Consider the following 72,089-nt stretch of genomic DNA (forward strand, 5'->3'; position numbering starts at 1 on the left):
AATGATAGTATTAATATTTAAAAAAAATATTAATAATAATGTTAATACTAGTAATAATGATGATAAAAATAATAATAACGATAATATCCATAATACTTAAAAATAATAATGCTAATGTTAACTACTATAAAAATAATGATTTTACTAATAATAAATATACTAATATTCATATTAATAACTATAATGATAATAATATTACTAATAATAATACTTATTGATAATACTTAGTAATAACAAAAATGATAATAATATTAATTATGCTAATAATTTTATTACTAATATTGGTAATAATAATTACTTAATGACAATAATAATAAATAATAATAATAATGATAATAATAATAAGAATAGAGAAAAAAAAAATTAAAAGTGTATACCCTTTAAAAAGCTTTTCTAAAAAGAATTGTCAAAGGCAGGGTTCGAACCCATGACCTCTCGCTTACACACCCATACCTTCTACCATCCCTCCATCATTGCTTTTCTATTATAAACCCGGATTTAATACTATATAGTCCGTTTTTACCAGTTCTCCTTCCTCTTAAAACCCAATCACCTTAATTATTTAACATGGGTGCGTTCTAGGCCCAACTAAACCTCGCAAAGCGGCCCATAACAAAATCTCAGCTGGAATCTCGGCCCAATAATCCTAATATCACGGCTCAGCAGTTAAATTACTTAAGCCCACCTCAACACCCAATTTAACTATCTGATTTATTAACCAATTAAATCTGTGGAAGCCACCGATGGATTTTTCTGTGAATTAATATGTATCATATGCGTGACTGTACATCTACACAGAATCATCATCATTCATTCCTTCCTCATCATCATTCATTATTTTCGTTTCACCATACATCATCATCATCATCGTACTTTACAATCATCATACGTATCAAATCGTCACTGTTGCTGCTCATCTGGGTGTCGAATAATAATAATAATAATAATAGGAACCGAATAATAGCAGCTGCAGTTTATACATAGCAATGGTGGTTTGATAGCTAAACAAGAACAGTGATGATAGCAGCAGCAGGTTGTAACAATGGTAAGTAATGGTTTTAGGTGGTGGTGTAGGTTGAGTAGGGTTTCGAACAAGATTAGATGTGAGAGAGTAGAGAGAGGTGGTTTTGTTGAAGGTGGCGGTTCATGGTCTCGGTTTATAACAAAACACAGAAATAAAAACAGCGACTAACGCTGTGGTTCGAACAGAATAAAAGGGATGTCAGTTTAAATGGGTTTTCGACGGTGGTTATTTATTGTGGTGTAGGTCTTCAAAAATTTTGTAGCGTATACCAAAACAGCACTCGTAGCAGCAGTTGGGTTGCAATATTTAAATTAGAGAAACAAAAGAGGAGAGGGAGAGAGAAGAGAAAAGAAGGTGGTGGCGGCTTACGGTGGTATCCGGTGGTGATGGCGTGTGATGGTTGTAACCAAAAAGACAATCATAACAGTACCATATATATTTCTCGTATAGTTAGTGATTTAGGTGATAGTTTGGCAATCATGGGTGGTGATGAAGGTGGCGGTGGTTTAAAGTGGAGGTGGTGGTTCGTAGTTGTTTACAGCGGTGGTGGTTGTGAGATGGCGGTTCATGGTAGCTGGAGGTGGTGGCGGCTGATGAGGGTTGTAGAAGCAAGAGATGGTGTGAGGTGGAGAAGAAGGAGAGTGGTGATGCCTCTCTTACGATCTGCATATACATATATTACATATATAGATATATATATTATGTATTATATATAATATTTAATATTAATGATAATAATAAATAATACAAGTGGAATGATTGAAAGCATATACAGTAAGCACATGTTTTTTCCTCTGCCGATAGTTGATCAAGGATAGCTATATCGTGTCCATTGCTAAACAGTTAACATATAAAAGTGTTCCTAAAAATCTCAAATTTTTAGATTAAATATAATTAATTATTTCACTCATTATCTGTTTGAAACCTGATCAAAAATGTTCGATAAATATTTATTTTCTGTTCAAATTAATATATACGGAGTACAAATATTTAAACTTAAAAGGGTAAAAATATTTTTATCAAACCTAAAATCTTCGAAATCAATTTACAGTTCAATTTTTATTTTCAATCTTTTTAAACACGTATTAGAACTATATGAACGCTGGCGAAATGCCAACCGAGTTTTACTGACGTTTACTATTTAAGCTCGAAATCGTATTTTCAATATACTATATGTATATGTATATATAAACACATTTTAATAACATGTTTTATTACATAAATAAATATATTAAATATATATATATATATATATATATATATATATATATATATATATATATATATATATATATATATATATATATATATATATATAATATTTCTCATTACATCTTATATTATTTTTACATATTTAGTTCTAATAATTAAATCGTATACTATTTCAAATTAAAGTAAATATATATATGTATCAATTTACAAATAGTTATTCGTGAATCGTCGGGAATGGTCAAAGGTCAAATGTATGCATGAACACAGTTCAAAGTTTTTGAGACTCAATATTACAGACTTTGCTTATCGTGTCGAAATCATATAAAGTTTAAGTTTACATTTGGTCGAATATTCCCGGGTCGTCATAATGCGTAGTCATTTTATCCATATGTATGTGTATAGTATCTTTACGTTCACTAAGCTTTAGCTTACCCTCTCGTTGTTTACATTTTTCTATAGATTTGCATGGAGGCGGTGGCTCGGGTAAGCGCGGGGACTAGTGGACTTGCGTAGTTGCTTTAGAAGACGTGCCTTTGGATTTGATTAGGATTGGGTAGCGTATCTGTAACAACCCTCACTTTTCGACTTCTAAATTTACTGAATTAACCCTAGGATTATCTGTCTGACTATATGTATTAAGGGTTGTTATATACAATTAAATATTGACCGAATAGTAATTTTTAGTTAACAATGTACGCTTAAATAAATAATATATTTTTAATTTATATAATTTGACATAATTTAACTAAGTATATAAACTTTGTATCACTTTTATTATTTAGTTAATGTATTATATATTTAATTATTATAATAAATCCAATTATATATAAATTGTTATAATTCAGTAGGCTTATAACTACCTTTAATGGTTATAAGAACAAAGAGAGAAAAAGAGAGAAGAAGGAGAGAAGAAATATTGATATTGATATTTCAAGAGAAATGGTGCACCTTAAATGGTTACCATACATATCTATTTATAGTATAAAATATTACTATGCAAGAAATATAATAATAATAAAATTAACATCCAATCTAGATATTTTATAACACAATCTAGATATTTTATAACACTCCCCCTTGGATGACAATTTTATTAGAGAATAACTAGTACTGCCTCGTTAAAAACCTTGCTAAAGAAAACCCATTGGGATAAAACTTTAGCTAAGGGAAAAAGAGTGCAGCATAGAGTTGACTCCCCCTCAAGTAGACATTGCTGAGTCGTCACATCTTTTGAACTTGCCTCATGCCAATATTGTGAACGTGTGTTCTGAAAATAGCGGTTGGAAGTGCTTTGGTATAAAGATCAGCAGAGTTGTTGATTGAACGTATCTCATTTTAATCTGGTTGTCTTTTACGAGATCTTGAGTATATAAGAAGAATCTGAGGTTTTCATCTGAAACTGTATCATCTAAATCTTTTATGTATAAGTTTAGCCCCTGTGATTTGTCTACAGTCTCCTTCATGATTTGTTCAAACCGTTGTTTCAGTTCCTATTCCCTTTCAGTCTTTTTCTGAGCCTTACCAACATACCATTTTTTTCCATCAAACTTATGACCGTTAAGACCGTCTATGGCTTTGGCACCTCATCAGTATTTATATTTTGTTCAGTCACTTTTGATACTCTTCTTTCATTGTATTATGCAAGCTGCATTATCTTCATATATAGTTGTTGGTGAAGATAGTTTTTAGTCTTTTATAGCGTTCTAGTCCACAAGAATCAATAATGATTTGTGTCATTGATCTCAACCAAACACATTTTCGAGTAGTTTCATATAATGCAATCACTTCGCCATGATTTGATGATGTTGCAACAAGTGTTTGTTTTAAGAACGCCATGATTTTGTGGTACCTCTATTTAGGAGTACATATCGAGTTTGAGATTTATCTTTATGAGGATTTGATGAATGACCTGCATATACATAATCAACCAAATCTTGTTTTGAAACGTTAGAATAAAATAATTTTAAATCAGCAGTTTCTCAAGGGTATCAAAATATGTGTTTGTCCCATTCCAATGTCTTTTTGTAAGGGCTGAGTTGAACCTTGTCAACAAATTAACTACAAAAGAAATGTCAGGTCTTGTACAATTTGTAAGATACATAACAGTCCCAATTGCACTAATATATGGAACTTCTGATCCGTTAATATCTTCATGATCTTCTTGGGGATGAAATGGATCAGTGTCAATATTGAGTGATCTAACAACCAATTGGTTTTATCTTTAAAAAATGTTTTAAAATCTTTTCAGTATAAGTTGTTTGATGTACAAGTAGACCATTAGGCATATGCTCAATTTGCAATCCAAGGTAATACTTGGTTTTTTCAAGATTTTTTATTTCAAAATAATTCTTTAGAAGTTGAATAATTTCATAGATTTCTTTATCTGTTCATATGATGTTAAGAACATTGACATAAACAACTACGATCAGATATCCGAACATTATTTTTATAAAACATACGTGCAAAATAAGTTTATAAGTATACCCATTTTTTTTATCAAGTAGTCATTTAATCGGTTATGCCACATACGTCCCGTTTGTATAAACCCATTTAGAAATCTTTGTGATTTAATGGAATATATTCCCTTGGGTTTTACATTAGATGCTTATGATACCTTAGCCCTTTAGGTATATTCATATATATCACTATTAAGTGATCCATACAGATAAGTAGTAACAACATTCATGAGATGCATTTAAATAACTACCAGGTTTATTAAGTATCTAATAAGTAATTGTATCCATTACAGGAGGATAAGTTTTCCTCCTAATTCATTTCTGGTCTTTGTGGGAAATATTGAGTTACAAGTCTAGTTTTGCCTTGTAACTTCATTTGAACATTTCTTTTCGGATAAAAATTCATTTGTATCCCATACGTTTCACATCTTTAAAAGTGATAACGATTGATCCGAAAACTTTTCTTTTATCGAGCGATTCTAATTCAGCTCGTATTGCTCCTTTCCATTGAGCTCAATCATGTCCATTTTGTATATTCAATGACAGATTTTAGTTCCAGATCATCATCTTTATTCATGATGTCATTGTAACATTATATGAAAATATCTCATAGAGATTTTAGTTTCATTTCGGTTCCATAATATTGCATAATTTATCGCAATTTTAGTATTTACATTTATCAATATCCTCTGCAGAAGGAATATTGATTTGTGGTTCTTCTTGAACACTTTCTTTTACCTCATTATCAGCTGATTTTCTTTTTCGAGGATTTTTTTATCTTCGGAACCAATTGATCTTCCACGTTTGATGCGTGGCAAAGACTCAACAGTGACATTATTGCCAGCTTTTGGAATTTCAGTTCGAGCTGGAGCATTTATCGCTGGTATATATGATTTAGTCACTTTTTTATATCTGTAAATGCATAAAGTAATTAATTTGCAAGTTCTTGCATATGCATTATTTTTGAACTTTCGTTTCACATTCTTTTGTGCGAGTTCAATATACCTTAATTGATGTTCACATCATGAAGCATCATTTTATTTTTTATTTTTATTTCTCCCCCTAATCTAGGGAACAATATTTTATTAAAATGACAATCAGCAAAACGTGCTGTAAAAACATCACCCATCATGGGTTCAATATATCTTATGATTGAAGATGTTTTATATCCAAAATATATTGCCATCTTTCTTTGAAGAACCATTTTATTGTGTTGTGGTGATACAATTTGAACATACACTGCACAACCAATGTTCTAAGGTGGAAAATATTTGGCTCTTGGCCAAAATGAAGTAGTAAGTGAAAATATTTATGACTTCCACATGGTATAATGCGAATTAATGTCGCAGCATGTAAATTTACATGTCCCCATATAAATATTGAGAGTTTTGTACTCATTTTCAATTGTCTAGTTATTAGCTGCAAGCGTTTATCTATTGATTCAGCTAAACCAATTTTGTGTATGCACATGAGCAACTGGATGTTCAACAACAATCCTTGTAGACATATAATAATCATTAAATGCTTGAGATGTTAACTCACCAGCATTATCAAGTCTCATCCTTTTAATGGTGTAATCAGAATAATGTGTTCTTAATTTAATAATTTGTGCAAGAAACTTTGTAAATGCCATATTACGGCTTGATAACACACAAACATGAGACCATCCGATAGATGCGTCTATTAGAACCATTAAATATCAAAATGGTCCACATGATGGATGAATTGGTCCATATATATAACCTTGAATTCTTTCAAGAAACATTGGTGATTCTTTCTCAATATTCTTTTCATTAATCACCATATGTGCTTTTCATTATATGTGTTTTTTTTTTTTTTTCATAAATCACCATATGTCCTTTTTCATCATATATCTTTTTCACCATATACGCTTTTAATCATATGCGCTGTGTTTTTCACCATATGCGCTTTTAATCATATGCGCTTTTCATCATATGCGTTCTTCATCATATGCGCTTTTATAATATGCGCTTTTTATGTGAATAGTAAATTAATTAATTTCGTTTTACTATTCATATGAATTAATTTCGATTTACTATTTTGTTAATTGAGTAATATATATACATCATATACTTGTGACTCCGAAGGCTCAAATGAATTTGACCATATAGTTATATGTTGTACCTTGTACATTAATTTTCAGTAGAAGCTTTAGATGCATTTTTTTTATGAACTATTTGTTTCATATCTAGCTTAGGCAATTATTGTGAACATTTGGTCCCTATAAGAGCATTTATCTTTTAGACTTTTAGTTGATTTGTACTTGTCACAATTAGGGATAGCACCCGCGGGTCGTGGATGCGGATTCATTGGATCCATCACCCGTACCCGCGGATTTTTTTTTAAGAAACATCAAATTGAACCCTTGTTCGTTGAAACAATTTGACTAATTTTTTAACTCCCCATTATTAAACGGGCCATTTTGATGCACACTCTTAAAAAAATAATTTATTTTTTAAGTTTTATTATTCAACCTCCTTTTTTCAACGGTCACGTTTTTAACAAAACATTTGACAAGTTTGGAAAAAAGTTTTTTATTGATTATCATCAAAAGTTTTCTATTGTCACTCTACTGGATGGAATTATGGCATACAACCAAAATTGCAATCCAACACTACATAAGAACAAAAAGGTTGTTTTTAATTAATATATGTATATGTGTTAAACTCGGAATAATAATAACTTATTTTAGAAAATTAACATAAGACATGTTGAAACATTTTTGTCACATTTAGCTCATCAAGTCTAATACTTATCATTGATAGATTTTATCACGTCTAGGAGATGTTTACTTTTTTCTTGTATTAAGTCCTACTTTCATTTACCTTTGTTTGGAAAAAAGTTTTTTTTTTTTTACTTTGCTTTCCCCCTTTCTGTAAAACTCATTTAAACACTTTCTTTGTTTTTTTTTTAAAAAAAAACTTCCTTTTTTTTACGTTACCCGTAAATTATAAATATATAAAAAAAAACTTTTTGTTTAAATTTTTTTTCTAGTTTTTAAAAGGCCACTTGACCAATTTTTTAATTCTTTCACAACACCTGATATCGTGATCGTGACCTTTCACCAAAGCAAGAGATATTCTTGATAAACTAAACACGGACTCGTGTTTGAAATTGTCGGCCACAAAAAAAATTCATCTGATAAAAGTATATATTTTTTTTTAGTTATAGAAGGAGACCACTTCATTTTCAATACTTCATTTTTGACAAAAAGCTACTCCATTTTATCATTTTTTATTTTATTTTAACTTTTAAGATTTATTTTAATAAAAGTACAAACTACTTTTTTTTATTATAACTTTTAAGATTATAAATTTAAGAATAAACATTAGTATGCATGAAATAAATAATGATTAATTGGAGTCCATATATAGTACAAGTAATAATATGACATGTGACATGTAATGGTGCATCATATAGCAATAATTTAAGGCCAAATTGGATCACATATATGAATTTAAAAGCAAAACTAAGATAATACTGCACCTTCACGTCAAGACGAGCATACAAATTGACTGTTATCTTAATAAATACATCAAAAGAAAAGATTAAGGGTCAAACCTACTAACCGAGACGTAAATCATTTCCCTAATTCAATAATTGAGTAACGATAATATTGAAATAGTCATTACACGATAAAAAGGCATTAAATTTTTTTTTTTTTTTGCCACAAAATTTCCATGTTCGCAGCCTGATTGTGAAAAACACTAATAGTGGTTCCATGGACCAAAATTAATGATTAATTGCATAAGTAATCATAAATGTTAGATAACATATAAAGACCTCATCATATTCGTATTGATCGGAATTAATCTCGACCCATGGTACCGTGTTGTCAAATGACGTGTTGCGTACATAAAGTACCGTGTTGTCAAATGACGTGTTGCGTACAATCATGAGGTCTTATTAACATAAATATAAATGTTAGTGAAGTTAATAAGAGTTAGATTATAGAAAATATAATTCAGGCGGTATAACCGACCATATATAACATAAATATAAATGTTAGTGAAGTTAATAATAGTTAGATTACAGAAATATAATTCAGGCGGTATAACCGACCATATATAACATAAATAACATAAATATAAATGTTAGTGAAGTTAGTAAAAGTTAGATTACAGAAATATAATTCAGGTGGTATAACCGACCATATATAACTTAAATAACATAAATATAAATGTTAGTGAAGTTAGTAAAAGTTAGATTACAGAAATATAATTCAGGTGGTATAACCGACCATATATAACTTAAATAACATAAATATAAATGTTAGTGAAGTTAGTAAAAGTTAGATTACAGAAATATAATTCAGGTGGTATAACCGACCATATATAACTTAAATAACATAAATATAAATGTTAGTAGTCCAAAATTTGATATATTCGAGTCTGAAAATTATTAATAATTTCATACCTTGATTAGTGATTCGTGATCGTTTGAGATATCTTTTAATTACACTAAGCTTTTCGTGCTGATAACGTGTTATAATTCAGTAGGCTTATAACTACCTTTAATGGTTATAAGAACAAAGAGAGAAAAAGAGAGAAGAAGGAGAGAAGAAATATTGATATTGATATTTCAAGAGAAATGGTGCACCTTAAATGGTTACCATACATGTCTATTTATAGTATAAAATATTACTATGCAAGAAATATAATAATAATAAAATTAACATCCAATCTAGATTTTTTATAACACAATCTAGATATTTTATAACATAAATGTAATAATATTTACAAACTTACTAAAACTATAGTTTAATAATTAAAATCTAATTATTATTAAAAATATAAAATACCGAATTATTTATTATTTTTATGCAAAATTTATATTTATTAATTAAATAAAAAAAATATTGACAAATATTCTTGGAAAAACACTAAATCAATTTGTTTATTTATATAAAAAAATCCTTAAAATAAATGAATTTAAAAAAATAAATAAATAAATAAATAAAATACTTTTTAATTAAAAATTTATAATAGAAAAACTACTTTTATTATTTTATTTTGTGCATTATCCCATGACCTAACATTTAATACTTTTGAATTTTAAAATCCCATTAAAAATTAAAATATTTCTTTTTCTTTTAATTATTTTATTCTTTTTACCTAATTTTTTCAAGTATAAATACCCCTCATTTCTCATTCAAACTCACACCATAATTTCTCTCATTCTCTCTTTGAAGAATTACTACTAGTAAGTATTCTTTTCTTACTTTTTTCTTTTTACTTTTTACTTTTTTACTTTTTACTTTGATTTATTATTTTATTTTTTTACCAAAACATGTAAATAATGTTATAAATTATATGCAATTAAAAATAAAATAAATAACATGTTATAATTAGTAATATATGTTACTAAAAATTATAAAAGTATTTTTATGAATTAATATATAGGAATTATAATTAAAATCGAATTAATGAATATATATGTATATACGCACCTAACGTGAAGGTTATAATTAAAGATAGCGTACAAAGACTACAAACATCACCGCTACTTGTGGCCTAGGGTGATCCTTGTTACCATTATGGGACGCTTGTGGATATCGAATGCCAAGACTTAGATTCTGGTCAAGAGATCCTGGGCCACTCGGTAACAATAGATCATTCGAGTGACTTGCATGTTAGCAACGAAGTTTGGGCGAGATTGTACAACATCTTTGTTAAGAATTATAACCCGAACATTCTTAAACTAGAAGCTTACTATAAGTGGAAGCTTTCCATAAATAGTAAGTTTCCAAAAATAGAAACTTTTGAGAAATAGGAACTTTTCTCGAAAACCGTCACTGTCAATATAGTTGCTATATTAATAAACATACTTTATGTTAGTTAGACATTAACTAATCAAATGTTATACCTCTAGGTTGATATCCAGATCACTTACTTGCTTTACTTTCCTTCTTGTGTGGAATACTTCAACTGCTATTTAAGGTAAATTCATAGCCCCTCTTTATTGCTAGCAAACTTACTTACTTTACTTGGGGTGAGACACATGCTGTTTTTACTTTTTACAATTTAGACACAAGTACCAAACTGTTAAACTATGCTATACCCGGCTATGTCCGACTAAGTCCCAACAGTGATATTTTTAATTGCTGCTGCATGCTTAATTATTGGGGGTAGGCCTATCGGGAGTAACGTCCCCGATACATTTGACTAAGTCTTTGTATTACTTGATAATGAAATTAAACCGACAAGGATAGACACAACTTGTCATGGGGCAAACTTGAACGTTTAGTCTAAATATCACGCTTTGGCATAACTTTTTGATCCTGCGGGAGATCAACTTTACAAACTAAATCTTGTGGTCTAAAACAACGGTCAAACTTTTGTTAAACCTATGAACTTCACTCAACCTTTTGGTTGACACTTTAGCATGTTTTGTCTCAGGTGCTGTTTGATTCAAGCTTACTTATCTACTGCTTATGTGATGCTACTTGGACATAGGATCAAGAGATTATCGCATTTATTACTATTGCATTTAAACATTTACTTTACTCCTTTGTAACAACATTTCATTTTCCGCTGCGTACTCCATAAAGTTTAACTTTCTCATTTAGTATTGTTCTCATTATTATAATATGTTGGTATATTTTGATATTAAGTCACATTTTGCCCAGGCCCTAACTGGGGGTGTGATAGATTGGTATCAGAGCTGGTTTAACTGCGTCCAAAGAAACGACCGGTTAACGTTCCCAACATTCGGGTTCGGTTAACGACAACGACTTTGGGTGAGTTAGTCGTAGAGGGGGTTCTCAAAGTGTTACCTGTGATCCTTTTATGGTTGGCCAAATAACAGCGGTGATGCGAGCTGTAAAATCAGAGTCTGAGGTACGCTCAGTGGTCACCCTATTCGTAGGAAAGGCACTGTTTGGGTTTTAACCCCAATCTGTGTCATATGGTATCACAGATTGGTATCAGAGCATAACCAGGCTGTTATAGAGAACCAGGATTGCATTTTTTTGTGTGCCTTATGTGTTAGCTAGGGTGCCTTAGCAATCTAGGAAACTATAACCTTTCCTGCCATAGACTTTAATGCACTTAGGATTGCCCTATAATCTTAACATTTATGCTTTCCAAAACTTGACTAAAAGATTCTAATCAAAGTCTCTTTCCTAATGATAGGATGTCAAGTCCAAGCGTTAACAAGCCTAACAAGGCAACTCACAACCCTACTACCAAAGTAGGTGTTGGACACTCTGAAACATTAAGACCTGTTCGAAGTCCTTCTTACAGTCCTGCTTCACCAAACTATAGTCCCAATACTCTGCGAAATTCACAAAGGTCTCCTCAATATTATCCAACTCCGAGAATCGAAGATAAAGGAAAACGTCATGAAGAAGCCGGTCCATCAAGGAAGAGAGCCCGAACTCCTTCTTATAATGATGCTGCTAAGTATGAGGGTTTGCTTCGCCACATGGCGAGAGTGGAGGTCCGTATGGATGAGAAGGATAACGAAATTAAGAAGTTGGTGGAGGAAAATGTTGAACTAAGAAAAGAATTAAGGCTCCTAAAGTACGAGGAAGAACGCAACACTCGTTAGGGGAAGCAATCACTTGCTCATCTCCAGGAGGATGTTAACTTCCGAATGAAAATGGAGAGAAGCCGAGTCGACAAACAACTTGCCTTAAGGGAATACGACATCAATGCATTAACAGTCGTGTTACCAACCTTTAAGACAATCTCGAGTACCTCTACGAAAAGCAAAAAGGAAAGAACGAGCGATATGATAAGTTTATCAAAGAATCTCTCGAATCTCAAACCGAAAGGCTAGAGAAATTTGTGAAGGATAACATGGAAAAAGTGATGAAGCAGTTTGAGGAAGAGAAGAAGAGACATGAAGACTACTTCAATCTTAATATTCTTTAGTTATTTTTCCATTTTCTATCTATGTAAAGGCTATGCCTTAAAACTATTTCTATTTCCGAATCGTGCACTAAAAGGCTTATTTAATGCCTCGTTCCTTAATAATATAAAGTGTTTTATATATATCATGTGTTACGATAAAATTGTTAATGTTCCATTGGGAAATGGAGAGACTCTCATCATCCAAGGTGAAAAGAGTGGTTCCAATCTCAACATCATCTCCTGTATTAAAACTCGCAAATAACTTAAGAAAGGTTATCCAGCTATTCTAGCTCACGTTAAGATGATCGAATCGAAAGAGAAGTGTATTGAAGATGTACCAGTGGTTAAAGACTTTCCCGATGTATTTCCCAAAGATCTTCCTGGTCTTCCACCTCCTCGACAAGTTGAATTTCAAATTGATTTAACTCCTGGTGCTGCTCCTATTGCTAAAGCGCCGTATCATTTAGCACCCTCCGAGATGAAGGAACTTTCCAACCAGCTCCAAGAACTATTGGATAAAGGTTTCATTCGTCCAAGCTCGTCCCCATGGGGAGCTCCTATTCTATTTGTTAAAAAGAAGGATGGTACGTTAAGGATGTGCATTGATTATCGCGAACTTTACAAGCTTACTATCAAGAACCGTTATCCGTTGCCACGTATTGATGATCTATTCGACCAACTTCAAGGGTCAAGTGTTTATTTAAAGATTGATTTGAGGTCCGGATATCACCAACTTAGAGTCAAGGAATCCGATATTCCTAAGACTGCTTTTCGCACTCGTTATGGGCACTATGAATTCTGTGCCATGCCTTTTGGTTTGACCAATGCTCCTGCTGTGTTCATGGATCTTATGAATCGTGTTTGCAAACCCTATTTCGATAAATTCGTCATTGTATTCATTGATGACATCTTGATCTATTCCAAGAGTGAGAAAGAACATGAGCAACATTTGCGTATGATTCTTGAACTCTTACGAAAGGAACAACTTTATGCTAAATTCTCTAAGTGCGAGTTTTGGCTCAAAACCGTACAATTCCTTGGACATGTTGTTGATAGAAGTGGAATACATGTTGATCCTGCTAAAATCACTGCTATTCAGAACTGGCAGATACCAAACACTGCGAAGCATATTTGCCAATTTTTGGGACTTGCCGGTTACTATCGGAGATTTATAAAGGATTTTTCACTTCTTGCTAAACCTCTTACGAAGCTAACTCAAAAAGGGAAAAAATTTGAGTGGTCCAAAGAACAGGAATCTGCTTTCAAGATTCTGAAGGAAAAATTGACCATAGCCCCGATTCTATCTTTACCTGAAGGTACTGACGATTTTGTTGTTTACTGCGATGCCTCAAAGCAAGGCTTTGATTGCGTTTTAATGCAACGTGAAAAGGTTATTGCCTACGCATCTAGACAGTTGAAGAAACACGAGGAGAACTATAGCACACATGACCTTGAGTTAGGTGCCGTGGTATTTGTATTAAAGATATGGAGACATTATCTATATGGTACCCAGTTTACGGTGTACACTGACCATAAAAGTCTTCGACACATCTTTGATAAAAAACAGCTGAATATGAGGCAAAGCCGATGGCTCGAGTTATTGAACGATTATCACTGTGAACTGAAATATCATCCTGGCAAGGCGAATGTAGTTGCCGATGCCCTTTGTCGAAAAGACGATGTTAAACGTGTTCGTGCTCTGAATCTGAAAATCAAATCGAATCTTATCTCACGAATCTGTGAAACTCAATTAGAAGCTATTAAACCAACAATTATCGAAGGTGAAGGACCTATTAGTTTTGAAAACCAACTCCAAGTGAAAGCTAATGGTACACGGTACTTTGGCAATAGAATTTGGGTTCCTCGCTTCGGTAATCTCCGTGAACTAGTCTTGGATGAAGCGCATAAGACTAGGTATTCTATTCATCCGAGTTCCAGTAAGATGTACCACGATGTGAAGGAATTCTACTGGTGGCCTAACATGAAATCCGACATTGCTACTTATGTTAGTAAGTGTCTCACTTGTTTGAAAGTCAAGGCTGAACATCAAAAGCCTTCTTGTCTGTTGACACAACCCGATATTCCGCAGTGTAAGTGGGAATGTATCGCTATGGACTTTATTACTAAATTGCCCAAGACTTCTAGTGGAAATGATACTATATGGGTCATAGTAGATCGTCTTACTAAATCTGCACATTTCTTACCGATCAAGGAGACCGACAAGATGGAGAGATTTTCACAACTGTATATCAAAGAAATTGTCTCTCGTCATGGTGTTCCTATATCAATCATATCCGATCGCGACAGTAGATTCACTTCCAGATTCTGGAAATCCTTACAAACTGCTCTTGGAACTCAACTCGACATGAGTACTGCTTATCATCCGCAAACCGATGGTCAAGGTGAACGAACCATTCAAACATTGGAAGATATGCTTCGCGCTTGTGTTATCGACTTCGGCAAAGGCTGGGATAGACATCTGCCTTTGGTTGAATTTTCTTATAACAACAGTTATCACTCTAGCATTAAAGCTGCACCTTTTGAAGCTCTATATGGACGAAAGTGTAGATCCCCTTTGTGTTGGGATGAACTTGAGGACAGACATTTAATTGGTTCTGAAATTATTCACAAAACTACCGAAAAGATCGTTCAAATCAAGCAACGTTTAGAAACTGCCCGTAGCCGACAGAAGAGTTATGCTGATAAGAAACAGACATCGAATACCAAGTTGGAGATAAAGTCATGTTAAAAGTATCCCCTTGGAAAGGTGTTGTCCGTTTCGGTAAACGAAGTAAACTCAGTCCACGATATGTTGGACCTTTCACAATCACTGAAAGAATTGGTCCCGTGGCATATCGATTAGAACTACCAACCGAACTCAGTCAAGTACATGATGTGTTTCATGTCTCAAACCTTAAACGGTGTATTGCTGATGACACTCTCGTTATTCCTTTGGATGACATTCGCATTGATGATAAAATGAACTTCATAGAGGAACCCGTAGAAGTCATGGACCGATCTGCTAAACGCTTAAAACAAAGCACCATACCTATTGTTAAGATCCGTTGGAATTCACGACGTGGCCCCGAGTATACCTGGGAACGTGAAGACCAAATGAAACAGAAATATCCCCATCTCTTCTCAACCGCTGATGCATCCGCGAAGTCTACCTAAAACTTCGGGACAAAGTTTTTATTAACGGGGAGGTACTGTAACAACCCTCACTTTTCGACTTCTAAATTTACTGAATTAACCCTAGGGTTATCTGCCTGACTATATGTATTAAGGGTTGTTATATACAATTAAATATTGACCGAATAGTAATTTTTAGTCAACAATGTACGCTTAAATAAATAATATATTTTTAATTTATATAATTTGACGTAATTTAACTAAGTATATAAACTTTGTATCACTTTTATTATTTAGTTAATGTATTATATATTTAACTATATAATAAATCCAATTATATATAAATGTAATAATATTTACAAACTTACTAAAACTATAGTTTAATAATTAAAATCATAATTATTATTAAAAATACAAAATACCGAATTATTTATTATTTTTATGCAAAATTTATATTTATTAATTAAATAAAAATAAATATTGACAAATATTCTTGGAAAAACACTAAATCAATTTGTTTATTTATATAAAAAAAATCCTTAAAATAAATGAATTTAAAATAAATAAATAAATAAATAAAATACTTTTTAATTAAAAATTTATAATGGAAAAACTACTTTTATTATTTTATTTTGTGCATTATCCCATGACCTAACATTTAATACTTTTGAATTTTAAAATCCCATTAAAAATTAAAATATTTCTTTTTCTTTTAATTATTTTATTCTTTTTACCTAATTTTTTCAAGTATAAATACCCCTCATTTCTCATTCAAACTCACACCAAAATTTCTCTCATTCTCTCTTTGAAGAATTACTCTAGTAAGTATTCTTTTCTTACTTTTTACTTTTTACTTTTTACTTTTTACTTTTTACTTCGGTTTATTATTTTATTTTTTACCAAAACATGTAAATAATGTTATAAATTATATGCAATTAAAAATAAATAAATAACATGTTATAATTAGTAATATATGTTACTAAAAATTATAAAAGTATTTTTATGAATTAATATATAGGAATTATAATTAAAATCGAATTAATGAATATATATGTATATACGCACCTAACGTGAAGGTTATAATTAAAGATAGCGTACAAAGACTACAAACATCACCGCTACTTGTGGCCTAGGGTGATCCTTGTTACCATTATGGGACGCTTGTGGATATCGAATGCCAAGACTTAGATTCTGGTCAAGAGATCCTGGGCCACTCGGTAACAATAGATCATTCGAGTGACTTGCATGTTAGCAACGAAGTTTGGGCGAGATTGTACAACATCTTTGTTAAGAATTATAACCCGAACATTCTTAAACTAGAAGCTTACTATAAGTGGAAGCTTTTCATAAATAGTAAGTTTCCAAAAATAGAAACTTTTGAGAAATAGGAACTTTTCTCGAAAACCGTCACTGTCAATATAGTTGCTATATTAATAAACATACTTTATGTTAGTTAGACATTAACTAATCAAACGTTATACCTCTAGGTTGATATCCAGATCACTTACTTGCTTTACTTTCCTTCTTGCGTGGAATACTTCAACTGCTATTTAAGGTGAATTCATAGCCCCTCTTTATTGCTAGCAAACTTACTTACTTTACTTGGGGTGAGACACATGCTGTTTTTACTTTTTACAATTTAGACACAAGTACCAAACTGTTAAACTATGCTATACCCGGCTATGTCCGACTAAGTCCCTACAATGATATTTTTAATTGCTGCTGCATGCTTAATTATTGGGGGTAGGCTTATCGGGAGTAACGTCCCCGATAGATTTGACTAAGTCTTTGTATTACTTGATAATAAAATTAAACCGACAAGGACAGACACAACTTGTCATGGGGCAAACTTGAACGTTTAGTCTAAATATCACGCTTTGGCATAACTTTTTGATCCTGCGGGAGATCATCTTTACAAACTAAATCTTGTGGTCTAAAACAACGGTCAAACTTTTGTTAAACCTATGAACTTCACTCAACCTTTTGGTTGACACTTTAGCATGTTTTGTCTCAGGTGCTGTTTGATTCAAGCTTACTTATCTACTGCTTATGTGATGCTACTTGGACATAGGATCAAGAGATTATCGCATTTATTACTATTGCATTTAAACATTTACTTTACTCCTTTGTAACGACATTTCATTTTCCGCTGCGTACTCCATAAAGTTTAACTTTCTCATTTAGTATTGTTCTCGTTATTATAATATGTTGGTATATTTTGATATTAAGTCACATTTCGCCCAGGCCCTAACTGGGGGTGTGATAGTATCCCCAATCACCATGCTCGGTCTATGTTTTGTATTAAAACTAAAATGGGTCGAAATGGTCACTTGACGTTATTTGGGTCGATGTGGGCCCAGTGTTGTAAAACTCGATTTTAATGTGGGAGTCTCTTAACTATAATTATATTAATGTATTGTGAAAACCGTTTAGCTTAAAAGTGTCGAAAAGCGTGTTTTCCGCTCATGTGAAATTGGAAGACAGATCAGTCAGTTTTAGTTCATTTGGACGCCGTCTAATATTCTTGGACGCCGTCCTGTCTTTCACAACTGGACGTCGTCCAGATAACTAGACGCCGTCCAGATGCGCTGTCTCACCAAAAAAAATTTAGGTCGTGTTTTTGGTTGGAAAACAGGTTGGGTCTTTACACGTACATTCCTTTTTTTTCATAATAAAAATTTGTTTGCTTTTCAAAAAAATAAAAAAATAAATCTACTCACATAATGCATTAATGACTTATACACTAAACATAAATAATACACAATAAAAGTGAATTTTTATCTAAAGAAATTATAGAATTATCATCACCTACTTTGAAAATATAGACAAAAAGCACATGTACATTACTACTCATTAAATTGTGAAACAAACAACACTTCATGACCTAGCACTCAACAAAAAAAGACAATTAGAGAAAAACTTCAAACGAATAGAAAACAAAACATAAGTTAGTTTGAATACATGCTATCAAACTTCAAAAACGAAATTCGAACAAAAAGAAACACACACGAGCAAAAAAGGGATGCGGACGAACAAAAATCACCATAATTGAACAAAAAAAACAACACGGACGAACGATTTTTATTTTATTTTAATTTTTTTGTTCGAATTACAAAAATGTAGAACACATTTTTGTTCGACTACCAGCTTTTTTGTTCTACTACCGCTGTGTTCTACATTTTTTTGTTCGACTATCAAAAATGTAGAACACATTTTGTTCGACTATCACATTTTTTGTTCGACTATCACCTTTTTTGGTCGGCCGTGTTTTTTTTTGTTCGTCCTTCCCATTTTTTACTCGACTTCCCCTTTTTTTGTTCGTCCGTGTCTCTTTTTTGCTCGATTTTCCTTTTTGCTCGAATTTCAGTGTATTTTTGAGTTCTCAGGGTTCTCACACAAAAAAAGTTCTCATTTGATTCCTCTATTATATATATATATATATATATATATATATATATATATATATATATATATATATATATATATATATATAATATAATTGACATATACACTCTTTTCAAAACAATACTCCCTATTATAAAGCTTTTTTTATCACCTTCATCACGCTCGAGTGATAGCATTTTAGACCATTTCTAATGATGTCTGTGATATTACATACAGTTTATGTATCTTTACTTTTTGGCCAAAAAATAAAATCTGCATGTGATAATGTAATATCAGTTTCTGACATTTTTAACTCTTGTGTCAGTTCTTTGTGTCAAATAATGAGTAGGGTGATGTGGTAAAATAAGATTGAAAATTGGGTGGAAAAAACAAATTAACAATAAAAGATACGAGTATATATTTATTAAATCGAAAAAATCAGTGATTGGTTGCTTTAACAAGTTACGCCTCACATCATTTTCGTCACATACATAACTGACGCCGTCAAAAGTGACTAATTGATGCCTCGTTATATTCCGTAAGTTTCCGTCAAAAATGTCATGTGGGATGACAAAAGGAAAGTGACTGGACCGTTATATATGGTCTTAGCACCCCAAAAGTTGTGAACTCGTCACACTCTCCACCACACCAACTTCCAACATTTTACTATTATTTCCTAACATTTTCACGTTGCCTACTCTTCTTCTTCTTCGACACTTTCCACTCCAAAAAAATACACGATTTTCTCTTAATCCATCTGAATCACATCGTTGCTGATCTAATAATCAACCTTTAACCATAACTCTTACTTCCAATTTAGCACATCACAAATACCCAAGATATTTATATTCAAATTTTACTAGCAAGTAGCAATACATTTTGAGTGGTCGGAAAAATGTCCAAAATGATAATAGAATAATCCGATTAACCTTATGTTGTAGCTCATGTGGTAGTGACTTGTCTTTCGTAGCGAGAGGTCAAGAGTTCGACTCCCGTGAGGTACAACATTGCACACATGTTGCGCCTTTACCCTTGAATCACCCAAAGGTGTATTTCGCACATCGCGTTGCGAGAGCAGTGGGGGAAGGGGTATTACCGTCCATGCCATCGGATTGGACTAGGTTTTCTCCTAGACATGAGTTGGAGAGGTTTATGCAACTGTGAGAGATGAACACGTAGGGTTAAGTCTCTCTCTGAGTGATCTTGCTATTTAAAAAAAAAAAAAAAGTCTGATTAAATAAGTGAAAGAACGGCACTTTCAGATAAGTTAACAAGAAAAACCTTATCAAAATATTCTTTGAAATCGTTAGAAAATTACATAACAAATCGATTTAATTTAATTTTGTTTTGTTTTCATATCAACAAGTCTTAAGGTATCACTCACATCCATATGAATATATACAAACTTGTACCACAATTCATTGCTTCTCCCACTTGAATTGCATGGACACAAACTTATTGCACGTGCAATCCTTATCACCTCTAGCAACCACCACGTGCCGGATGTCACTGCGGCCCCCATATCATTCATTGTCTTATGCATTTTTATCACAATCATTCACACTCCTACAATATAAACACAAAATCAGATCACACTTTGTCAACGGCCACTCTGTAACCGTCGGTCGTCGGAAAATTGAAGCCATGGGCGCCGTTGAAGTAACGCCGTCGGAGCTCCGTTCTAGCTTCATTCAACTTCTTCGTACTCGCCGTTCAGCTGAAGGTACTTTATTTACTCGCATATGTTAAGCATGTTAAAATTATATAATTAGTTAGCACATCTACTCCAACATGATTAATAAGACTATTTCCATATATTATATGTTGTAACTAACTTTATCTATTTAGATGGTCATAGAGTTAGCACCTAACTCACATAGTTTATAGGATCTACAGCTGTATCTTATTGTTGAATCATAGTCGTACATATGTACATGATCTGATATCAATCGAATATACAATTCATTTTTGAAACATTGACGGAATTAAAATACTTTATGAATTTGTTAGTGTGCGGTCTTTTGTGCAACATAATAACTCGATTGCTAATTTGAAGTAAAAGAACAAGTCAACTGTGGACTTTTCAAAGTCAAATGTGACTGTTTTTCTTTACTATTAAGTTGGATGAATGAATATCTGCTATTTGACTAATGTAATGTAATGCTAATCACTATTCACTAGTGAGAAGTAGAAGTTTGATATTATTATTATTATTATTTTTAATCAAATATCATGTTCATGTTGTATTGGCACGATATGTTACTTTCAGTTCCACTTGAAATCAGGGGCGATTTTATGTGGGGACGGGGGCGCCCGCCTCCAGTAGATTTACAATTTTCAATGTTAAAATTTTGGTTTTTTTGACTTTGACTTAAGTGGATTTTTTTTTCTTCTTCCCAAAATCAACATATTTTGTCCCAAAACCTTTAAATTTTACACAAAATTTTACTCCAAAACCTTCAAATTTTGTCCACAAACCTACAAATTTAGTTCAAAAACCTCAATATTTTGCCTAAAAGACTCCATTTTTTCCTCCAAAAACTCCGTATTTTTCCCAAAAAAGTTGCTACGACTTTAAAAAAATTTCTGCCTCAGTGAAAAAAATACTGCTTCCGCCACTACTTGAAATACAACCTGCAAAGCCTGTGAAGCAACCTTTATATCAAGGAACCCCGCCACCAAAACATAGTGAGGTGAAATTTACTTAAAATTAAGTTTTACCTTCATGTTATCTTTGTTGAAAATGAAAATCATCTTATTTGACCCGAACCAGGCAATGGAATCTTGTCCGAAAGTAGATATTCCCAACCGCAAGGATCACCTTATTGAAGAAAACTTGTACTTAACCACCGAGGTAACTAAATCCTTAAAGCCCCTTTAATTTGTTACCTCAATCTCACAAAATTATGAATAAGTTAACATGAAGAAACTTGTTATTGTATCTAAATTAGGAAGGAGAGCAGGGGCGTTTGCCTGTGTTCATCTTGAGTATGAAAGAAAACGTGAATACGAAAAGACCAGCTGTTGTATTTTTGCATAGCACTAATAAGTGCAAAGAGTGGGTTCGCCCATTACTTGAGGTACCAATATTTTTTTTTTTTTTTTTTTTTAATTTGGTCTTTGATAAGCTGTCTAAAGCTTGACAAAGAAATGTGTTAGAAAAAGATTTTCTATTGTTAGAAAAATATTTTCTATTTATCAGAATTAATTGGATAAAATCGGTAGTTTGTATAAATCCCTTAATTAGTGGGATTTGCATTTATCTAGGGGATTTAGTTTCCTAATTCTTATCCCCAAGACTCTATAAACAAAGAGGTCTTGGGGTGAGGTTAGTTGTCTTTGCCTGCAGCAAGAACCGATCTCATAACTTTGAGATCATCTATCCTCTGTTTTTCATTGTTTATGTTCTTCATTTATTCAATAAAATGTTAAACTTTGAGAAACTTCTTTTGTTCTTCGTTTCCGCACTAAGTTAATGTTTAATTCTTTTGCTTGATCGACGTTATGGGGTCTATCAATTGGTATCAGAGCAGGATCAACATATCTTGTTGATGATCCGGTCATTTTCGAGCAAAAGATGTCTTATTGAAGATACAAAAGAAAAATCGTTTTCAGATTCGTCATGCTATGCGCAGTCTATATAAAACGATTGTTTTAGATTAGTTGGCCGTTGGATCGTCATGATTTTTGGATATGAGGTTAACGGTATATAGATCTATCTCGTGTAAAAATTTTAGCTTGATCTGATAATTATATTAAAAGATATATATTTTTAGTTCCGCTGTAATTCTGAGTCTGGAAACTCAGACTCAAGACTCTGATTGAGATATGAGTCTGGATTTCGGACTTAACAGTTTGACTCAAATGCAGACTCAAGATCAGACTCAAGCACAGATTATAAAGATCAGATTCAAACTCCAGTTTCGCGTGAACTTATACTTAGTAGAAGTCAGACTTACACAAGGTCAGACTCAAAATACTTCAGACTCTAAGACTCCAGACTCAAATCAGGTCAGACCCATTTGAGTTCATCTCTTTTGAACTCAGATTTTGAAGTGGTTATTCCTCAATAAGAAGACCGGATGTTAGCTCAACATAATCAACATTTATGAAGATGAAGATTCAACAAATATGTTCAACATTTATACGCAAGTGGTTAAGCGGTGGTGAACGCGGTTTTTCATGCATATTTTCAAATGCAGTTTTGTCATGATTGTGTTCATGTTAGTTGATGATTTGTCTTCGGGATACATAAGTGCTGATGAGATGTTGAGGCTATGTGTACAACAATGATAAATAAAGAGGAGGAGAATCAAGATTAAAGAAAGATCAGTTTATCAATAGTTATGAAGATCATACAAGATGGTTAAAGCTTTGAAGACAAATATTAGATTTATTTTTAGTCTATATTTACATCTTGTAACCGATTGTTTTATCCTAATCAATTAGGGGGAGATTGTTAGGAAAAGATTTCCTATTGTTAGGAAAATATTTTCTATTTATTAGAATTGATTGGATAAAATCGGTAGTTTGTGTAAATCCCTTAATTAGTGGGATTTGCATTTATCTAGGGGATTTAGTTTCCTAATTCTTATCCCCAATACTCTATAAATAAAGAGGTCTTGGGGTGAGGTTAGTTGTCTTTGCCTGTAGCAAGAACCGATCTCATAACTTTGAGATCATCTATCCTCTGTTTTTCATTGTTTATGTTTTTCATTTATTCAATAAAATGTTAAACTTTGAGAAACTTCTTTTGTTCTTCGTTTCCGCACTAAGCTAATGTTTAATTCTTTTGCTTGATTGACGTTATGGGGTCTATCAAAATGCTCTGATAAGTTCAACATTTCAGGCTTATGCTTCACGTGGATATATTACAGTTGCCATTGATTCTCATTACCATGGAGAACGTGCCAAAAACAGCACCACCTATGAGGATGTAAGCATCAAAAACTAAATCATGTGCTATTTCTCTGCCCTTTGTGGCTGTTTTTTCTTACTCATACCTGGCAATTGGGTCGGGTCGGGTCAAAATGAGGTTTGGGTCCAAACGGGTCAGAAATTTTGAAGGGGTCAAACAGGTCAGGTCGAAATCAGGTTGGGTCGGCTCAAGAACGTTTTTTACTGGGTTGGGTCGGGTCAAGACCCATTTTGTTCCCCTCAAACTTTTATTTACAACTAATTATACTACCAACCAACTTAAACATAGAAACAGTGTTTAATGTACTTATTTTCTTATTGAGTCTCAAACCATAATCCGGCTTCATATATTTCGAATGCAGGCTCTTGTTTCATCATGGAAAAGAGCGGATACAATGCCGTTCATATTTGACACGGTTATACTTCTGCACGTCCTATGTTGACACTGTGTCACTGTGTTAATTTTTATTATTATTATTAACGTTTTCTTTGTCGTTTGATACGTTTGGGACCTTATAAAGTTGACAGACTATCTCTGTGAAAGAGATGATATAGACCATTCAAAAATAGGGATTACTGATTTACTGGGGAATCACTCGGAGGTTAGAGCGATCAAACATAAAGCATAAAAGATGATTTCAATAATTCAATGTCGTATCTTGAATTTGTTAGCTTATATATTGTTTATTCGTGCAGGAATGCAAGCTTGGTTCGCCGCTTTTGTTGATACACGTTATTCGGTGGTGGTCCCCGTAATTGGTGTTCAGGTATGTAATATTGGAAACGATTCAGTTACCTACGTGAGGATAAACGAAATTATCAAATGTGATGTGGTTGTGTAGGGATTTCGCTGGGCCATAGATAACGATCAATGGCAGGCACGATGTGACGATCGCTCCAAATCCATATGGACGAACACGTCATTCGTTGATTTCATTGCGAGGTATTTGACCTCTATATGATACGTTTTGTAAACATTGCATTCTTTTGAAAAGGAACACCATAAATGTATATTTAAATCAAAGGTTTTCGACAACTGATGATTTCTACATATAGACAATCACCGTATATAATAGTTTACAATAGTGCTTTCGTTGACAATACAGTCAAATAAGGTACATGGTGATGAATTGGTGAATGCAACGTTTTCTTGAAAAATATGTCAGGTAAGACTCCATGCACATAGCTTGTATATCATATAAGCAAATAGCGGAAGACTTCTAGGGAACCTGAGAATAAACATGCTAACAAGTGTCAACACAAAGGTTGGTGAGTTCATAGTTTATATGTTTCGCATAATCTGTATATAAAGATGGATCACAAGATTTCAGTTGTTTCTTCCATAAATGGTTATCAAAATATTCTACAAGAATGAGCACCCTGGTAACTAAGCTTTAACGTCTATATAATAAGTACCCCTCGTTTAACATGCAACCAACATGTACAATACACTCAAATAGCATACGTCTGTTTTATAGTTCAGGATAGGATTTCTATACCTGGAACAGACGGGGATGTCAAACCCTATGGATCCATATAATACTACTCGCGCCCACCAGTTCTTATAACTGGCAGTTAACAGTTACCAAAGCTAAGGGATTTTCGGTTCAAACTCGGTGTAGAATTTAGTATGTACTTGTATCCATTATGTTTAAAATAAAGTGCATGTATTCTCAGCCCAAAAATATATATTGCAAAAGCAATTAAAAAGGGATCGTATGAAACTCACCCATATAAATATTGTAAATCAGTTAATAAAGCATTTGCATGTATTCTCAGCCCAAAAATATTGAGAGAAAAAGGGTTCTTATGAAACTCACATTTCAATATTGTGGTTCAATATTGTAGGCAAAATATGTAGATGCAATGACAACAACGAATGCATAGTTGGTCTGAGATTCACGAACAATACACCCGAACATTATCCATAACCTCCTTAGCTATAACCCACTTGAAACTCGTTTTCAAAATCACCCGAACATAACCCCGTCGTTGTATTTTATGTATATTATTATTTTTGTATCATAAAAATAATAATACTAATAGTAATAAAATTGATAATAATAATATTAAGTATAATAATAAAATATTAATACTATGAAGTAACAAGTGTGTTTTATAAAAAAAAATGATTGAGTGTAATCCATCTATCTATCCATATGCGTATATATATAGAGATATAGATGTAGATATTTTAAATTTAATAATATAATAAAACATTAATATAATATAATAAAATAATAAAATAATAATCATTTTTGTTGTTTTCCTTGTCGACATATTTAAATATAATATATATAATAATATAATAATATTGAAATAAAATATAATAATATAATAATATATTTAGAATCAAATTTGAATCGTAAATGTTTAAAAAAAGTCGTATTTATTAAATACTTCAGGGTTATATTATGTAACTTATAATTAATAATTTCTATCATGTCGCTTTCATGTGAATAGTAAATTAATTAATTTCGTTTCATTTACTATTCAATGAATAGTAAATGAATTAATTTAAATTCAACTATTTAAGCTACACGTTGTTGTACGTTATGCTTTACAAATTGTACATTTTTAATTTAACTTCGTTTCTTAAAAAAAAATTACAAAAATTATATCATAAAAATAAAACGACTTAATACGTAAAATTTTTAAATAGAAAAAGCATCGTTTAATAGTAAATTTTTATCATTTCATATATAAATATTATAAAATTTAGTTTTCTAGAACTAATTATATTCAATATTCATAACCACGTTTTAAATATACGTCGCAAGTTATTCATACAATTACTATTCCAACTTATCATATATATTCAAATAGATATATAAACCAATAAGTTCAATGTACGGTATCATACAATTAATACCTTATTACGCTTTCAGGTTATAGTATATATAGGTATCTATTTACATATAATTGTTCGCGAATCATCGAGAACAGTCGAAGGGTAATTGTATAGTTCAAAATTTTGAGATTCAAATTCATAGACTTTGCTTATCGTGTCGGAAACGTTAAAGATTAAGTTTAAATTTGGTCAGAAATTTCCGGGTCATCACAGTATCCCCCCGTTAAAGAAATTTCGTCCCGAAATTTGAGTGAGGTCGTAATGGCTAACAATAACAATGTTTTCATGACGTATATGAGTCGATAAATAGAGTTTTATCACCGTTGAATAATATGGATATAACAATCCGATTACTCGAAGCGTAAGAGAGAAGTTATCGCATAATAGTGAATTTGAAGGAATAGAGATTCGTCTTAACTTTTGATGTAGTAACGATTGATTTCCGGAATTTAAGGAATATAAAATCTTCATAATCTAAATAAGATTTGATTCTTCGGGAATTAGGGAAATTAAGTTTTCCTTTGATTGAATGCGTAATCTACCTCGATTGCTATATCTGATATTTCGCTATAAATTGACCACTTCCGTTTCATTTATTTTCACCACTCCTATAATCTTCTTCCTTATTTCATACTTTCAACAGATTGTGAAATGCTTAATCCAGTTCTGATTCTTGATATACTCCTAACTTTCATATCTGTCATTCTTCTTTTTCATCTACCACCAGAGGAAGTTACTTTCTTCTACCATTACCTTGGGGTTATAGTGTTTTTCATTCTCCCGTGTCTTTATATTGCTATACGTATTGATATACACGGTTTGTAATTTCGGGGTTGTTCCAGGGTTTTATATCCTCCGTTATATTTCGGAGCTCCATGCTTTCGTTCTCTCTTCCCGACTTTAAGTCAAGCGAATAATGGTCCAGAATTCGTAGGTATGGATTTCGGAATGAACATAATTAATGTTCAAGGAAAGAAATTGTAATGGCACGATCTTGATTTGTCAAATTACCAGAATATCTGGAAAAGGCCGAATCTTCAAGAAATATGTTTTCTTGATAATTTTAGAGGTTAAATAGAATGAAAGAGTTATGTAACATGGTTCATGATGAGGGTGGGATCTGTGAACCTTCATCACGTTCCATTAGAAACTCAGCATGACTTACTGTAATATAATCACGTTGGCCTGACGTCATTATATTATACTAATTCATGCTTCAGTTCTCAACACTACTTCATAACATTCATATTTTAAACTTGAATTTTTCAGAATTTAGAAACTAACACAGTTTCTTTTATGATGTAACACAGATAGCGTGAAGGAATGAATAATTTCAGATAGTCACGAAATTATCCTCAGAAATATTGAGGATATTTATAATGAAAGATACGATGATATCTTAGAATATTCAAGATAAGATGATGATGAAGAATATTATCCGTAAGGGTTTTAGAGTAAGGAGTAAGGTATTCGTTAATGGCTTCGGCAGATACTGAATCATTTGAATTCTTTGAAGGCAGGTTCAATCTTTGTGATTTATCCTCCTTCATACTTTGCTCAATCCGTTTTCCAGTTCCAACCTCCTCTTTTCTCAGCTTTGCCATCATACCATTCTTTATCATCAAACTTTTGACTGTTAAAGTCGTTTACAGTTTTTGCTGCTTCATCAGCATTTGTAGAACTAGTTCGCAGTTCAGGGTGTTTTTCAGAAACTTCACATTCAAAGTATGTAACTGTTGGCGTAGAGGTGCTGCAAGATTTCAAAATACTGATTGCTAATTTCCTTTAATTCGTATGGCAATTATTGTTAAGAGATGTGGATGCGTACATGATAGGGTTATAATGAGTATACGGATTTTTCAGAAGGTCAAGAACAAATGAAGTTGTTGGTAAATGTGGTGGAACATAAAAGGTTCCCCGGTAACAATATCATATATGTCAAGGTTACAAATCTGAAAGGTCGAAATTTACTGGTTGCAAGGGTGATAACACTAGATACCTTGAAAAGGAATTGCAAGATTATTTTCGGTAAAAACAACGCTAAAGGATCTTGCACGGTTTTGAAGTCAAAGTATAGCTTTGAAAGATGTAGAGATCTAAGAATGATGTCACCGGTTCAGAGTTATGAATTGGATTCTGATCCGTCAATATCAGAATGTGTAATTGAATTTGTATGAGATGATTGGGTATCATTGTGAGCATGATTAATAGATTTGTGAATCAAAGTTGAAGAATGTACAATATAACATATTAATTGCGAACTTATATATTTCCCGAGTATTACCTACCCGTTAAAGATTTCACAATTAACATTTTGTACAAAAGAATTTTTATTACAGTCTTTATGAAAATATATGTATGTATATTTTCTTCAGATGTAATACAGATTTAATGAGTTAATATCATATTAAGCTCATTTGATTTTTGGCTTGAATTAGAAATGAATAATCTCTAAAACATTAGAGGTTGCATAATCTTCGCGGAGTATTTCACTAATGAAATCAATACTTCATTATTTATTCTTATTAATATTCCTCAATAAAGGATGTTGGTATTCGTGGAATTCTTGCTAACTTTGCAAGGTGCAATTGATGTTTTCTAGAAAGTTTCGAGTGCATCGAAGATGAAAGTGTAAAATCAACCATGTTATTGAATAATACACTTGGTTTATTATGAAACGAAATTCATTGAATTGAAACAGAGATTGTAGTTAACGAAGGTTGTACATCATATCATATTAGTAATATGAATTAACAGAGTAGTTAAGTTTCATACATAATAGCTTAGCACAGAAAGATTTATTAGGGTTTAAAATTTATATATATATATAAGATATACATATAATTTCTTCGGAGGGAATGAGTTATTATTTTATAACTCGTTGATTCAATATACGCGTTATTGATTCGTAATGATGTCCACGGTAATTCTTGACCTAGAGGAGCTTGTGATGTTAGAGGTGCTGACGATTCTAATGATATTGACAGCACTGACTGTGCTGGTGAGGCTAAGGGTATTGTTGTTATTGTGATATAACAAGTCTAACTTGTAAATCATTCACTATTCCGATCAAGGTTTCTAATCTATCTGATTTATGGTTAAGGCTTGAATAGATAATCTCTAAACTTTAGAAATTACATAATCGCCGTCGAATGTTTCTCCGATGAAGTTATGAATCAATACTTCATCGTTTATTGTTGTTGATACTCCTTGGTATCTATGGTGCGTATGATGTTGATATCCGAGGTACAGATCGTGATGTTGAGGCGTGTGATGTGGATGTTGTTGGTGGTGGTAATGGTACTGTTGGTGTTGTTGTCAGTGGTACTAGTGCTGTTGGTGCTGAGGATGGTGATGTTACTGGTGTTGGTGATACTGCTGGTGTTTGTAAATTGTGTACCGTGCTCTCTAAAGTTAACACTCGAGCTCGAAGTTCTTTAACTTCTTCTACTAACCCTGGTTGGTTATCGGTGTGAGGTCGGATATCTTTTCTGGTTCCGTTAATGGTAGCTTCAAGATGAAAAATTCTCGCAAAAAGAGTATAAACGGTGTTGCGAACAGGTTCGCCAGTAAGTGGATCGAGTACTCCGACGTTAGGCGGTAGGTTCGGCTCGTGGTATGGAGTACCTTCTTCATTTCTCCATAGGGTAAGTATTTTGCTAACCCATCTCCACTTTCTAAAGAAATCACGGTAGTTGATCGGTCGATGCGGTCCCGTCACGCTGTCTTCGGAGTTGGAGGGACTTGGTCTATTCGAGGAGGCCATCTTACGTGTTCACAGAAAGTTATGAAATGATTCTTGGTATAAATTGAGGGTTGAATACTGGATGATACCTTCGTCTTCTCGCATACGTATATATAGTAAAAGGATTCCGTAATTTACGGAGGAAATTTCGAAAAGCGCCAAATAAGATTCACTGTAGTAGATATGATAGGATATGATTTGTATATACACCGTGTATGCAATAAATGCAAAAACACGTGTCAAGACGTAAGATTGATAAACAGGTAATTTCCGACAAGAAATGATAAGCAAAACTTTTTACATGCAGACACGGTCAAAGTCCAGACTTACGAATGCATCCTAACATCTATCAGTTAGACACATTAATGCAAGACCTGATTCGCTAAGACCAACGCTCTGATACCAACTGTGACGATCGCTCCAAATCCATATGGACGAACACGTCATTCGTTGATTTCATTGCGAGGTATTTGACCTCTATATGATACGTTTTGTAAACATTGCATTCTTTTGAAAAGGAACACCATAAATGTATATTTAAATCAAAGGTTTTCGACAACTGATGATTTCTACATATAGACAATCACCGTATATAATAGTTTACAATAGTGCTTTCGTTGACAATACAGTCAAATAAGGTACATGGTGATGAATTGGTGAATGCAACGTTTTCTTGAAAAATATGTCAGGTAAGACTCCATGCACATAGCTTGTATATCATATAAGCAAATAGCGGAAGACTTCTAGGGAACCTGAGAATAAACATGCTAACAAGTGTCAACACAAAGGTTGGTGAGTTCATAGTTTATATGTTTCGCATAATCTGTATATAAAGATGGATCACAAGATTTCAGTTGTTTCTTCCATAAATGGTTATCAAAATATTCTACAAGAATGAGCACCCTGGTAACTAAGCTTTAACGTCTATATAATAAGTACCCCTCGTTTAACATGCAACCAACATGTACAATACACTCAAATAGCATACGTCTGTTTTATAGTTCAGGATAGGATTTCTATACCTGGAACAGACGGGGATGTCAAACCCTATGGATCCATATAATACTACTCGCGCCCACCAGTTCTTATAACTGGCAGTTAACAGTTACCAAAGCTAAGGGATTTTCGGTTCAAACTCGGTGTAGAATTTAGTATGTACTTGTATCCATTATGTTTAAAATAAAGTGCATGTATTCTCAGCCCAAAAATATATATTGCAAAAGCAATTAAAAAGGGATCGTATGAAACTCACCCATATAAATATTGTAAATCAGTTAATAAAGCATTTGCATGTATTCTCAGCCCAAAAATATTGAGAGAAAAAGGGTTCTTATGAAACTCACATTTCAATATTGTGGTTCAATATTGTAGGCAAAATATGTAGATGCAATGACAACAACGAATGCATAGTTGGTCTGAGATTCACGAACAATACACCCGAACATTATCCATAACCTCCTTAGCTATAACCCACTTGAAACTCGTTTTCAAAATCACCCGAACATAACCCCGTCGTTGTATTTTATGTATATTATTATTTTTGTATCATAAAAATAATAATACTAATAGTAATAAAATTGATAATAATAATATTAAGTATAATAATAAAATATTGATACTATGAAGTAACAAGTGTGTTTTATAAAAAAAAATGATTGAGTGTAATCCATCTATCTATCCATATGCGTATATATATAGAGATATAGATGTAGATATTTTAAATTTAATAATATAATAAAACATTAATATAATATAATAAAATAATAAAATAATAATCATTTTTGTTGTTTTCCTTGTCGACATATTTAAATATAATATATATAATAATATAATAATATTGAAATAAAATATAATAATATAATAATATATTTAGAATCAAATTTGAATCGTAAATGTTTAAAAAAAGTCGTATTTATTAAATACTTCAGGGTTATATTATGTAACTTATAATTAATAATTTCTATCATGTCGCTTTCATGTGAATAGTAAATTAATTAATTTCGTTTCATTTACTATTCAATGAATAGTAAATGAATTAATTTAAATTCAACTATTTAAGCTACACGTTGTTGTACGTTATGCTTTACAAATTGTACATTTTTAATTTAACTTCGTTTCTTAAAAAAAAATTACAAAAATTATATCATAAAAATAAAACGACTTAATACGTAAAATTTTTAAATAGAAAAAGCATCGTTTAATAGTAAATTTTTATCATTTCATATATAAATATTATAAAATTTAGTTTTCTAGAACTAATTATATTCAATATTCATAACCACGTTTTAAATATACGTCGCAAGTTATTCATACAATTACTATTCCAACTTATCATATATATTCAAATAGATATATAAACCAATAAGTTCAATGTACGGTATCATACAATTAATACCTTATTACGCTTTCAGGTTATAGTATATATAGGTATCTATTTACATATAATTGTTCGCGAATCATCGAGAACAGTCGAAGGGTAATTGTATAGTTCAAAATTTTGAGATTCAAATTCATAGACTTTGCTTATCGTGTCGGAAACGTTAAAGATTAAGTTTAAATTTGGTCAGAAATTTCCGGGTCATCACACACGAGGTGACAGTATCAAGTCTGTGTTTGAAGGTGACATTTTTTTTATTCTTTAAAAAAAAAAAGGAGTTTGAACTATTTTTTATGCTCTTGACATTCATTTGTTTTAGAAGCACGAACTGACTTGGGTGTTAAAATATTGGTGCAAACAAAATTTGAAAATAAAAGCGCCACTAAAAGTGAGTTAAAGTGTTGCACGGATTTTGCAGATTTCGGTATGCGTGAAACACACAAATGCGGCGCATCCCTTCACTGATGCGGCACATCTCTTCGCCAAAATGTCCCGAAGGTTTTAAATGCGGCGTTTCAAAGGGATACGACGCATCACCACAAAGAGATGCGGCGCATCTCTATGTGATGCGGGGCATCACTAGCTGATCAGCTGACAGGCTGTTAAAGTTAACCCGATTTCTTTTGATTATTTTGGTGTATTGCTTTCTTGTTGGCATACTTTTGCCCATGTTGTGTGATCTATTTCCACATGTATGTTAGGTGTAAACATCCTTTAATGGTTGGATTAGGTGTGTGTTTAATCATTATGTTTGTTCTTGATCTAGTATTTAAGCAAGTGTATTTGTGTCATTTGATTTAAGGAAAGCCATTCACAATACACAATCAGTTTCATATCTATTGTTCTATATTTTGTTTATTACATTTTCATTCATAGCAAGTTATTAGTTGTCTTATGGTATCAAGAGCTTGGTTATAAACTTGGTTATAAGTTTAGTCCTAAGTTAAACTTTGTGTGCAAATTACTCAAAGTTCAAACAAAATCCTTGCTAATCAAAATGGAAGTCTTAAATGTAAACAATGGAGGTATGGTCAATGGAATGGAGAAACTTGTAGGCAACAACTACAAGTATTGGAAGATGTGTATGAAGGCTTTTCTTCAAGGTCATGATCTATGGGAACATGTGTCCGGAGGTGAAGCCATAATTCCCATAGAAACTCTAGAGAATGTAGAGTCAAGAAGAAAATGGAAGGTACGATGTGGAAAGGCTCTCTTTGCATTGAGAACTTCAATTAGCAAAGAGTTTATTGAACATGTTCGTGTTATTACTTCTCCAAAAGAAGTATGGGATACTCTTGAGAAACTCTTTTCTAAGAAAAACACCGCAAGGTTGCAATTCTTGGAAAACGAGTTAGCAATCTCAAGACAAGAAGGTATGAGTGTTTCCGAATATTTCTTACGGGTCAAAAATCTATGTTCTGAAATTTCAGAGATTGATGACAAAGAGAAAATTAGTGAAGCTCGTTTGCGAAGATATCTAAATCGTGGTTTGAAGAAAGAGTATGTCCCGTTCATAACCACTATTCAGGGGTGGGCTACTCAACCTTCGGTTGAAGAATTGGAGAATTTACTCTCTAATCAAGAAGCTTTGGCCAAGCAAATGGCTAAAGGATTTGAAAATGATGCAGTTTTGTTTTCAAAGGGAAAGAATCACAAGAAAGGTTCTTCAAGCAAAGAAAAGGAAGAAGAGCAAACTAGTTACAAAGGTAACTATGAGAAGAAACCTCCTACATGTTACAAGTGTGGGAAGGTTGGTCACATCAAGAGATATTGTCATTCCAAAGTCACAAAAGCAAACGTGGCTTGTTCAAGTAACGATGATGATGATGTCAAATGGGAGCAATGTTTTACCGTTGATACGGTTGTCACGAAGAATCAATGGATTGTTGATTCGGGTGGCTCTCATCATGTGACCGGTGATGGAACTCTTCTTCATGACGTTAGAGATCACAATCAAAATCGAGTTGTAATCACGGACGATAACTCAACTCATCCGGTGAAAAAGGAAGGTAATGCTATTATTGATGTTAATAATGATACATTTACTTTGGAAGATGTTTATCTTGTTCCTAAATTGACCAAGAACTTAGTTTCGGTACCTTAATTACTGAATCCGGGAAGTATGTTCTTTTTGGTCCAACGGATGTGAAAGTCCTTGAGAATGTCAAGGAGATTGTGGGTGATGTTCTTTTCACGGGAGAAAAGAAAGGTTCTTTGTTTGTGTTGTCCGCAGGTGAAGCTTATGTGAAGAAAACAAGCCAAACCGACAACGGAGCTATTTGGCATGCAAGACTAGGCCATGTGGGATATCAAATGTTGCAAAAGATATTCTCACATAAGCTAGTTGATGGAATTCCTAAACTCAAGAATGTTCGTGAAGAGGTGATATGCCAAGGATGTCAATATGGAAAGTCGCACCGGCTTCCATATAAGAAGTCAATAAACCGAAAACAAGGTTTACTTGACTTGATTCATACGGATTTGATGGGGCCAACAAGAACACCAAGTTATAGCGGTCATTGCTATGTCATGGTGTTAATCGATGACTATTCTCGGTTCACTTGGGTGAAGTTTTTAAAGGAGAAGAGTGAAGCCTTATCAAAGTCCATAGAGTTCAAATAAGCGGTCGAATCCAAATTTGGAAGAAAGGTAAAAGCTCTTAGGAGTGATAACGGTGGAGAATTCATGTCAAATGATTTCTTTACTTATTGCAAAGCTAATCGTATTTCTCGCCAAATGACTTGTCCGGACACCTCTCAACAAAATGGTGTTGCGGAAAGAAAGATTGCTTACCTTGTTTCAATTTGCTTATCTTGGTTACATGACAAAGGGTTGCCTAGGGAGCTATGGGCGGAAGCACTTCAATGTGCTTGTCATGTGTCTAATCGGTTACCATCTTGGCCAGGTACACAAAAATCATCTTTTGAGCTAGCTTATGGTCAAAAGCCAAATGTAAGCTATTTTAGGGTGTTTGGTTCTATTTGTTATGTTCATGTTCCTAAAGCTAACCGAACCAAACTTGACCCAAAAGCTCGAAAGTGTATTTTTGTTGGTTATGATTCTCACAGGAAAGGTTGGAGGTGTATGGATCAAGAAATAAAGAAGTTTACCACTTCAAGAGATGTGGTATTTGATGAAGTATCTTCTCAATTTTCTGAATCAAGCAAAAATGGTGAAGAAAATAGAGATTACAAATTTATGTTTCCTAGTTTTGACACTCAAGAACAAAGTGAGAATGATGGTGTTTCTCAAACTCAAGAAGAGGCACCTAGTGAAGAAGTACCAACTCAAGTTAGAAGGTCAACAAGAGAAAAGAGACAACCAAAATATCTAAGTGACTATGAGGTGAACACAGTCACAACTTGTTTCTTTTCAGGTGGCTTAACCGAAGAACCAACATGTTATAAAGAAGCTAAAGATTCTCCGGATTGGAGAAAAGCAATGCAAGAGGAGATTGATGCATTGGAAAAGAATGAAACTTGGGAGCTTTTCAAGAAACCGGAAGCATGTAAACCGGTTACTTGCAAATGGGTCTACCGTTTGAAGAAGAACTCGGATGGAACCATTAATAGGTTCAAGGCTCGGTTGGTGGCTCGTGGCTTTTGTCAAAGTTATGGGCTTGATTATGAGGAAACTTTTAGCCCCGTGGCTAAAATGGTAACGGTGAGAACAATAATCTCACTAGCGGCTTACAAAGGGTGGAAATTGTGGCAACTTGATGTGAAGAATGCTTTTCTATATGGAGAGCTTGATCGTGAGGTGTTCATGGAACAACCTATTGGGTTCATTTCAAATCAATTTCCAGAATATGTGTGCCGGTTGAAGAAAGCTCTTTATGGCTTGAAACAAGCTCCGAGAGCTTGGTATGGTAAGGTTGCACAATACCTTGTCTTTTGTGGTTTTAAGATTTCTGATGCGGATTCTAGTTTGTTTGTAAAGAAAGAATCAGGTTTCCATGTTTTGGTGCTATTATATGTTGATGACATGATTATCACCGGAGGAAACGAGTCAGAAATCTCTCGTTTAAGTGATGATCTTTCGGTTCGTTTTGAAATGAAGAATCTGGGGGAGATTGGATGTTTTCTTGGCTTGGAAGTTGATAAATTAGAAAATGGGTACTTTATCTCTCAAAGGGGTTATGCAAGAAGTCTCTTGGAATGTTTCAATATGGGGGAGTCAAAGCCTATGAGTACTCCAATGGAACCAAACCTCAAAATGAAGAAAGATCAAGGAAAAGAGCTCAAGGATGTGAAGTTGTTCAGACAAATGGTTGGAAATTTAATCTATCTAACCATCACAAGGCCCGAAATTGCTTACTCGGTTGGCATTGTTTCACAATTTATGCAATGTCCAACTAATGTTCATCTTGATGCAGCAAAAAGGATCCTTCGTTATGTGAAATGATCAATAGGTCATGGCGTGTGGTATAAGAAGTGTGATAATGTTTTGTTAAATGGTTTCGTAGATGCAGATTGGATGGGAGACGCAAATGATCGCCATTCAACTTCGGGTTACTGTTTTAACATAGGTTCCGCGGTTATTTCATGGTGTAGCAAGAAGCAAGATGTTGTTGCTTTGTCTAGCACGAAAGCGGAATACATAGCTGCAACAATGGCGGCTCAAGAATGTACTTGATTAAGAAGATTGATTGGTGACATACTTGAAAAAGTAGTGTAACAGACTGAAACCCGGGCTAGTTGTAAGTGGACTATTTTTGCCCTTAGGGTTTGTGCTTAGTCTTAAGTGATTTTTATTTTAATTATTTTATTAGTGTTTTATTATATTTGTGTTGTGTCCAGTTTGTGACAAGGGTCCCAGAACAGGTTTGTTTATTTTATTTGGACCTCGTTTGGGTTACCTAATCTTGTGCGAAAGATATCAGATAACTGGTAAATACCCGTGTGTTGCTCAGTGTGGGAATTAAACCCAACTAAGAGACTAGTGTACTGTATTTCCTTCCCATTTCTAGAAAATTCATTCTTCACCCCCGTACCTTCATCCCTCCCACCTAACCAAACCCTAATTCTCCATTGTTGATCTTGAGCTCGAATTGGTCTTGAAATCACGTTCTTTACACTCTACTGATTCTTTTAAGGTATGAATCATGAGCTTTCATGATCAATTTAGTGTTAAAATGGTGTTTTTAAGTGTGTTTGTTCATAAGCTTGATTTTGTGTCAAAATCCATGGATTTGATGTTGTTATGGTCAAAACTTTGTGGGTTTATAGTCTATAACATGTAGTAATTGAGTTGTGGTAAGTTTTGGTGTCGAAAATGAGCTCTAGATCGATTTTTGGTGAATTTAGCTTGAAGTCCGTAGGTTGTGTTCAGAATCTGCAGATGATGAACACAGTCGGCCGACTGTCGGTCGACAGTCGACCGACTGGCTAGTGAACCGACCGACTGAGTTCGACTTTCGGTCGATTGTGGTGATACCAAATAAGTCGACCGATTGGGAAAGTCAGTCGACCGGTTGTGTCAACAGTCGACCGACTGTCTATGTCAGTCGACCGATTGAGGAGACAGTCGACCGACTGTGTGTCCAGGGCAGAATGTTTTACCAAAGTGCCTTTTTTCTAGCCGTTATGCTGCCCGTTTATATTTTGGTGTTCAGGATGTAAATTTTGAAAGCATGAAAATTTTAGCGGACGCATTTTTTTATGAATTTGCTATAATTCGCTGTCAGTGTGTCTAATCTTGATGGGAACACTATTCTAACTTGGTTTTTGCTGTTCTCAGGAGATAAGGACAAGGAAGAAGCTCAGAAATAATAACTGAGCAGTTGCTGGTAATTGGTGAGTGGGTCTATCTACGGATAGAGTTTAAGTAGCATATCATGCTACTGTGATTGACTCTTTTACCATGCATAGTGTAGGAATTTCCATGATAGAATAATATCGTTTGCCTGATGTTGTATGTGAATTATGTGTACACTGTGTGAATGGCACCAGTCGGGCCTAGGGAGACTGGGGACTCGAGACCGTGCCTAGGAGAGGTTAGAGTCCGTATGAGGTCAACCGTGCCTAGGGGAGGTTGGGTCCATAGGCTACTGATTGTGGAGTATAGTGTGAATGATGCATCCCCTGCATCTGGATAACTATACTGTTAATTGAGTAGCAGGGACTATCGGTAGACTCGGGCCTGATCAGCTGGGAGTCGTGTGCTCGTACAAGCCGCCGATCCTCGTATTGTCTTATTGTATGCTAGTTGATAGTTAGCATGTGTTGTTGTTGGTATATAGCTTGTGTGTGACTTAAGCTATATCTGTTAGATAGATTCCATTCACTTAGCGGTGCGCTAATCCCCCACATATTCTCCCCTTGCAGGTTTAGGTACTGCTAGTCGGGAAGGGTGCTATTGCAGAAGACATGTTTGACAACCCAACTCTGATGTGGACTTTTGTATAAATGATGTTTTGTGATAACGTAACACCGTTGTGTAAACTTAAACGTAATGACGTGACTTATATTGTGTTTGTTAATAAAGTCTTCCGCTGTGTATTTAAAAAAAAAATAAAAAATGGCCGGTGTTACAAGTTGGTATCAGAGCATGGTTTGGCAGCAAATACGTGAGCGTACTTTGTTCCCAAACCCTGAGGCAAGTCAAACATGTCTGTGGGAGTGGGGGCTAAGTGAAAATAGGATATACGTGTGTTAGTTGTGATTGAACTAACTGTTATCCACTAAGCTTTTGTGTAAGCTGTTTTGTAGCACAGGTATGGCTGATAGAAACGCAACTGGCCCATCCAACCCCGGAACATTTAGAGCACCAGAAGAGGGTGTTGAGTCTGATGATGATCAGAGTAGTTACATCCTTCAATTAGAAAGTAAGCTAAAAGAGGCTGAGGACAAAATTAATGAGCTTGAATTGGCAAGGCATTCTGGAAATGATGATACACCACCTGGATTCCCAACCGCGCAATCCCAAACGATACCTAATGTGCACCAGAACCAGTTTCAAAATCAAATACCTAACCAATATTATATGTCACCTCAAAACACTTTTACTTACCAAAATCCCATGATGATGAATCCATACCAAATGCAAATGTTCCAACAACCTTACATGCAACCACCCAAAAAGTGTACTTATAAGAACTTCCGTGATTGCAAACCCTCTGAGTTCTCTGGAAGTACTGATCCGACTGTAACTCTCAACTGGTTGCGAGAAGTTGAAAGGGTATTTGAAGCGTGCCAGTGTGAACCCGAGCTGAAAGTGACATATGCTAGTCGAATGTTGAAAGGTAGGGCTATGATTTGGTGGGATTCCTTGATTTCCAGTATACCGAAAGAACAAGTGAGTATGATCACTTGGGAGCAGTTTCATGGAAAGGTGTGTGAACAGTACTGTAATCCGTTTGATATGAACCGAATCAAGACTGAGTTTCTTGAAATGAAGATGACACCTCAAATGACGATCGACGAGGTAGTAGAGAAGTATATGGATAAACTAAGGTTTGTACAACAGTGGGTGCCAGATGAAGCGTCTCGTATACAACATTTTGTTAATATCATTTTGCCAGAGTACCGAACTTTTGTTAGAACGGCTACGTCGTTGTCTCAAGCGGTTGTGATGGCTAAGATGGTAGAAAGTGATGTTCAGGCCGCCAAAAATAGAATGTTTGGTAATGTGCTACAACAAGGTGGGCAAGTATTTGGTCAATCAGGATCTAAATCCAAGAAGTCTAGTGGGTTTAAATCGAAGGGTAAAAGTGGTCAGAGTAGTTCTGGGTCTGGATCAGGTAAGGGGAATTGGTGTCACACGTGTCGATCTTCTCATAGTGGTCAGTGTTCTGAGGCTACAAGAAGATGCTTAAAGTGTGGTGTTGTTAGGCATGAGTCTTCAGCATGTACATATCCAAATAGTGTGTGTTGGAGTTGTCACAAACCAGGGCATCGTGCAATTAGTTGTCCGTCGAAGAGTGGTAGTTCCGGGGCAGGGTCAGGGGCGCGTTCAGCATCAGCCGTAGGGTCAACTGCCTCGAGTGGGCAGAAGAGGAAGAACCCTCCAACAGCAGAGGCTAGAGCTTTTCAGATGTCGGTGGAAAATGCTGTGGCAACCGACGAAGTAATCACCGGTATGTTTCTAATCAACTCAATACCTGCTCGCGTATTGTTTGATTGTGGTGCCAATAGGTGTTTTATGTCCCTAGATTTCTGTGCTAAGTTGAATTTACCAGCTACTGTGTTACCCAAGCCGGTTAGTGTAGAAGTAGCTGATGGTAATACCACACCCGTCACAACCTATGTGACTGGGGTTTGTATAGAGATCGAAGGGAAGTCTTTCCCGGTGACTTGTTTAGTGTTACCTATTCCTAGCTTTGATGTAGTACTAGGAATGGATTGGTTGAGCTCGCTTAGGGCTAATATTAAGTGTGATAGGAAAATGATTACCTTTCGTTCGACCGATGGAACCCGTGTTGTGGACCGAGGGGAGCGGGGAGGGTATAATTTTCCGTTGATAACCATGATGAAAGCGAAAAAGTCGATGGAAAAGGGTTGTGATTCGTTTCTTGCGTATGTGATTGATGCGAAGAAAGAAAAGAAAACAGTGGCCGATATTCCGATAGTATCAGAATTTCCCGAAGTGTTCCCAGATGAGTTACCAGGTCTGCCGCCGGTAAGGGAAGTCGAATATAAGATTGAGTTGGTTCCTGGAACAACTCCAGTTGCAAAAGCTCCATACCGATTAGCGCCGTCTGAAATCCGTGAAATGATGTCACAGATTCAAGAGTTATTAGATCGTGGGTTTATCCGACCGAGTTCTTCACCGTGGGGTTTGTTAAAAAGAAAGATGGGTCAATGCGTATGTGTATTGATTATCGTGAATTGAACAAAAGAACTGTGAAGAATAAGTATCCGTTACCTCGAATAGATTATTTGTTCGATCAGTTACAGGGTGCTTCATTCTTTTCTAAGATAGACTTACGATCCGGATATCATCAGGTTCGTGTTGCTGAATCAGATATACCGAAAACAGCGTTCAGAACAAGGTATGGTCATTATGAATTTCTTGTCATGCCTTTTGGGTTGACGAATGCGCCAGCAGTCTTCATGGATCTAATGAATAGAGTGTGTCGTCCATTCTTAGATAAGTTTGTAATTGTGTTTATTGATGACATTTTGGTGTATTCGAAAACAGAGAGTGAACATGCTGAACATCTGAGGTTGGTTTTGAACTTGTTAAAACGTGAGCAACTATTTGCAAAATTTTCAAAGTGTGAATTTTGGTTACGTGAAGTGCAGTTTTTGGGTCATGTGATTTGTACCGAGGGTATAAAAGTTGATCCGACAAAGATAGAAGCGGTAATGAATTGGAATTCTCCGAGGACTCCGACTGAGATTAAGAGTTTTCTGGGATTGGCTGGTTATTATCGCAGGTTTATCAAAGATTTCTCTAAAATAGCGGGTCCATTGACTAAGTTGACTCGTAAAGATGTAGCCTTTCGATGGACTGATGAACAGGAAAAGGCTTTTCAGATTTTGAAACAGCTACTGTGTCAGGCACCAGTGTTAGCCTTACCAGAAGGTTCAGACAACTTCGTGGTATACTATGATGCATCATATGCTGGGTTGGGTTGTGTATTAATGCAAAGAGATAAAGTAATCGCCTACGCCTTGAGACGACCCGACCCAATCCATAGGGACGAATACAATAACATATGATAACATTGCGAGGTACTTGACCTCTATATGATACATTTTACAAACGTTGCATTTATTCTTAAAAGGCAAACTATCATTACATCAATATTTGACATTTTCGTCTAACATTTCATAATATCCAAATGACCTAATCTGTCATTTACTTATTTATATTCTCTATTGAACTCCAATGACTCGAATGCAACGTCTTTGTATCATGGCTTAAAAGGTCCCAAGTAGTATCCTTAACATGAGCTAATGCACAGCGGAAGACTTAATTCATACCTGAGAATAACATGCTTTAAAACGTCAACATAAAGTTGGTGAGATATATAGGTTTGATGCTAGCAGCGTTATAAAAATGGAACACAAGATTTCATATATAAACATTTTAATAAAAATATTCTAAGTGGTTGAGCACTTGGTAACCATACTTAACATTTAATCACGTCGCATATTCCCTTTATTATGAAATCTTACTACACCGTACCAAGGTGTAGTCACGAAACGAAGTACTGTGCAACCGTTGAATACTGGTCGTCCAATCCGGTTGGGGTTGTCAGGCCCGATAGATCTATCAACAGGATTCGCGTTTACAATACCGCTGTAAATATTAGTTACCAAGCTACAGGGAAGTATGCCAGTGGTACAACTCAACGTAGAATATATTTTTCAGTTACTTGTGTCCATAGCGTAAAACATAAAATACATGTATTCTCATCCCGAAATATTTAGAGTTTAAAAGTGGGACTATATACTCACTTTTGTCTTGAAGATATGTAATTTCGACTTGGTCTCCGATTGATATCACGAACCTATCCATATATAATATATCAATACCTTTTCTTTTTAAACAATTGTCACATATATATACTTATAATACTTTTAATACTTTTAATAATTCCTTAGTCCGTAGTTAGCAGTCCGATGTTAGTAATTCAATTTTAATGGTTCATATTTAGTTGTTTAATAAACCCCCAATGAAATAAATAAAACCCCCATCTTATATGTATTGGTCGAGATTAATCTTGACCCATGGTACCGGTGTTGTCAAATAACGTGTTGCGTACATAAAGTACCGGTGTTGTCAAATGACGTGTTGCGTACAATCATGGGATCTTATGATTAATCTTCTCGTATTGTTTACGGGTGATCCTGAACCATATAAAATTAAATTATGAGTACATATGTATAAAATATCATGTTACTTTAGGAAGATGTGATTTATTTAATTTTCTCCAATTATTTTCGTGGCTAAGCTAGTCTTGGATATCCGATTTTGTTTTGGTCATAATTTCTTCGTTACAACTCCGTTTTCGTTGATTCAACTTTCCACTTCCTTAGATCGAGTCCCTCTTTAAGAATATGAACTGTAAATACCTTAGTTTGTATTCGAAATCATAGGTCATAGGTCAAATTTTGGTGAAACTTATGAAGTTAATCATTTTTGTTACAAAAACATCATTTAATGACCATTTTTCTAAAAATACTTATACTATGAATTAAATCATGAAATTTTTATGTGTTAACATATTCATAAGAAATATCATTTTTCCAGAATATAAACCTCCAATTCAAAGTTCAAGATGGTTTTTAATTATCCAACCCAAAACAGCCCCCGGTTGCACTCCGACGTCATAAAAACAGTTTTTTAAGGTATTCTTTGAAAAACCAAGTTATACCTTGTTAAATTAGCATATATTTAAGTTATATTACAGGTCTTGAAGTATTTTAAAAGTTAAGTTAGAAGGATCTATTTAGTTTGCAAACAAGTTTGAAATCATTCAAACTATGTTTTTGTTGTTAAAATTGTATACCATACAATAAGATAGCTATATATATATGAATCGAATAAGGTTATGAACAAAGTTACTACCTCAAGTTACTTGGACAAGATTGCTGTAAAATAGGAGTAAAAACCTAGAACCAAAAGAGTGATGAAATTGGATGAAAGATTGGAAGCAACTTAAGACATAAACTTGAATTGAAAGTTGTATTTTTGTAGTGTTTTTGTTGATCTTTTTATGGTGGTGTTTAAGGTGATTCTTGAGAGGATTTTTGCTGGAGTTCTTAGAGAGACATGAGGCTAGTAAGTGTGTGTGTTTAGCTAGAGAAATGATGTTCCAAAAATTGAAAATGGATGCATGTATTTATGGTGGTGTAAAAGGTGTATAAATTTGTAATTTTGTGAAAAGATCTTTTAATCATGTGAAATTGTCATACTAAATAACAAAAGTAGTTACCTTATACATAAGGCATGAACAAGGGCTGGTTGGTGGTGATTTGATGTGTATATACCAATAGTAAATACGTATAGAAGCTAGGTATGATACGAGTACATATACTCTAGATATACGTATAGAAATCTTGTGAAAAATGGAATGAGGATTCAAATATAGCTATCTTTTGTGAATATACTTATATTGTTTTATGTATTTAAGTCTTTAAAAGTGATTAAATACATTATATATACGATATATGTATAAACATTATAGGTCGTAAGTATTTATGTCAAATAACGTTACGTATAGTTATCGTTTTGAAAGCTTAAGTTAGTAGTTTCAAAATATACTTATAACTTATTGTTATTAATACAAAATGAGATATTTAAACATCCTTAAATCATGTTAAATATGTATATATACATATATATACACAAACGTATAATTAACATATATTGTATAGTTCGTGATATCATCGGTCAAACTAGACGGTTAAACGTTATGTAAAACTCTTTTCAAAATCATAAATCTCAACAATTTAGATTGCTTATCATGTTGGTAAGTTTTAATTTATGTAAATATTAATCTTATAAGTGTAAAACGATCGGAAAAATCCGGGTCGTTACACGCCTCGCGACAGTTGAAAGTTCATGAGAAGAATTATCCAGTGCATGATCTTGAAATGGCTGCAGTAGTGTTTGCTTTGAAACTGTGGAGACACTATTTGTATGGAACCCATTGTGTTATATGTACAGATCACAAGAGTTTGCAGTATATCTTCTCACAGAAAGAATTGAATATGCGTCAGAGACGATGGCAAGAGTTGATCAAAGATTACGATTGTGAAATTAAATACCATCCGGGTAAGGCAAATGTGGTTGCAGATGCGCTAAGTCGTAAAAAGTCAAGTGAAAATGTGAAATTTCTTCGTTTGAATATAACTTCAGATTTGATTAACAGCTTAAGAACCGTTCAGGCCTGTGCTTTGGAGGACGAACATATTAAATATGAACAAATGATCAAACGAAAAGTGGACTTAAGTGATGACTCACGTGGACTAAAGACTTTAAACAATCGTGTTTGGGTACCTAAGCTTGGAGATTTGAGGGATTTAATTATGACAGAAGCTCACAAATCCAAATTGACAGTACATCCGGGTAGTAATAAGATGTATCATGATTTGAAAGCAGTGTATTGGTGGCCGACAATGAAAACAGATATCGCTCGATATGTTGAAAAGTGTCATATATGTGCTCAAGTGAAGGCAGAACATCAGAAACCTTATGGTTCGCTACGTCAGTTACAGATTCCAGAGTGGAAATGGGAACATATAACGATGGATTTTGTGACCAAACTACCAAGAACTCAGAAACGACATGATATGATTTGGGTAATAGTGGATCGTCTAACTAAAAGTGCTCATTTTCTTGCTACTCGTGAAACAGCTTCGTTAAGCGAGTTAGCCGAATTGTATGTTAAAGAAATAGTTAGTCGACATGGCGTGCCATTATCGATCGTTTCAGACAGAGATTCCAGATTTGTGTCGAATTTTTGGAACAGTCATCAACAGAATTTGGGTACACGTGTGAATTTAAGTACAGCTTATCATCCTCAGACAGACGGTCAGAGTGAAAGAACGATACAGACTTTGGAGGATATGTTAAGGGCTTGTGTGTTAGAATACGGTGGTTCGTGGGATACACATTTACCGTTGGTCGAATTCGCGTATAATAATTCATATCATTCGAGTATAGGGATGCCGCCCTATGAAATGTTGTACGGTCGTCGTTGCAGAACTCTGACTTGTTGGTTAGAAGCCGGGGAGAAGCAGTTTGCAGGTCCCGAAATTGTTCAAATGACAGCCGAAAAAGTTGCAATTGCGAGAGAAAAGTTGAAAGCCGCTAGAGGTAGGCAGAAAATGTATGCTGATCCGCGTAGACGTCCGGTAACCTTTAATATGGGTGAACGAGTGTATCTGAAAGTTTCGCCGTGGAAAGGGGTTATCAGATTCGGTAAACGTGGTAAGTTAGCACCGAGATTTATTGGTCCGTTTTCGATCAGTGAAGTGTTGAATGATCAGACTGTGGTGTTAGATCTTCCGCCAGAGTTAGCCGGTATTCATAATACATTTAACGTGTGTTATCTTCGTAAGTGTAAAGTCGATGATGAAACGCAACTCCTCCCTTTAGAAGATTTAAGAGTCGATTTGAATAAGAAATTGGTGGAAGAGCTGGTCCGTGTGATTGACCAAAAGGTGACTAAGCTGAGAAAGAAAGAGATTCCGATGGTGTTAATTGAGTGGAAACACAGTTTGGGATCAAATCTTACGTGGGAAACGGAAGAGTTGATGAGAAAACGCTACCCTCATTTGTTTGACCAAGACCAGATTCCGAGGACGGAATCTCCTTAAGGGGGGTGGATTTGTAACAGACTGAAACCCGGGCTAGTTGTAAGTGGACTATTTTTGCCCTTAGGGTTTGTGCTTAGTCTTAAGTGATTTTTATTTTAATTATTTTATTAGTGTTTTATTATATTTGTGTTGTGTCCAGTTTGTGACAAGGGTCCCAGAACAGGTTTGTTTATTTTATTTGGACCTCGTTTGGGTTACCTAATCTTGTGCGAAAGATATCAGATAACTGGTAAATACCCGTGTGTTGCTCAGTGTGGAAATTAAACCCAACTAAGAGACTAGTGTACTGTATTTCCTTCCCATTTCTAGAAAATTCATTCTTCACCCCCGTACCTTCATCCCTCCCACCTAACCAAACCCTAATTCTCCATTGTTGATCTTGAGCTCGAATTGGTCTTGAAATCACGTTCTTTACATTCTACTGATTCTTTTAAGGTATGAATCATGAGCTTTCATGATCAATTTAGTGTTAAAATGGTGTTTTTAAGTGTGTTTGTTCATAAGCTTGATTTTGTGTCAAAATCCATGGATTTGATGTTGTTATGGTCAACACTTTGTGGGTTTATAGTCTATAACATGTAGTAATTGAGTTGTGGTAAGTTTTGGTGTCGAAAATGAGCTCTAGATCGAGTTTTGGTGAATTTAGCTTGAAGTCCGTAGGTTGTGTTCATAATCTGCAGATGATGAACACAGTCGGCCGACTGTCGGTCGACAGTCGACCGACTGGCTAGTGAACCGACCGACTGAGTTCGACTTTCAGTCGATTGTGGTGATACCAAATAAGTCGACCGATTGGGAAAGTCAGTCGACCGGTTGTGTCAACAGTCGACCGACTGTCTATGTCAGTCGACCGATTGAGGAGACAGTCGACCGACTGTGTGTCCAGGGCAGAATGTTTTACCAAAGTGCCTTTTTTCTAGCCGTTATGCTGCCCGTTTATATTTTGGTGTTCAGGATGTAAATTTTGAAAGCATGAAAATTTTAGCGGACGCATTTTTTTATGAATTTGCTATAATTCGCTGTCAGTGTGTCTAATCTTGACGGAAACACTATTCTAACTTGGTTTTTGCTGTTCTCAGGAGATAAGGACAAGGAAGAAGCTCAGAAATAATAACTGAGCAGTTGCTGGTAATTGGTGAGTGGGTCTATCTACGGATAGAGTTTAAGTAGCATATCATGCTACTGTGGTTGACTCTTTTACCATGCATAGTGTAGGAATTGCCATGATAGAATAATATCGTTTGCCTGATGTTGTATGTGAATTATGTGTACACTGTGTGAATGGCACCAGTCGGGCCTAGGGAGACTGGGGACTCGAGACCGTGCCTAGGAGAGGTTAGAGTCCGTATGAGGTCAACCGTGCCTAGGGGAGGTTGGGTCCATAGGCTACTGATTGTGGAGTATAGTGTGAATGATGCATCCCATGCATCTGGATAACTATACTGTTAATTGAGTAGCAGGGACTATCGGTAGACTCAGGCCCGATCAGCTGGGAGTCGTGTGCTCGTACAAGCCGCCCATCCTCGTATTGTCTTATTGTATGCTAGTTGATAGTTAGCATGTGTTGTTGTTGGTATATAGCTTGTGTGTAACTTAAGCTATATCTGTTAGATAGATTCCATTCACTTAGCGGTGCGCTAATCCCCCACATATTCTCCCCTTGCAGGTTTAGGTACTGCTAGTCGGGAAGGGTGCTATTGCAGAAGACATGTTTGACAACCCAACTCTGATGTGGACTTTTGTATAAATGATGTTTTGTGATAACGTAACACCGTTGTGTAAACTTAAACGTAATGACGTGACTTATATTGTGTTTGTTAATAAAGTCTTCCGCTGTGTATTTAAAAAAAAAAAAAAAAATGGCCGGTGTTACAAATAGATTATGTTGTCAAACTGAGATGTGACAACGAAAGTGCAATCAAGCTTGCTTCGAATCCAGTTTTTCATGCTCGTACTAAGCATATTGAAATGAGATATCATTTTATTCGTGAAAAGGTTATAAGCCGGGAAATCGAGCTAGCAAATGTAAGGACAAATGCTCAAGCGGCGGATATCTTTACTAAAGCTCTAATGAAGGCCAAGTTCATAGAATTTCGAGAGGCGTTAGGAATTGTTGATCGGGAGTTTGCACCAAGGGGGAGTGTTAAAATATTGGTGCAAACAAAATTTGAAAATAAAAGCGCCACTAAAAGTGAGTTAAAGTGTTGCACGGATTTTGCAGATTTCGGTATGCGTGAAACACACAAATGCGGCGCATCCCTTCACTGATGCGGCGCATCTCTTTACCAAAATGTCCCGAAGGTTTTAAATGCGGTGTTTCAAAGGGATACGACGCATCACCACAAAGAGATGTGGCGCATCTCTATGTGATGCGGCACATCACTAGCTGATCAGCTGACAGGCTGTTAAAGTTAACCCGATTTCTTTTGATTATTTTGGTGTATTGCTTTCTTGTTGGCATACTTTTGCCCATGTTGTGTGATCTATTTCCACGTGTATGTTAGGTGTAAACATCCTTTAATGGTTGGCTTAGGTGTGTGTTTAATCATTATGTTTGTTCTTGATCTAGTATTTAAGCAAGTGTATTTGTATCATTTGATTTAAGGAAAACCATTCACAATACACAATCAGTTTCATATCTATTGTTCTATATTTTGTTTACTACATTTTCATTCATAGCAAGTTATTAGTTGTCTTATTGGGCAAGGATGTCATAGACAAAGAAGTTGTGGGAAAGGTGATTTTTCTCCCCCTTTTTTTTTTTTTTTTTTTTTTTTTTTTTAACATTTCAATATAACAAAATGTGTGGCATTAATAATTCGTTTAAAATGCCTTCAGTAATGAATTACTGGGAAATATGTAAACATAACTTGAACATAACGTGGCAACTGATGTACAATTTGATTATCTGCAAATGAAATCTTATGCAATTTGACAGATTGGGTGATAAGAAAAAGAAAAGAAACTCTTTGTGCTATATTTTTAAATTAATTAAAATTAAAATCATGACATTTTTACTAATAGTTATTGATTATTGATTGTGCTACTTTTGTGACCAGGTTTGGGACAGGATAGCTCCTGGTTTAGCAAATGAGTTTGATTCAATTTATACAGTCCCGCTCATCGCACCACGCCCTTTGTTAGTTTTGAATGGTAAAATGACCTACCTAGTATCCTATTAATTAATCCAAGTTATATTAACTGATTCTTCATTATTTATTTTAACTTAACAGTATAACTTTGCAAAGCTTTCTAATTAATACAGGTGCAGAAGATCCCCGTTGTCCAATGGCAGGTCTGGATGTTACCATATCTAGAACACGCACGGCTTTTGAAGATGCCCAATGCTCACTTAGTTTCAAGGTATTATTGTACACCATTTCCTCCTTTTAAAATCATTGAAATGGGCGGGTCGGTTAACAGGCCACAATGGGTACTTTTTGCACAGCTGGTTAATGGACCAAAATGGTTGGATTAAGGAGTAACAGGAGTTGGTTTGACCTTATTATCTGTATCATATCATATGTTTGATTATAAATGAAATGAAATGCAGGTAATAGCAGAAGGAGGAATTGGGCACCAAATGACATCATCAATGGTTAAAGAAGCGAGTGATTGGTTTGACAAGTTTCTCAAATCATAGATAGTTGTAACCCATCCATCATACAGTTTAATGGCAGATCGATTGCTATGTGTGTTATTAATGCACATGTATTAGAACCTTGTTATTATAGTATCATTTAGGTGCTGCTGCGATGACACACATACTAAATGTAGGTTTATGATCGTGTTGGTTGTGGTCTTGTGACATCTAATAATCATGGTTCATAATAGAGGTCGTTTTTTTAATCGTATAGCCATCTACGGGTGCATTTGATAAAACAGAAACATAAGCTTGAAAGATTTAAAGGTTCTAATTGAATTTGACCTCATTGTTGCAAAATGTTAGAGCATAATCCAACAGTTTAGTTTTCTTCATATTGCAATCATCTCTAATATTTGCATATTATCTTTATTTACATCTTTTAATTCATGATGTCATACAAATACAATATCTGGTATACATCTTAGCCACAAAATGAAATCCTCGAACGTCATCAGATCGAAGAAGATTGCATGCAAACAAAGTTTCACCACAATAATGTAAAAACACAAGCCAAGGGAATTCATATAAGAGAACACACTCTCTCTAAGGGTCTGTTCCAGAGATTTTGTGTAGAAGAAATGAAATGAGATGAAGGGGAATGAAGGGAAAGGATTGTGAATCCTTCCAATTTGGAAGGAAGAGATGATGGGAAAAATACACTAAATTCTTCTTCCCTTTCATTTCCTTTCTCTATCAAACTAAACTCTGAAACATCAATTTCATTTAGCTTCTTTCTCTTTCATCTCCCTTCTCTTCAAAATTACACTCTGGAGCAGACCCTAAGGGTGCTTGAAACCCCAATAATTAAAATGTGCAGCAACAATAATCAATTTTGAGTATTTTCTTGTTTTTTACAATTCTTTATAAGCAATAACTATTTTTTTTAACAACAGTACAGTACGGATCTTCCAGGGGTGACTTACCCACACATCACTCAAAAAGAAAAATAAATAAAGTAAATAAATCTATGTGACCATTAACCTATCTAAGTGGTAACACTTGCAGACTTCACTTAAACAAATACAAAAATATCTCAAATTATGATCTACACTTCAATCATAGCTTTCAATGAAATTGAAAACTCTGTTTTTGTATCCAATTTATTAGAAGTACAAAAAATATAATTTTAAACAAAATGGATACATGGAAAATAAAATTTATGTTTTGGGGGTCATATGGCAGGTCAAGGTTTGACCATATGATGATGAAGTAATTTGACAAAGTAATCAAAAAATGAAAAGAAAATTGAATTAAATGGGGAATACTTTTGTTAGAGATATACTCCGTACTTTTCAATAGACACGAGTCTCGTAAATACTCCGTATGTTTTCTATATACATGCCTTTGTTAACTGCCAGCAGCGACATCCAGCACGTGGTGGTTGCTGGAGCTGATAAGGTTGCACGTGCAATAAGTTTATGTCCATGCAAATCATGTGGGAGCAGCAGTGAACTGTGGTATAAGTTTCTATATATATTTATATATGGATGGATGTGATGTAACTTTCAAACGATTTCAAAGATAATATTTTGATAAGGTTTTTCTTTGTTATGTTACGTGAAAGGGATAGTACTTTTACTTATTTAATCACATTATTCTATTATCGTTTTTGAAGATTTTTTTTCCGGCCACTAAAAACGTATCGTGACTTGGTAGTAAAATTTGAATCTGAATCTCTTGGGAAGATATTAGCTAAAAATATAGTTTAGACTATTTTTGGTAATTTTTGTGACGTAACAAAGTGATGTGTTTTTGTAGGAGATGATAGAACCTAATAATGTGATGGAAAAAGTTAAAATAATGGGGATTAGATGATGAGTGATCTGTCAGCTTAGAATTTAAAGTTGTGAGTGAACGTTAATCAGCAAAAGTGTGATTCAAATGATTCAATAGAATAAGTGTCGAAGAATGGGAGAGTAGGCGGTATGAAAATGTTAAAAAATAATATCAAATGTTAGAAATTGATATGGTGGAGGTATGATGGGTTCACAATCTGGAGTGATGAGATGCCATCACGCCACCTGATAATCATTTGTGATTAAATTAATTTTCATCCTTTTGTTTTTCTCTTTTTTTAATACAATTATTTAAAATTGAGATGATCATTTGTGATTATTTAATTTGTGATTATTTAATGCTATCACACCGATAATCATTTGTGATTAAATTAATTTTCATCCTTTTGTTTTTTGTTTCTTAATGCAATTATTTGAAATTGAGATAGACATTTGACCTACTACTCATGTGCGTGAAAATTAGACAACGTGTATTCGAACTAACTTGTGTTTTTTCTATTTCAAGGCTTTTATCTTAATGTCCTTTTTTGTGAGTGCTAGGTCATGACGCGTTGTTTGTTTAATGGTAGTGATGATGATATAATTAGCAATATATATATATATATATATATATATATATATATATATATATATATATATATATATATATATTTTTTTTTTCTTAGCTTAGGGCCTTTAAAGTGAAAGAGCGTGACTCTTTAAAATAAAACCATTTGATTCAATTCATGAATTAGCTCACTATGAGTCTACTCTACTGCATTTAAAAAAATATATATATAATATAGAGGCAGGATCAATGGATTAGCCCTATATATATATATATATATATATATATATATATATATATATATATATATATATATATAGGCAGGATCAATGGAGAAGTAACCAATCGTTTTTCCGGCATCAAGATCACACGAAAATATGAACATTTAGAAGAGACACTTCGTGATGAATGTTATTATTTAGGCGGAAAAACGATCGACAAAAATAACATTCAAGATAATATTGTTCGTGAAGAATATGAACGTTTTTTTTTTCCATGTTTTGTGAAGTAAAATTTAGCCCGATTTAGAGTTTAAGGTTTAGGATTTAGGGTTTGGTGTTTTGGGTTTATTCCATAAACCCAAAACACCAAACCCTAAACCCTAAACCCTAAACTCTAAACCGTTCGTGTTAAAAACTCAATCTAAATCCTAAATCTAAACCCTAAATCTAAACCCTAAACCCTAAATTTCTAAACACTAATATCTAAACCCTATAAACCCTAATATCTAAACCCTAATAGCTAAAACCTCAAAATACGCTCGAAAAACACGATAATTGTTATATATACTTCTTCGAGCGTTTTCCCGCCAAAATAAAAACATTTATCACAAAGTGTCTCTACTAAATGTTCATATTTTCATCTCATCTATAATGTTCGTGAACAAAGTTTTTTCAAAAAACGAAAAAAAAAAGTTTTTACTTCCCCCCGCTTCCCCCCGAATGGTTACTTCCCTCTTGATCCTACCACTATATATATATATATATATATATATATATATATATATATATATATATATATATATATATATATATATATATATAAGCTTAAGGCCCGCGATTTCACTAGCATTTTTATAGTGGGTGTTATCAAAGTTGCTATTTTCGTTTGATTACAAAGCGAAAGAAAATAGAATAATGATATAATAATTTCGATTAGTTTGTAGTTTTATTAAATATTAGTTGATAGTGAAATTTGTACAAAAATATAAGTTTGTACACATTGATAACCATCACAACAACACTGATAACCATCACAACAACAGACCATTATCTCTTTTGCAAAGAATTGACCTGAACCACACATTCGTCTTTGCAAAGGGGGCATGATCTCTTTTGCAAACAATTGACCTGAACCGTCATAACAGACCATTATCTCTTTTGCAAACAATAAAATTCTGGTCAATTGATGTCTCTTTACAACAACAAATTAGATGGATATTACAATGCTATATTTCAATATGCCTGTTGTAACCTAGGTCGATTTTTCCTAGCATTCTTACAAATATGATGGTAAGATAAGCCAATCTGATCATGTTTACAATGTAAAACATTGCAGTCTACAATGAAGAATTTTGTTACCACTTTTGCCAAGTGAATCAAACCACGCTTCTTGTCTTGTACCCAAACGTTGTAGATTTTGAATGCAACAAAAAATGTATTAGTGTTATCAAGTAAAGCTACTGGTAGCCTCTTTCCACACTCCTTTATCACCCATCACTTATCTCACTCTTTCAGCACTATCCCATTCACCCATTAGAAGTAAAAATGTTTGAAAGTAGTACATAATCGTCACATTCATACGATCTTAAAATCCCTCCACATCCATTAAGATCTACCATGCATCAGTCTGAAGCTGGAATCGATAACTCGAATTTACGAAAATGAAATCAGACTATGACGAAAGCTGAAGTTCTTATTCAATCATACAATTTTTAGTAGTACCTGAGACATGGCACCTTTTCGAATACAATCATTCAGTATGTATTTTATCAAATTAGAGCATCTTAGCTTGTTTCAAATTTGTCAATGAAGACAGTACAGTGTTGCATACCCTAGCAATATAAATAGTTAGTCAGCCTCCTATACATTCGTTTGCATCATTGGTGGCACCTGATCCATTATAAACTACAAATGAAAAGAACCATTTTGAAATTTTCATTTGTGACCCGAAAGAGCTTTCGGCTACATGTTTGCGCAGGACCCCTAGAGAATTGTAAAGTTGAAATTAACAATGAATAGTGGTCTGGTGCCTATTACCCGTTAGAAGACCAATTAATTATAGCTATAAATAAATTAATGAACTGTAACAAACTGTCAATGATAAAAATTAGAGAAATACCTCATATTATGTTTAGATTTTTCAGCATCTTCCCAAGCAGCAGCCTCAAATCCGATTCTCAATGACTCTGCGAAATTGTTGACATCAATGCCCGAAAGGTTCTAATCCTCAAAGACTCAGCCAACCAAACTCGAACGACCCGTCCATTTTGACACCTTTAATAATTTTCGATACAACCAAATTATTTATCTCGTGAAATACTTCTGACAACGGTACTATTATTTTATAGCAGTAATCATGGAGAATAAATGCCGAGTAGTCAACTACCGTGTGCTTTTTGTATCCAAATTTTCGAAGTTGTTCAAAGCCGTTCATTCTTACAAACCAACTAACAATGTTATTAATTAATGAAAATGTGTAACACCCCGTTTTTCCTTTGGCATGTTGCTTTGGTCGACATACGAAGTCCAAAGGTGCGTATTCTATCTTTATTGTGTTTGACTTTAGCCACGTTTGTTTAATCTAGTCATTAAACGAAAAAGGGCCTGAAAACCAAAAATTACGGCCGCAATTTATGGCCTTACGGCCGCAACTTTTGAGCAAGGTGATATGTTTCTGAAAACAGCCAAGTTACGACTGCAATTTTGGGGATTACGGCCGCAATATTGGGGATTACGGTCGCAATTTTGGGGATTATGGCCGCAATATTGGTGCTGGCAGGTTACGAATTGAACCTTAAATTTGGGGGTTTTTAGGAGCTAAATGGTATTTTCACTTAGGGAACGGTTTGTACACCACAAATGCAGATCCAAACTTATCTCTATCTCACTTTTACACCCACACAAACACTCTCTTCAAACCCTAGTGAGAGAAATCCCATTTGAGAGAGAGAGCTCGATTTGGGGAAGAAGAAGGTCGATTCGGGTGAAAGCTCAAGTGTTAAAGTTATTCATCTCGTTCTTGGTTACGTTTTGGTAGTGTTGGTAAGTCTCAACTCCGAATTTCATCTTTATGATTTGATATTCAAGTTAGGGTTTTACGCTTGTAAATTGTGAAACCTATTTAGATGATGAAGTGGGTTTATGGTGACTAGTTATTTTGATACTTGGCGGGTTTTGGGTTGGTTGAAGTTTTGGCCATGATTAGCCTTTGATTTTGGGTGTAATCACTTAGTTTAGTGATTTTGGAAGTATTGGAACCCATTTAGATGCATTTGGTTGACTAATTTTAAGATGGGGCAAAATTAGGGTTTATGTGTCAAATTGGGCAAGATAAGTGTTTAACACTTATGATTGGGTTTGATTGGCGTTATTGGAACCATTATCACTCTAGTTAGTGATTATTAGTAAGTTTGGGCATGGATTGTGTTTGAAAGTGCAATTGGGTCGAAATTGCACTAGGGGTCAATATGGGTTGGTTTGTAATCTGCCCTAATGGTGTTGTTTATTATGTGATAAATGGAATAGGTGCTTTCCATAGGCGATTGCGGATTTTGATGTTGCATCCATCAAGATTTCAAGGTGAGTGTCAATATACTATGTGCATATGTATGTATAGGATGGGTGCGGGTTGGGTGAAGTGATCCTCGGCTATAGAGCTCACTTCACATATAGGTGGATTTGATGGACTTGTGTAATAGGTCCAATTGGCACGGTTGTGCATTTTGATTGACCACCTTTGGCGAGGTGCACACTTTGTGTGTGCGTTATCACATGGGCTTGTGATGTGGATTTATATAACCCCGATGGCGAAGGGTTGGTATTGAGTTGCGGTTGAGTAACCCCGATGATGTGGATTTATATAATCCCGGAACCGTGGGTTTTGATTTGGGAGGTGAATCACGTGTGGTGCGGATTCACGATGATGCGTGTAGATTCGGTCATCTTATTGAGGTAGTGGTCACGTGTGGTGCGGATTCACTAAGGCTCGTGTAGTTTCGGCCAACCTTAATGTTGTGATGGTATTGAAGATAGTAGTCGCGTGTGGCGCGGATTTACTAAGGCTCGTGTAGTTTCGGCCAATCTTCATTTGGTATTGGGTTAAGGGGTTAACCTTGGGCGGTTTACGCATTGTTTTATATATATATATATATATATATATATATATATATATATATATATATATATATATATATATATATATATATATATATATATATATATATGTATATATATATATATATATATGTATATATGTATATATATATATGTATATATATATATGTATATGTATATATATATATATATATATATATATTGTCGTATTGTTGTGATGTAGCTAACCCTCCTGGTATAGCTTGATGGCGTTGTACATATCGTCGTTGGTGTACTTACATTGTTGATTTATTAGCTTGTTGTATTGCGATCGTACGGTATGCTTAGATTAGCTTGCCTTTATGCTCGGACTCCAGTATGTATTATTTGATTATTATTGTGTGGCGTGTCCATTTTATGCATATGTATGTATGTAGTATATTCTTACTCACTAAGCATTAGCTTTGAAATGTCCCGTTCATATTGATTATAAACGTTCCATTTTAATTGATTTCGTTGCGAGGTTTTGACCTCTATATGAGACGTTTTTTAAAGGCTGCATTCGATTTTAAAACAAACCATAACTTTTAAAATATTACGACGATTATCAAATAATGATAATCTAAAATATAGCGTTTTCACACGACCATTACATAATGGTTTAATATATATATATATATATATATATATATATATATATATATATATATATATATATATATATATATATATATATATATATATATATATATATACATATATATATATATATATATGTATTAATAATATTACACATCAATATATGCCTTCGAATGCAGTTTTTAAACAATATTATACAAGCATGGACTCCAAATCTTGTCGTTAATTTAGTATGCAACAGCGAAAGCTCTTAACAATCACCTGAGAATAAACATGCTTAAAACGTCAACAAAAAAATGTTGATGAGTTATAGGTTTAACCTATATATTTGTCAATTTGTAATAATAGACCACAAGATTTTATTTCTCATAAATACACATCTCGTATCAGGCATTTTGCAAACTGCATAGAGATAAAAATCATTCATATGGTGAACACCTGGTAACCGAACTTAACAAGATGCATATAGAATATCCCCTATCATTCTGGGACTCCCTTCGGACATGATAAATTCGAAGTACTAAAGCATCCGGTACTTTGGATGGGGCTTGTTGGGCCCAATAGATCTATCTTTAGGATTCGCGTCAATTAGGGTGAAAGGACCCGTTCATATACATTATAAATGGTTCACAATAGTTGATTACATTGCGAGGTATTTGACCTCTATATGATACATTTTACAAACATTGCATTCGTTTTTAAAAGACAATCTTTCTTTACATCGAAAATTGACAGGAATGCATACCATTTCATAATATCCACTCTCCAACTATAAATTGATTTAATAATAATCTTTGATGAACTCAATGACTCGAATGCAACGTTCTTCGAAATATGCTATGAAAGACTCCAAGTAATATCTTTAAAATGAGCAAATGCACAGCGGAAGATTTCTTTAACACCTGAGAATAAACATGCTTTAAAGTGTCAACCAAAAGGTTGGTGAGTTCATTAGTTTATCATAATCATTTATTTTCATCATTTTAATAGACCACAAGAATTTCATTTCCAGTTCTCATAAATATACGTCCCATGCATAGAGACAAAAATAATCATTCATATGGTGAACACCTGGTAACCGACATTAACTAGATACATATAAGAATATCCCCTATCATTCCGGGATCCTCCTTTGGACATGATATAAATTTCGAAGCACTAAAGCATCCGGTACTTTGGATGGGGTTTGTTAGGCCCAATAAATCTATCTTTAGGATTCGCGTCAATTAGGGTGTCTGTTCCCTAATTCTTAGATTACCAGACTTTAATAAAAAGGGGCGTATTCGATTTCGATAATTCAACCATAGAATGTAGTTTCAATTACTTGTGTCTATTTCGTCAAACATTTATAAAAGCGCATGTATTCTCAGTCCCAAAAATATAAAGGGTAAAAAGGCAAATGAAACTCACCATACTGTATTTCATAGTAAAAATACATATAACGTCATGGAACAAGTGCAAGGTTGGCCTCGGATTCACGAACCTAAATTAATTATATATAATTATATGTTGGTCAATATTTGTCTAACAAATTAGGTCAAGTCATAGTGTACCACAATCCTATTGCTCGAGACTAATATGCAAAAGTCAACAAAAGTAAATTTGACTCAAAATAATTTTCAAAAATCTATACATGATTAATATGTAGTTTAAATATCGTCGTTTTATATTTTTAAATATTTTTAAAAGATTTATTAGAGTAAATAATATAATTTATTTATTAATAAATAAAATTTTATATTAAATTTATATAATAAAATATACTTTTATATATATTAAGTAATAAAATTTATAGGGTTCATTTAATATCATAAAGATAATATGATAGGTATTATTAAAGTAAGTTATTACACATAGTAAAATATGTTTGTATCACATATTTATTTGATAAAATAATATCTATAATGATAGTAAGTAAAAGTTGTATTATTTTGTAATAATAATTATTATTATAAAAATATCATTATTTATAATTACTAAGATGACATTATGATAAAACGATAATTCTAATTATGATATCTTTAATATTTACGATAATTTTTAATATTATCTTTAAAATAATAATTCTATTTAAAATAATAATAATAATAATAATGATATTTTATAGTAACAATGACATTTCTATTAAAATGATAATTTTTGTTAAAATGATAGTTTTAATACTAACGATACTTTTAATAATAATAGTAATGATAAAAATAATAAGAACGATAATTTTATCTAAATCAATATCTTATAATATTTTAATTTCATCATGATACTCTTACCCATTATTTCCTAATCGTTTCGTTTAATAGCTTTTAATCGTCTTTTATATCGTGTTCATAATAATGATAATAATAGTAATCAAAATAATTAGGTGTTACAAATATTTGTTTTAATTACACTAATATTAATAATGATAGTTACTATAACATTATTAATGATAATACTAATAATTATCTTAATGATAATATAGTAATAATAATAGTAACAATAACAATAACCGTTTTAAATAATGATATATATATTAATAATGATAATAATAATAATAATACCAATAATAATAATAATAATAATTGGATAATAATAATAATACTAATTATAACTTTAACGATAATAACGATAGTAATAATAAAAAAATAACAATTTTTAATGATAAATCCCTTTTATTGATAAAGATAATAATAAGATAAAACTAGAACGACGATAAAAACGACGATAATAATAATCATTTTTAATAAAAATATCGAAAATTCAATTGATTATAACTTCTAATCCATTCATCGAAACCATTCGATATCTAAAGGAAAAGTTCTTAATTTTTCGCTAGCTTTTCAAGGACATGCATATCTTATACCTTATCTCAACCGCAAGTGTAACTAATTCAAGATTCAACCTAACCTGTCTAAGGGCAATATCAAAAGTACAAGCATGCATAATCCAAAATACTCGAGCACTAGTCAGGGATACACTATTAGTATGTAAAAGTTAAATTATGAGTACTCACGTATCAATATTGAGATTCAATATTGCAGGAAAGGTACGTAGACGCAACGGAAATGATAAACACTATATTGACCTCACGAGCATACCCATGAACCATACTCAATCACCTCCATAGCTATAACCCATAATTTCCTTAATCCTATCCCACTCGAAAAACAATTTCGAAATCACTCGGACAGCACTCCGTCGTAATATTTTATGTATACTAATAATATCTTGAAATAATACGGAGTAAATATATATATGTAAATCGATTGAGAGAGTTTAGAGAAAAATAATTTCAAGTTTCTATGAAATAATGAAACCTATTGAATTCTATTTATAATGGATTTTTGAATTATTAAAGTGAATTATTAAAGTATGAATTATTAAAATGAATTATTAAAGTATGAATTATTAAAGTAAATTATTAAATTATGAATTATTAAAGTAAATTATTAAAATATTAATTATTAAAGTGAATTATTAAAGTATGAATTATTAAAGTGAATTATTAAAGTTAAAGTAAAGTAAAAATAAAGTAAAGGTAAAGTTTAAGTATAGTAAAAGTATAAAACTATGTACGTATAATACGCGTATAAATATATATAATATTAATTTAAATCGTTATATATATTTAATAAAATAAAATATAAATATCGTTATCTTTATTATACTAGTTAAGTAATGAGTTGTCAAAAATGGTTCTAGATATTTATAAAAGTTATATACGTTTTAATAATAAAGTTCTTTTTAAACTGAAAAAGTTTTTGTACGTTTGAAACTAAATAGATCAATCAAGTCTTTATGAGATTCAATCTTTCACTATCCTTTGTCTAGTTCTCAATGATTGACAATTTGTTCTTATTTAAAAATCACTTTACCATTTTCCGAATATTGTTAAAATGGAAAGATTTCTCAAATCAACGTGGACCTTTCAACAGAGACTTGTAATAATAATTCAATATATCTGATAATTCAATCATTTGATCTTATCTTCTAATTCCATTGATAAACATTTTGAAACAGATACAATCATATAAAGTATTTAATCTAATATTTTGTTTACGTTTCAAGTTATAATATATATACACATATACATATATAATCATATTCGTTTAATGGTTCGTGAATCGTTGGAACTTGGTCGAGGTTGAATGAATGTATGAACATAGTTTAAAATTCTTGAAATTTAACTTAACAAATATTGCTTATCGTGTAGAAAACATATAAAGATTAAAGTTTAAATTTGGTTGGAAATTTCCAGGTTGTCACAGTACCTACCCGTTAAAGAAATTTCGTCCCGAAATTTGAGTGGAAAGGTCGTGAATGATAATAAGTATGTTTTCATGATGCATACGGGCTGAAAATTAGAGTTTTATCATCAGCGAATAATTTGGATAAACAATCCATTTATATGAAGAGTACGAATGAAGCTAACATAGAAGAGTGAAATGAGTAAGTGTAGATTCATCTTATCATTTGACGTAGATATGATTGATTCTCGGATTTCAAGGGATTTGAAGAAAATCTTCTTAATAAGATTTGACTCTCCGGTAATCAAGGGAATTAGGATCCGCTTTAAATGCGATCGTCAATTTTAATTGTTCTGTCATAGATTTTATTATAAATTCACCTCCTTCGTTTCCTTACAACTCACACCTTCTGTTGATGCATTTTATGCAAGTCCCTAGACATCTACCCACGTCCATTGCAGGTACAACAGTTTACTGGCCACCATGATTGCTTGTTATTATCCTATCCGTGTTTGTATGTGGTTACAGGAACTGCAGGAACGAGATTTAGATGTTTGACTATGTTAGACTTAGTCAGACGTACGAGTGAAGCCTTACTAGTACGGCTGATAGGCTCATACGCACGGTTGATGCTGAGCTAAGTCACAATTACAACCTAAATGGGAAGACACGAGTGAGTGATCACCCGTACGGCTGATGAAGCCAACTCGGACGTGTGATGAATGAATCATATGGGTGAGTCAACAGCAGGGGTATATAAAGTTTTATGTTCTTCATTTTAGGTTAAGCCTCTCATTTGTTACACACACTCAGATCTAGTGAGCTCCTCCGATTCTCTCTCAGTCCAAATCACCCAGGTGGTGAATAATAGCTCTAGGTGTTGATCTAATCACACTTGATTTAGTTGTGGTTTGACTAAATTAATCAAAAAAACTTAACCTATTCACTAGAGGGTTTGATTCACTTATTCTGCCATTGTGTGAGTTAAATCTGTTGATTTCTAAGTTCCTAGTCATGTTTCATCACCTTCTATTCTTTCCCCCTCAACTCATATTTTAAAGTATTCATCAATATGCTCCATCCAGTTCTGATTCTCGATATACTTCTAACTTTCATATCGGTCATTCTTCTTTTTCATCTACCGCCAGAAGAATCTATGTACTTCTACTATACTCTTGGGTTTATAGTGTTTCTAGTTCTCCCGAGTCTTTATATTGCTATATGCATCGATATATATGGTTTATAATTTCTGGTTTATTGTTGGGCTTTATATGTTCCCTTATATTTCAAAGTCTCTGCTTCTGTCTTCTATAATCATTATCATTCACAGTTAATGCTCTCTTTTATTTGCTGTAATTTATACCCCAATTTCTATTTCGGAGTTTTGTCCTTTCGTTTCTTCTTCTTGAGATTAAGCACTACTTGTAATGGTCCAGAATTCACAGATATGAATTTCGGAATGAACATTGTTAATGTTCTAGGAAGGAAATTGTGATGGCACGATCTTGACTTGTCAAATTACTAGATCACAACTCAAATTATATATATTTTTGGAATCAACCTCAACCCTGTATAGCTAACTCAAACATTACTGCATATAGAGTGTCTATGGTTGTTCCCAATAATATATATAGATGGGTCGATATGATATGTCAAAACATTGTATACGTGTCTATGGTATCCCAAGATTACATAATATGTATAATACAATATAAATTAGTTAGGATATGTTTAGTCTAGATTTGTTACAAAATTTTCGTAGCTAAAACTAGCAAGTTTATCCAATTTTGTTTTACCCGTCATTTTTCGTTTCAAATCCGTTTTGAGTGATTCAAGTTGCTATGGTTTCATAATGAACTGAAATTTATGAAACTAAACAGAAAAAGTATAAGTTTATTGTCGGAAATACATGTAACGACCCAACCCGTTATCCTTCCAAAAACGTGCCATATTTTTTTTTCTGGAGCAGCACATCTGGACGGAGTCCAGCTCTGAAGGACTGGACGACGTCTAAGCCTTTTGGACTGCGTCCAAATGGTCTGCCAGATTCTGATCAGTTTTACAATTACACGGGGGCAAAAAACCCGCTTCCTGACACTTTTAAACTAAAACACTTTCACAATATGTTATACTAGTTAAACCTAAGAGTTTTCCACAATAAAACCGAGTTTTACAACAACAGGCCCACATCGACCCAAATTACCGCAAAGTGACCATTTCGACCCAATTTAATTTATACAAAACATAGACCGAGCATGGGATTGGGGATACGCTACCCAATCCTAATCAAATCCAAAAAGCAAGTCTTCTAAAGCAAACTACGCAAGCTCACTATTCCCCAAGCTTACCCGAGCCACCGCATCCATGCAATCTATAAAAATGTAAACAACGAGAGGGTAAGCTAACGCTTAGTGAGTGAAAATATACTACATACATATATATGTATAAAATGGACACGCCACACAAATAATCAAATACCACATACCGGAGCATCCAAGCATAAAGGCAAGCTAATCTAAGCATACCGTACGATCACTAAGCAACGAGCTAAAGATACCTCAACAAGAATATAAGTTCACCGACGACGATGTGAACAACGCCAAATAGCTACACCCGGAGGGTTAGCTACATCATAACAATACATTAATATATATACAACGATATATATATAAACATCCAAGGTTAACCCCTTAACCCAATACCGAAAACCAAATACCACAATGAAGATTGGCCGAACTACACGAGCCTTGGTAAATCCGCATCCACACGAGACTACTATCTTCACTATCACAACAACATCGAGGTTGGCCGAACTACACGAGCCTTAGTGAATCTGAACTACACGAGATCACTACCTCAATAAGATGACCGAACTACACGCGTCACCGTGAATCCGAACTACACGAGACTCACTTCCGATAAGATGACCGAACTACACGCGCCATCGTGAATCCACATCCACACGTGATTCACTTCTCCAACTCAAAACCCACGGTCACGTGATTATAAAATCCACCACATCGGGGTTATCCACATCACAACAATATCAACCCTTCGCCATTAGGGTTATATACTCCACATCACAAACACGTGTGATAACGTACACACAAAACGTGTACCTCGCCAAAGGTGGTCAACCAAAATGCACAACCGTGCCAATTGGACCTAAACGCAAGTCCATCAAATCCACCTATATGTGAAGTGAGCTCTATAACAGAGAACCACTTCACCCGACCCACACCCATCCTACACATACACATGTACATAGGATATTAACACTCACCTTGTCGCCTCGAAGGATGCTACCGAATAATCCGCAACTCGCCGATGGAATGTACCTATTCCATTATCACAATACAAACAACACAATTAGGGTGGACGTACAAACCAACCTAATTGACACTTAGTGCAATTTCGACCCAAAAGCACTTCCAAGCACAAACCGCTCCCAAACTAACCAACATTCACTAACACGAGTGAAAATTGTCCTAACACACCGATTAAACCCGAACACGAGTGTTAAACACGTGTCATACCCGATTTGACACCAAAACCCTAATTTTGACCCATTTCAAAATTAGTTAACCAAACACACCCAAAAGTGTTCCGACACTTCCATAATCACTAAACCTAGTGATTAAACTCAAGATCAAAGCCTAATCAAGGCCAAAATGTCAACCAACCCAAAACCCGCCAAGTGACAAGAATAACTAGTCACCATGAACAAATTTCATCACCTAAAAGGGTTTCACAACAAATTTAGCTCAAACCCTAACTTGAATATCAAATCTAACAAATAAAATTCGGAGTTTGAACTTACCAATACTACCACAACGTAGCTAGGAGCGAGATTAACAACTTTAGAACCCGAGCTTTAGCGAGAATCCGACTCCTTCTTCTCCAAATCAAGTTCTCTCTCTCTAAAACTCTCATCTCTCTCTAGATATGGATGAGAGTGTGTGTTGGTGAAGATAAGGTTGAATGAGCTCAACCTTTGCCCATTTGTGGCTTAAAACCGGCCACCAAGTGAAAAGACCAACATACCCCTTATTAAAAACTAAAATATCACAGCTGGCCCGACAGACCAACTGGACGGCGTCCCAAATATTGGACGACGTCCAGCTCTTTTTTGCTGGACGGCGTCCCAAATCCTGGACGGCGTCCTGATCAACTGAAATTGAAACAGGGTCTTACAACTCTCCCCCACTTAGAATCGATCACGTCCTTGTGATCTTCGTTACCTACCCGAACGGACCTCACTCAACGGTCCTCAAACACAAGTCCCAATCCGACTTTCCTAGGCAACTCTTCCCAATGACTCACCTTTAACAACTAAAATCGTCACTCGCGATTTATCAAATCACAATCCGAGCACTAAAACCTTACTCATTCCCTCACGTCGAGAAAACTCAACTAATCTCGAACCAAGATATCACCCCTTTAGCGTACCCTTACCAAGTACAATGCTAAAGTAACCACATACCAACATAAGGTCAACCATCTAAACCGACGAAGATTGAACAAAAGCGAACCCTTACGGATAACACTTACCACTTAACATCCCTTGTAGTGCGCAACACGACCAATACGCAACTATCATAACAACATAAGCAAACGGCTAAAACCGATAGAGCCCAAAACGACTATGGCAACGCTAGATCCCAAGGTGTACAAAATCGACTATTGTCACACCCGTAACAACATGTGAGCGAAACACGGCTATTGCATCACTAATCCCACAACATGTTCCTCACGACCCCACCATTGGCGTATAAAACAACCAATAGATCATACAACATGGTCCTTACGACCCCACCATCGGTGTATAAAACAACTGATATATCACACAACACGAAGGCTGGCCGAAAACTACACGCGCCTTAGTGAATCCGAACTACACGCGACTCACTACCTTCCTCGCAACAACAATTGGGATTGGCCGAACTACATGCGCCTTAGCGAATCCGAACTACACGAGAGTCACTATCCCAAAAGAATGATCGCAACCACACGCGTCACTTGTGAATCCGAACTACACGAGACTCACTTCTCAATACAATGACCGAAACCACACGAGTCATTTGTGAATCCGAACTACACGCGACTCACTTCCACAATAAGATGACCGAACTACACGCGTCATCGTGAATCTGAACTACACGCGATCTACTTCACAACTCAACACCGGATGAAGTCAGCAGACCCCGTCAACGGTCATGCTTCACCGATATATCTCTACTCCCACGATGAAGTCAGCGGACCCCGAACGGTCATGCTTCACCAATCACATACTCCCATGATGAAGTCAGCTGACCCCGAAGGTCATGCTTCACCAATCACATACTCCCATGATGAAGTCAGCGGACCCCAAAGGTAATGCTTCACCAATCACATACGCACTTTTGGCCTCAAACAACGAGTAGTGCAACATCGCGCTCTGCTACACTATAGTGAACCCTAACGGATACCACTAACCATCCACACAATCCAGCAAGAACCACCTATATCAAACATAGGCACAAAACAATAATTCTCTAGAAGAGAATTCGATACGCACATCCCTTAACCGAGGGATTTCACCTTGCTCGCCAAACACGTCCATTATCTCCCAACGAGATTTATCACATTATCACCTCGGTGATAATTCAAACCCAAAATCATAAGTACAATTTAACCGAAATTGTACTCTACCACAAATCGACCAAAACTAGGTCCCAACAAAATTTTCGGATCTACTAAAAACGTCATCCGAAATCTCACACTAGAACTTCCTCGTGCGAGAGTATAACTCCCCCACTTGGGACTACGTTCCATAACCACGTCTTGTACGACCATACGATGCTACCAAAGGTATACTTTACCAATAATTGGGTTCACACGACCCATCACCATATCTTGCTCCAATCTTGAGCACACAAAGGATTTCAACCCATCCTTAAAACACTTCGAACGAAAAGTGTACCGCAAATTACACAAACTTTAATCCCGCAATAATCCAATTGCTTTAGTTTGTCAAATTTCACCCGATCACTCATGTACCTAAGGGTTTCACTTCGGTACCCTAAGTACAATGTAACCGCAACACAATCGGAGTCAAACACCACGCTAGTAGGTATAAAAGAGGCACCTAATGTCGCGTCACATAGACTCCTTTACCAACATACATCGAGATCCAAAACACTCGATCTCAAGGGTTTCAATCCACCCGACGAACCTCATGGTTCATCACTTCAACACGAGAGCGAACACGCTCTAACATCCGAACACCAAAGCCCATACCCATGGCTTGGTATAAACACTCTACAAATATCAAGGAATGCTTGGTTGCACCAAGTCTTACGTCCTTCACCCGACAATCAAAACGTCACCCTAGGGTACTTCCATTAGGAACGTCACCCATAACCATAACATGCACAACACAATGCATTTAACAAACCCGAATTCAAACGGCACATAATAAATAATCAAAGGACATATTTATTAAAACGAAACGTACCTTAACGTCTCCTTGCCGCACCCGTCCCCGCTAACTTGGGACATTCCGACTTACGATGTCCTTCTTCTTGGTAATGGAAGCACACCATGACATCACCCTTTGGTACCGAACATTCCCAAGACTTGTGACCCCTCATGCCATAATTGTAACATCTAGATGCACTAGAATCCGATATACCCGTCCGTGTACCACCCGTGCTCACACTCGGACCCTTAGTCCTCTTACTCGGAGCACCATACGAAACAACCCTTCTCTCACTTGAAGGTTCACCCTTCTTCGATCGTGAATACGACTCGAAACCTCTAGCCAAGTCGAATAATTCCGCAAATGATTTTGCTTGACCTCGGTTAATTTTAATCTTCAAGTCATCCTTCAAGGTCCGATAGAAATCCCCCATCAACAAACGATCATTCCCCAAATACTCCAGACAAAAATGAGCCTTCACCATAAAGGTCGTCTTGAGAGTATTCAAATCCATATATCCTTGTCGCAAATTTCGCAACTCATTACGCAACTCCCACAAATCGGCTGAAGTCCGGAACTCCTCGAAGAATTCCTCCTTAAATTCGTCCCACAATAAAGTCATAAACGTTTCGCCACCGACAAGATCAATCTTACCATTCAACCAATCCTTCGCCCTACCCCGCAACAAACTAGTAGCGAGTCTTGTCTTTTTCTCAGGAGGGCATTCAATAGTGCGAAAACACCCTTCGACATCCGAGATCCAAGTTGTGCTTATCAAAGGATCCAGTTTTCTGTCGTACATCGGGGGTTTAGTCCTCTTGAACTCTTATGACAACGCTCCATTTCACCACTACTCCGAGATTCGGAATACTTCCTATCCATTTCTTCTCGAAAAGCACTCATTTGCTCCGCAACGGCAGCCGCAACTCTAGCGTTAAACTCTAGATCGTTCGTCTCGATCCCGTTTCTCATCGCCATTCTAAAGAAATGCAAAAGCGATTAGATCACGAACGTATAAAGTTATACACACAACACCGCCCCATCTTGCTAAACACTCATCGTACATCACTTGTTAGACACGATTTGCACCCGTAATAAGGTTTGCAAGTCCTTATTACGCACACACGCCGTATCAACTTGTTAGTACAATGACCGTCTCGCTCGATGATAAAAACCAACACAACAAAAATCCTACGCGATAAAACACACGCAAGAATTATTATCACAACAAAACAATATATTAATAATATCCGCATTACTAATATAAACCAAGGCAGTAACTATAACCTATTCCGACCCGTACTCCTACAAGTCCCGTAACAAATAAGCACACACAAAGGTCTAAGTCTAGGCACCTATCTCAAGTCACCTAAATCCCTTAGACCATGCTGTAATACCACTTGTAACGACCCAACCCGTTATCCTTCCAAAAACGTGCTATAAAAAAAAAATTCTGGAACAGCACATCTGGATGGCGTCCAGATTTCTGGACGGCGTCCAGCTCTGAAGGACTGGATGGCGTCCAAGCCTTTTGGACGGCGTCCAAATGGTCTGCTAGATTCTGATCAGTTTTACAATTACACGGGGGCGAAAAACCGATTCCCGACACTTTTAAACCAAAACATTTTCACAATATGTTATAATAGTTAAACCTAAGAGTTTTCCACAATAAAACCGAGTTTTATAACACCAGGCCTACATCGACCCAAATTACCACAAAGTGACCATTTCGACCCAATTTAATTTATACAAAACATAGACCGAGCATGGGATTGGGGATACGCTACCCAATCCTAATCAAATCCAAAAAGCAAGTCTTCTAAAGCAGACTACGCAAGCTCACTAGTCCCCACGCTTACCCGAGCCATCGCATCCATGCAATCTATAAAAATGTAAACAACGAGAGGGTAAGCTAACGCTTAGTGAGTGAAAATATACTACATACATATATATGCATAAAATGGACACGCCACACAAATAATCAAATACCTCATACCGGAGCATCCAAGCATAAAGGCAAGCTAATCTAAGCATACCATACGATCACTAAGCAACGAGCTAAAGATACCTCAACAAGAACATAAGTTCACCGACGACGATGTGAACAACGCCAAATAGCTACACCCGGAGGGTTAGCTACATCATAACAATACATTAATATATATACAACGATATATATATAAACATCCAAGGTTAACCCCTTAACCCAATACCGAAAACCAAATACCACAATGAAGATTGGCCGAACTACACGAGTCTTAGTAAATCCGCATCCACACGAGACTACTATCTTCACTATCACAACAACATCGAGATTGGCCGAACTACACGAGCCTTAGTGAATCCGAACTACACGAGATCACTACCTCAATAAGATGACCGAACTACACGCGTCATCGTGAATCTGAACTACACGAGACTCACTTCCGATAAGATGACTGAACTACACGCGTCATCGTGAATCCGCATCCACACGTGATCCACTTCTCCAACTCAAAACCCACGGTCACGGGATTATAAAATCCACCACATCGGGGTTATCCACATCACAACAATATCAACCCTTCGCAATTGGGGTTATATACTCCACATCACAAACACGTGTGATAACGTACACACAAAACGCGTACCTCGCCAAAGGTGGTCAACCAAAATGCACAACCGTGCCAATTGGACCTAAACGCAAGTCCATCAAATCCACCTATATGTGAAGTGAGCTCTATAACAGAGAACCACTTCACCCGACCTGCACCCATCCTACACATACACATGTATATAGGATATTAACACTCACCTCGTCGCCTCAAAAAATGCTACCGAATAATCCGCAACTCGCCGATGGAATGTACATATTCCATTATCACAATACAAATAACATAATTAGGGTGGACTTACAAACCAACCTAATTGACACTTAGTGCAATTTCGACCCAAAAGCACTTCCAAGCACAAACCGCGCCCAAACTAACCAACATTCACTAACACGAGTGAAAATGGTCCTAACACACCGATTAAACCCGAACACAAGTGTTAAACACGTGTCATACCCGATTTGACACCAAAACCCTAATTTTGACCCATTTCAAAATTAGTTAACCAAACACACCCAAAAGTGTTCCGACACTTACATAATCACTAAACCTAGTGATTAAACTCAAGATCAAAGCCTAATTAAGGCCAAAACATCAACCAACCCAAAACCCGCCAACTGACA

General features: G+C 34.6%; 2 protein-coding genes and 1 long non-coding RNA gene across 4 annotated transcripts; all 3 read left to right on the forward strand.

Annotated features, from left to right (window-relative positions):
* Positions 1-20,454: 20,454 nt before the first annotated feature.
* On the forward strand, positions 20,455-24,892 carry LOC139856188 (uncharacterized). Of its 2 annotated transcripts, XM_071845437.1 has the most exons (9): positions 20,455-20,808; positions 21,355-21,778; positions 21,859-21,939; positions 22,037-22,165; positions 23,935-24,021; positions 24,365-24,418; positions 24,524-24,604; positions 24,699-24,769; positions 24,845-24,892. In XM_071845437.1, exons 3-8 carry the CDS (start codon positions 21,862-21,864, stop codon positions 24,756-24,758), a joined length of 489 nt encoding a protein of 162 aa, XP_071701538.1. In that variant the 5' UTR covers positions 20,455-20,808; positions 21,355-21,778; positions 21,859-21,861; the 3' UTR covers positions 24,759-24,769; positions 24,845-24,892. The 2 variants fall into 2 exon arrangements, with proteins under 2 accessions (XP_071701538.1, XP_071701539.1); XM_071845438.1 differs by lacking the exon at positions 21,355-21,778.
* A 12,136-nt stretch (positions 24,893-37,028) lies between these two features.
* Positions 37,029-37,379, forward strand: LOC139853828 (uncharacterized mitochondrial protein AtMg00810-like). The gene has a single exon (XM_071843177.1). The coding sequence runs from the start codon at positions 37,029-37,031 to the stop codon at positions 37,377-37,379; it is 351 nt and encodes a 116-aa protein (XP_071699278.1).
* Positions 37,380-49,222: 11,843 nt separating this feature from the next.
* LOC139856189 (uncharacterized) lies at positions 49,223-51,130 on the forward strand. The gene is made up of 4 exons (XR_011761705.1): positions 49,223-49,988; positions 50,311-50,404; positions 50,517-50,614; positions 50,805-51,130. It is a non-coding gene; the product is annotated as an uncharacterized lncRNA (long non-coding RNA).
* The last annotated feature ends 20,959 nt before the right edge of the window (positions 51,131-72,089 follow it).

The sequence above is a fragment of the Rutidosis leptorrhynchoides genome, chromosome 6, assembly GCF_046630445.1.
Source record: "Rutidosis leptorrhynchoides isolate AG116_Rl617_1_P2 chromosome 6, CSIRO_AGI_Rlap_v1, whole genome shotgun sequence".
Classification (NCBI taxonomy): Eukaryota; Viridiplantae; Streptophyta; class Magnoliopsida; order Asterales; family Asteraceae; genus Rutidosis; species Rutidosis leptorrhynchoides.

Bases quoted from the DNA above. Each gene is read 5' to 3' on its own strand.
- LOC139853828 (XM_071843177.1), top strand. From the start codon at position 37,029: ATGAAGAATCTGGGGGAGATTGGATGTTTTCTTGGCTTGGAAGTTGAT.
- LOC139856188 (XM_071845437.1), top strand. From the start codon at position 21,862: ATGGAATCTTGTCCGAAAGTAGATATTCCCAACCGCAAGGATCACCTT. The intron at 21,940-22,036 runs GTAACTAAATCC...TATCTAAATTAG, and splicing joins ACTTGTACTTAACCACCGAG to GAAGGAGAGCAGGGGCGTTT. The intron at 24,022-24,364 runs GTAAGCATCAAA...TTTCGAATGCAG, and splicing joins ACAGCACCACCTATGAGGAT to GCTCTTGTTTCATCATGGAA.